This window comes from Pinus tabuliformis, chromosome Q, assembly GCF_031772625.1.
Source record: "Pinus tabuliformis cultivar Carrire ecotype Pingquan chromosome Q, CPIR1, whole genome shotgun sequence".
Classification (NCBI taxonomy): domain Eukaryota; kingdom Viridiplantae; phylum Streptophyta; class Pinopsida; order Pinales; family Pinaceae; genus Pinus; species Pinus tabuliformis.
In genome coordinates, this window is record NC_142296.1 from 1,143,670,832 (window position 1) to 1,143,742,920 (window position 72,089).

At 38.6% G+C, this 72,089-nt stretch overlaps 1 protein-coding gene and 1 non-coding gene across 2 annotated transcripts; both read right to left on the minus strand.

Moving 5' to 3' along the window:
* Positions 1–34,245: 34,245 nt before the first annotated feature.
* Positions 34,246–37,153, minus strand: LOC149223623 (putative receptor protein kinase ZmPK1). Its single transcript, XM_089383368.1, has one exon. It carries the CDS (start codon positions 36,894–36,896, stop codon positions 34,410–34,412), a length of 2,487 nt encoding a protein of 828 aa, XP_089239494.1. The 5' UTR covers positions 36,897–37,153; the 3' UTR covers positions 34,246–34,409.
* Positions 37,154–38,351: 1,198 nt separating this feature from the next.
* Positions 38,352–38,423, minus strand: TRNAI-UAU (transfer RNA isoleucine (anticodon UAU)). The gene has a single exon. It is a non-coding gene; the product is annotated as a tRNA-Ile (tRNA).
* Between the last annotated feature and the right edge of the window lie 33,666 nt (positions 38,424–72,089).

The following is a 72,089-nucleotide window of genomic DNA, read 5'->3' on the forward strand; positions in this document are numbered from 1 at the left end:
CAAAGGCATCCAAATGTTCCTTTAGCATGTTGCACAAATTTTTTCTTGTTGTACAGAAAGAGATGGGTTGATCTTAAAAGTTATCTCAAGGCCAAATTCTATGGTTTTGACATGGGTAGGGTTTGAATCATCTAAGAATAGGTCGATCTAATGGTTGTTCTGGGTTTATTTTACTATTTCCTCTAAGGACAATGTATTGGGAGTTGGAATTTGGAGTATGTGTTCAATCAAATCATCTTCATCCATTTTTCCTCCTCCCATGGTAGTCTCTAGGGTATAGAGTTAGGCTGAATAAAATTCATCTTCTTCCACCTCCTCTAGGCATAAAGGTAAGTCATGTTCTAGAGATGGTTGGGCAAGAGGGTACATGACTAATCACTTGGACATATGCCCATTTTTTATAGTCATATTTCCAGCCCTGCAACTAATGTAGGCATTGGCAGTGGCTAACCAGGGCCTCCCAAGGATGAGAGGGTAACCAGTAAGCTTAGACTTAGGCTGGAGAACTAGGAAATCTACAAGGTACTCCCAAGAGTCAATGGAGACCATCACATACTCCATAATCCCCTCAGGGGTCACTGTGGAACGGTCTGCAAGTTGCAAGATTGTTGTGGTCTTTCTCAATGAACCCTGGAGATTCAGCTTGAGCATGGTGTCCTTAGTCATCACATTAAGGGCAGCCCCAAGATCAATCAAAGTGTGTGGGACAATGGTGCCATTCATGTGCACATCTACTACAGGGCTTCCAAAGTCCAAATACTTTGGACAAATTACCTGCCCCAACATTAAGTCGGACAACTGTCCAATGACATTAATGGTAGGGGTGTCTCTTTTTCGCCTCCCTGGATGTTTGAAGCACTTCTCCTTAATAAGCTTGTTGTAAATAGGTACATCCTTTATGGCTTGGAGAAGTGGAATTTTGACACATAGATTTTTCAATTCTCCTAGAAATTCACGGTGTTCTGGGGTAGGTTGGAGTGGTTGGGTTAATCTCTCAGGAAAGGGTGGTGGGTTTACTTTAGGCATTCTTTCCTCTCTTTCTTCCTCACTCTCCCTAGGTGGAGGTAGAAGTTGGTCGTCCGGGAGTACTCTCCCAGATCTCAGGTTGATTTCTTAAATCTCCACAACATAAGAAGGATATGATGTCTCTCCATTGTATGCTTGTTGTGCCTATCTATTGTTTGGGTTTGGATTTGGCTGGGCATGCATCTAGGTTTGTTTAGGTGGAGAAGGGTATAAAAGTTGTGGTTGAGTAGCTGGTGAAGGCAATAAAGTTCTAGCATTATTGTACGGGGGCCTCCACCCCTAGGGTGATGCATTCCACTGAGGTTGTGGTAGAGCATATGGCTGAAATGATTGGATGGTTAGATGGGAATGGTACTGAGGTGCAAAGGACCAAGGAGGAGGTGTAGACCAAGAATGATGATAAGGAGGCCCCCAAGAGGGAATGGATGTGGTCTGGTTGGGGTTGAATATGTATGGGATGACCCTTGCATGCCATGCTGGTATGGCTGAGGCCCATGAGGTATCCTTTGATTTATGTAGCAGAGATGTTTAGTCACCCCTTTAGCTCCCTGATATACAACTTTTAGTCTAGGTAGAGAAGGGCACTTCTCTGTGGAGTGGTTTTATTCACAGACTGAGAAGACTTCAATCAGGTTTAATGGACATTCATTCCTAGGGTGCCTCCTTTTGCATCTAGGGCAGAAAATGGCTAAGGATCTCTCTACTTCCTCTAGTTTTATCTTAATGTGGATAGTGTCCATCTATAGGGCAAGGGTTTGCAACATCTCACTCTTGAAATCTTCCAGCATGTTTCCAATTTCACCCTTGATGGATGTATTGGAAGAGGATGGACTGACCATAGGTTGACTACCCCTACCCTTTTTCCTAGCTGCCCTAGAATGGTTTCTAAAGATAGTCTTGATATCTTCATAGGGTAGCTCGTAGATGTACCCTCCTGCCAGCAAGTTTAGGGTATCCAGAAGATCTTCCCTTACCCCTCTAAGCAGGACTAGCTTCAACGACTGAAGGTCAAGTGTGCTCTTGGCCCTTTTGTAGCTAAGCTGGAATCTTTCTTCATAATCCTCTAGGGATTCATAATGCCCTAAGGTCATCCTAATTTTTTATGTATTTAGTGTCTTTAGACCTGTAGTAGTCTCGATACTTGTTGTTGAAGGCTTGTTGCATCTGAGCCCAAGTTGTGATGCTATCCCCAGGTAAACCCATGAACTAGCGCAAAGTTGCATCCTTGAGAGTGGATGGGAATAGTTTCAACTTCTACTCATCATTAGTGTAATCATAGGTTCTGCATATAACAACAAACTTAAACAAGAAAGTGTCTGTATCTTCTGAGGTCAGGCCATGGAAATTAGGAAGAGCAGAGGGGCTTATATTCTTCATCTTTGTATCCCCATTAGTTTCTCTAATGGGAAAGGCACCCTCAACTTGTTGAAAATGGCAATAAGAAATGCTAAAAAATAGAAGTGCTAAAAATAACACTGCTAAAAATAGCAGTTTGAGTACCAGTGCTGGATTGGGCAACAGGGAATGAAAAATGGAAGTGCTAAAAATAGAATTCTATTTTTAGTAGTTCGGGATGGATTCTTATTTTAGTCAGTCCCTGGACTAGAAATAGGAAGTAAAATTCGAATTTGAACTTAACAGTTGTTTGAAATAAAATTAATTAATTCTCCATGAGTTAATTAGTTGTGAAAAATTAAACATGAAGTCTATGTGAGGAAATGCAACAGTTTATTCATTAATTGAGGAATTTATCCATCAGTTAAAGAGATAAGTATGTGTTCTAATTTGAGTTGTAATTAGTTGGCTCAGTTAACTGAGTCAATTCCAGTTAGATTGATTTAAACAGTTTGTTTAAATTAATGTGAGTTCAGTTAGTTAATGCATGCTTGCATATAACTACTGCATTTTAGATAATTGAATATTCTCTCATGAATAACTCATGCACGTCAGTTCAGACAGAGACCCAGTTGATATCAGAGAAGGGATAGTGTACTATCAATTGGATGAATATTTTTCCTATAAAGGAAGCTCATCCATGATGAGGATTTATCTCCTTCAGGACTGCGTAGTTGGATCAGAGGTTAGTGAGTGTGTGAAGAGGCAAATTCACACAAGTGGTTGCATTGGACCCCAATCAAAATTATGCAACGAAATAGGAGGCTTGGAGGGCAGACCAGAGGTTAGATAGAGGCCTTTGACTGTCTATGAGAAGCAAAGGTATTGCAAAGAGAGCAGGATAACTTTTAAGCTGATTCTTTTTGTAATACTGGCTATATTTCCACTTGTATGATAATACAAAGTTGGGGCTTTAGGCTGCTGTTTTCCCTTGGTTATATTTTCTGTGTTATGTGTGATTGATTTCTTCTTATCAGTTATATGTGTTCAATTGATCTTACTCATATTTGATTAAGCTTTTGCATAATTGTTTGTAGAAGTGGATCGAGTATTTTTCTTTTGTATATTACATTATCAGGTGATCTATAGTGAGAATTTCTACATGGTATCAGAGGAAAGTTGATCAAAGGAGACAACAGTATACTGAGAGGAGATTTCAAAGTTTTGAGTTTTCGGCCAAGAGTTTGCAGAGCAGATTTGAAAATTTCTGTACAAAAATTTCAGAAACAAATAGCATATTTGGATTCCTTGTGGAAAAATACCCAAAATAAAAAAAATAAATAAAAAAATTGGCTGAATTGGAGTTCGTATGAGGGAGATATCGCTGATTTAAAATCAACTCTTTTTCTAGAAAATTTCATGACGGTGGGAAATATGAAACAAATTGGCGTGCTAGCCAAGAACCTGTATGCACTTGAGCTACAAGATGCATGAAAATCCTTGAGGAGCAAGGAAAAGGTTAGATACTTGGTGGTTGAGAGGGATATTACATTACCTCTCTACATGCAGTGCCAGAAGAAGTCTCGGACGATTGTGGAGGAGCCACGATTGGTGAAGTAGCTTCAGGAGGTTGTGGAGCAGCCACAACTAGAGAAGCTGAGAGGAGATCGAATAGAGACATCTACTCATGCAGAGACCTCTAGTAGGGGGAAATTTCGAGCCAGGTGGGCAAAGGGATCACATGAAGCCATACCTCTAGGTAGGAGGTGGGGCGACATGGAGTGATCGTCCCATGGAGGCTGATATGGCGGCATGATCCTTGAGGTACCCAACCTCCTTGATTCGACTTTGCTACGGGAGCCCTGATGAGGAGTAGCAGGACTGACTGATTGGGTAGAGACAGATGCGGATGGAGAGGCAGAGAGAGCTACAGTGCAAGAGTCCCAGGACCTTGTAGAGCTAGCAGGCCGCAACAATGCGAGAGGCATATGAATGTTGCACTAGTTCAGGATGGCACATAGATGTGTGCAATGGTGTGAGATGCATGGAGTGTTGCAGTAGCTCAGAGGTCAGAGAGGGAGCACTTGTCAGCAACAGGTAGAGCTTCAGCATCAGAGTATGTTTCTATCCCAACAGAGAGGTCAGTGGGGAGTTTTTCTTTTTGTTCTGAGAGTTGTTGGAGCAACCACACTTGGTAGAAGTATTACATGCAGAACATTCCAAAGGTATAGGATTGGGTTCAATTTGAATGCCTTTCTTGTTGAGAGGGAGTGTTGAAAATGGCAACAAGAAATGCTAAAAATAGAAGTGCTAAAAATAGCAGTTTGAGTACTAGTGCTGGATTGAGCAAAAGGGAATGAAAAATGGAAGTGCTAAAAATAACATTCTATTTTTAGCAGTTCAGGATGGATTCTTATTCAGTCCATGGACTAGAAATAGGAAGTAAAATTCGAATTTGAACTTAACAGTTGTTTGAAAATAAATAAATTAATTCTAATTAGTTGTGAAAAATCAAACATGAAGTCTATGTGAGGACATGCAATAATTTATCCATTAATTGAGGAATTTATCCATCAGTTAAAGAGATAAGGATGAGTTCTAATTTGAGCTGTAATTAGTTGGCTCAATTAACTGAGTCAAGTCTAGTTAGATTGATTTAAACAGTTTGTTTAAATTAATGTGAGTTCAGTTAGTTAATGCATGCTTGCATATAACTGCTACACTTTAGATAACTAAATATTCTCTCATGAATAACTCCTGCATGTCAGTTCAGATAAAGACCCAGTTGAGATTAGAGAAGGGACATTGTACTATTAGTTGGATGAATATTTTTCCTATAAAGGAAGCTCATCCTGTTGGGTGTGGAGCCTGATTATCTTCTATATTCAAAGGTATCGCCACATAGGACCCCAGTTCGAAATGGGGGCGGCAACACCGCCTGTAAAATATTCGCTGCAGGGAGGGTCCAGGGGGGCGGCTGCGACCTTTGGGAGCCCCCCCTTGGCGGGGGGTTTCGGGGGCAGCACCCCCGAAGCTAAAAACAGCTGTAAAATTGCCTTGTAAAAGTATAGTAATTTCTAGTCAATCTGGGTTGTTCATTAGGTGGATGATCTGACGGTAGAACTTATGTTTAGTTTAGGGTTTTTTGCCCTAGAAGGAAACCCCTCTCTTTGTATGAGGGTATTGTATTTGAGGCTGTGTGATAGATGTGTATTCTGTGAGCGAGAAACAGAGAGGTGAGACTGTGAGAGAAAACAGAGGATATTACAGTGAATTTGTTGTAGGTTGTGTCTCTTCATTTTGCAGGATAATAGAAAGGAAGGATTGGCTGTTCGGGGTGGACGTAGCCCAAACTAGGTGAACCACGTATATCTGTGTCTCTCTTGTTTTGTGCGTTTTCTGTGTTTATATTTCTGCAATATTTTATGTGTTCCATTGCTCCATAATATATAATTTTTCTAACACATCCATGATGAGGATTTATCTCCTTCAATACTGCATAGTTGGATCAGAGGTTAGTGAGTGTGTGAAGAGGCAAATTCACACAAGTGGCTGCACTGGACCCCAATCAAAATTGCGCAAAATATAGGAGGCTTGGAGGGTAGACCAGAGGTTAGATAGAGGCCTTTGATTGTCTATGAGTAGCAGAGGTATTGCAAAGAGAGCAGGATAGCTTTTGAGATGATTCTTTTTGTAATACTGGTTATATTTCCACTTGTATGATAATACAGAGTTGGGGTTTTAGGCTGGTGCTTTCCCCTGGTTATATCTTCTGTGTTATGTGTGATTGATTTCTTCTTATCAGTTATATGTGTTCAATTGATCTTGCTCATATTCGATTAAGCTTCCGCATACTTGTTTGTAGAAGTGGATCAAGTATTTTGCTTTAGTATATTGTACTATCAGGTGATCTACAGTGAGAATTTCTACACAACTCTTTCTCTATTTCCTCTGTCATTTCTATTTTCAGCCATTGGGTCAGTTGGAATGGGTTCTTCTTCTTATTCTCCCCCTATAGGTTCTTCAAATGTATCTGGTTGTTCACCTAAGGGTTCCTCCAATTCACAGCCACCGAAGAAGAGGGAAGGTTGGATGTTCGAAGCGGTGGGGGTATTTGGAAAAAATTTCCCTAAGTTAACCCTATTCCTATGAGGCATGAAAGAAGTGTTTTTGTTTTGTTTTGTAATTTTTTTTCAAGATTTGAAAATAATTGTAGAATTTAAATTGCAGACTGAATGAAAACTAACTGCTTGAATGAAATCTTACTTTCAGAATGGAAAGGAAAGCAAAGAATGCAGAATGGAAAAGAAAACCATCTAAAGTACTTTTGCAAAAATGAAGCTAATAGCAGAATATCAAAAACAAGAAATGGAAGAAAGAAAGCAGTAATCACATATTACTCAGACACCTCCCTAGCAACGACGCCAAAAGTGATGAGCGCCAGTATTGCAGCAAGAATGTTGCAACTCCTAGGGCTACCAACTTTACTTTATGAACCCGGGGTTCATACAAACTTGGAGGTGACAATGTTGTATACACAAGTAACTGTGATGGGTCTGCTCTTTGTCACTGCTAAGTTGGCGATAGACCACTAAGTTTTTCCAAACCAAACTTCTATGGATTCAGAAGAAGCTTGATTAGCAATAAGGGAAAGGGAAATCTACTCTAAAAGAAATCTCATCTATTGCAGTAAGGAAAAAGACTGAAATCAAATGCTAAAACACACCATTTTCTAACTAACTACTAAGAGGCCTTGCTTCAAAATAATGCTAAGTGAACATGTATGCAATCCTACTATCCTATGTGTTACACTAAAAAATGTCACCATGGCTATTTACAGTCGGTATGGCTCAATCAACAGTCATACTACCCTTTTGAGCAAGTCTTATGCCTCTACTATTCATGTCAAACTCCAAGAAAGAGAGAAAGTCTTTATAAAACATGTTTATCTCTGGGTACGCAGGTTCTCTCAAGCCTTGCCTGCGGGTACGCACCTTTTGTTCATAAGGTCTGCGTCCAAGGACGCTCTGTATCTAAAGGGGCAGGTGCGTCCCTCTGAAAAGGTTAAAATGCGCAAGTTTTATCTTCAAAAACTTACTTGTGGTCATTTCTAGAGCATTCTAGAAGGTTGTTTGATGTGTATTGAGCACCTCCAGATGGTTCATGCACTCCTATCAAAGAGGAACTTATCCCATCAATAAGGGAGTGATCCCATCCAAAGAGGGGACTATCCCATTGATGGTGGACCTGATTAACTTCCTCTTGAGCACTATAAAAAGAGGCATTGAGCCAGAAGGAAGAAAGGTTGAAAGCTATAGATTTCTAAGGGTAAATGCTGCAGGAATTAGGACTCCCATTTAGAAGCTTGTGAGGAGAGATTGTCATCTTTACTTGTTCTATTTGGAAGTGGGTGAGCTTTGTCAAAGTAGAGGAAGACTCTTGTGGACCCTGGAAGGAGCTTGCACAACACCAAGGCTCAGGTTGTAATGGTTCCTTTTGATTACCTTTAATGCAAATTGGTCCATTCTTCTCAATAACTTGTTGTTAATGGGTTATTTCATGTACTCCTTGGTCTATGTGTTGAATATGCTTTGTTTTATGTTATAATCAGGTGCTATTTAATTGTTTGACTGTTGGTGATTACAGGTTTTGGAGAAACGGAGGAGCTCATCCAGATCAACAAAGCTTGGACTTCTACAACAGCGTTTGGACAAAGGTAAGAATGAAACACTTGATTTCTCATATCATAATGTATGTTTAGAGAAGGATAGCTCCAGTTTGTTTTGTTTTCATTAGAATGTCTTAGACTTCTAGGAAGGTCAGCTGTGTCCGCACCCTTGACTGATTCCGTGTGACAAATTGGCGACTCCGCTGGGGAAAGTTTCCATTGATGAGAAGAGTCTTTTCTTTTGTTTGAACTTTGCTTTGAGAAAATTGATTTATTTTTCTGGTTTTGGCTCTGTGATCTTGTCTCTGGGTAGGTTAGCTTAGGATTAGTTTTATTTTAAGTTTTCTTGAGTTTTTCAGTAGGACGCACCCTCTGAGTGTTGCACAGTGCGTCCCTGGACGCACTTTTGCTGTGTGCACAGAGCGGGCCCGCACCTGTGCTAACGGGTTGCCTGCGTCCCCTGCCAAAATTTAAGAAAATTCCACTTTTTGCCCTTTTTGCTCTTAGATTTTGTTTTTTCTTAGTTTTTTCTGCCCAGATTCATCAGTCCCTTGTCCAGAATCTTCACCTGAACTGGTTTTATTAGCATTAAGTGTTTTAGTGGATTTCTTCGAAGTGTAAGCCCTAGGGTTTGATTTTGAGTAGGTCTTGTAGTGACTTTAGCGGAGGAATTGTCAAGCCTTAGATCTCTCTGGTTTTGTCAACTTTCTAAGAAGTCAGACCTATTCTAAAAGTCTACCTGTAGAAGTAACTTACCATCAAGTTGTCTTTTGGGCCATTTTCGAAGTGCTTGTTGTTTAAGTCTTGAATTCCATTTTACGAAAAGAACAAAAAGATTTGAGTTTTGTTTTGACTAGCCTTTTGATTCTGCATTAGCTAGTCCTTGATTTGATTTTGATCAAGTAAAACATCCTAGAATCATCTTTGTGAGCTTTTGCCTTGTTAGGTTAATCTCTCTTTTGATTTGCTTATGAGTCAAGTTTTCATAGTTTTGTAGCTTTTGAGATTATTTTTTGTTAAAGGTAGGTTTACATGCTTTATTAAAAAGAGAAAATACAAAAATATCTCCTTTGAAAAGTTTTGTTTCAAGTAGCTTTGAAAGTTTTTGAAAGAAAAAGAGTTTTTCGTGCAAGTAAAGAGTGGTTATGTTTGTGTGCTCGAAAAGAAAAAGAGAATTGTTTCTTTGATTGTCTTCTCTAAGGAAGTTGTTTTCTCTAAAAATTGCATTCTCTCAACTCTCTTAGTTAAAGATTTTCATTGAAAAAGCAAAGTAGCATAGATCATCTTAGGTGCATCTTTGTAGTGGTTGGAGTCGAGTCTACACACCATTGGTTTCACTTCCATCACCTTGTGACTTTAAAGAACAACCTTAAAAGTAACGCTTAAAGTAAAATTGAACTAGTAACTTTTATTTTCTAGGGCTCTGAAGCACCAATTTAGATCAGGCTAGTGTCTTGGAGTAGGTGAGTACTTAACTCTCCAAGACAGTAAAACCAAACAAGTAGTCGATCTTGTGATAGAATCAAATCCAATTGTTACATTTACACTCTGGGAAAGCTCCTCTTAAAGGAGAAGCACGAGCTCGTGTCCGAACCAGTGAGGGGATCATTCCCCCCTCGTTGGGAACGACGCCAGACAGTACGTATTACAAACGGTAAACCTCGGATTAACCATTGTCGAGGAGCCAGGGGTCACTTATCGGTAAACCTTGGATTACTGTCAAGGAGCCGGTAAGGGGATTGAGCTTGCTACTCTGCCCTTGCGTGCTGTCGGAGTTTAGACTGTTCCCCCAGGTGTACTTGTGCCGTTGGTAACCTTAGTGACCATAATCTCTAGGATTCTACCCAAGGTGACGGTGGAGGGAAGGTCCCACTGTACCTGGAGCAGACGTCGGCTATACTCACTTGGATTTTCTGGGGGGTTCACTTCACTCGAGACGGTTAAAGTGGAGGAACTTGGTCCAGTCTATTCATTAAGCAGGTTGTCGGCGTAACTGTTCCACCCGCCATTTCTGTACTGAATCCTGCGAGGTTGGACCTAATCACCAACTAGCGCTTTTGGTCCGGAAGATACTGTTTGTGTTTGGTTTGACGCCCTAGATTCTTTAGGCGTGTGATTCAAATTTGTTTGGTTCTTTAGAGACTTTAGGTGGTTTGATTTGAAATTTTATTTTGTTTTCGTGTGTAGTAGTTAAAAGTTTTTAGCTGTGGCGGAATTACCGAGACAGTCCCGTAGAATTCGGGGCCAGTCTCCTGAAGTTGTTTCTGTGGCCGAATTGTTGAGAAGATCCCGTAGACTTAGGGGTGAACCTCCTCGAGACGACCCCAGTAATTTAGAAGGTTTAAAGGTCCTTGTAACTCCTCCTAGTGGCAGTAGAGTAGGTTCACCTGAAGAAGGAGAATCTTCCTTGGTAGTCCATCCAGATTACCAAAGTTTAGAGACAGGTTATAATCCCGAAGCTGTTACAGTTTCTGAGCTTGTTGGTAGTTTTTCGTCTGCTAGTGATACAGGCGAAGAACCAGAAATATCCGAACCTGTTACTCCGACTCCTAGTGTTCCTGATTCACCGAGAATAGAAAGAATTATCACCGAAAATCTTCCTGTTGGTTTGATTGCTATAGAAGAACTTGTTCCAGAGGAAGAAATAGGCGTCTCTGATCCTGAAGATCAAATTACCCTTGATCTAAGGGAGCGTGAATCTATCTTTTACAGTCCTCCTAGAAGTACTACTTGGTACCTTTCGTTAACCAATTATTTAGACAACTTTGGGCTAGGTTTTTCTACACCTCGTACTCCTTTTCCACCTGGAGGTATTCATACTCCTGTAAATATGTCTGGTCAGTCATCTGTGTTTACACAAAGTCCTGAATCTTTTTTACATGGCGGTCCTTCTGTTCCTACTGGGTATCAATCTCTTTCTGGTACCTTTGCGGGAGCATCTCCTCAACCCATTGATCATGGGTTATTAGTTGGAAACAGTGGTAATGTACCATTGAGTGTAGGAGACATTTACATGATGTCAGGTTCAGTTCCCGTTACCCAACCTCAAGGTGGCCAATTACCGCCTGGGGGGCAGCCTTCGTTAATGCCTGGGGGGCAACCTCAAGGTACTTCATTCGTGTCTGGGGGGCAACCTCAAGGTCAGTACGCTCCTATGGGGCAATACATACCTCAAGGTCAACCCCAGCCTCAATATGTACCCCAAGGTCAACCTCAGTATCAATATCAACCTCAAGGATGGCAACCTCAAGGATGGCAACCCCAAGGGTATCAACCCCAAGGGTATCAACCTCAAGGATACCAACCTCAAGGTCAAGGTCAACCCCAGTACCCGTATTTACCTCAAGGTTATCAACCTCAAGGTCAATACTCAGGTCAAGGTTATCAACCACCTCAAGGGCAATCATATGGGACTGCACCTTACAATTATCAATCCTATCCTCAATCCGGCTATGGATCTCAGTACCCTCAACCTGTTATGGGTCAATACCCTGGAATGTTAGTGTGGGATCCGTCACAGGGTCAACAGATGTTGCAGCCAAGTATACAGTCGGTACCTCAAGCAGGACAACCTGTAGTTCCTGGTCCACCCCAGCAACCGCAACCTGTCCAGTCAAGTGTTCAGACCTCTGTAACTTCGGTAGTTACTCAGCCGCCAATTGCACCTAGTACTCCATCTCAAACGGCTGCTGCAACTACCGCCACATCTACCATACTTACTTCTGGAGTATCGACGGCTCCGGTTTCTACTGTCTCTGTAACCACTCCTCAGACATCTGTACCGTTGTCTGGATCTACGATTCAAACCACAGTCCAGATGCCTGTAGGCCAACCTGGTATAAGTACGGTTGTTACTACTCAACCTCAATTTGTTCAACCTCCGTACCAGGGACAGTATCAACCTGGGCAAGCTGTCCAACAACCGGTTTACCAGTATCAACCGTATCCTGGGTACACTTATCAACAACCTCAGCAACCCCAGTACGGTCCGGTTAATCCTGGTTTTCCAGGAGGATATAATATCCCAAATGCGACTCCTGTTCCTAGTTATCCTGGATATCCTCCTCCTGGGGCCGGTATTGTGACCCAGAGTTTTAGAGATCCTAACCGGCAGTTACCGTTTATCGCAACTTTGGATTTACCAGACTTGACGCGCCTAACGAACGATCCAATTCAATATCTTCCGTTCTGGCCGCCAATGCCAAATAAGTTGCCCAGCGATATACCCAAGTTCGAAGGTAAGTCTGGAGAGGATCCGTCCAATCACGTGATGACTTACCACCTCTGGTGTGCTTCAAATTCCATCTCGGATGATTCGATCCGCTTACGTCTTTTCCAGCGTACACTCATTGGTCTCGCGGCCAAGTGGTACATTGAGTTACCACGGGCCTCTTTTTACAATTTTAGCCAGTTAGCTACCTCGTTCTTAACTCACTTTCAGTTACCGGTCAGATACGATAACGGTACGGAGTTATTAACTTCACTAAAACAATCAACCTCCACGTATATTTCAGATCACATTCATGAGTGGAGACGTCGAAGAAGGCTAGTGAAAGTTTTTATCCCGGACCAAATCTTAGCTGAATGGTTTGTTAAATCATTATTACCAAGGATTACTGAAGATGTAGCTAAGGCCGGAGTAGTTACTGAGGAGCAAGTCATTGCTCAGGCACAATACCTTGACTTAGTTTACACGCAGTCGGGTACATTACACGAGAAGATTCCGGATCTTCCAAAGTCGAACCAAATCGCTGCTGCTCCTTCGGGATCTCATGCCGCTGATGGTATGATTGGTATCGTGAATACAAAGAGCAAGAAGAAGTCTTCCAAGGCTTCAACTACTCCTATTATCACTTTGCCCGATTCCCCGACAGGAGAGTCTTCTCCTGAACTTACCGCCGATATTCACGCTGTAGAGTCATCTACGGCCAAATCAAAAAACGGTGGAAAGAAGAAAGGAAAGAAGAAGGCTAAAGCAGACAAGGCTCCAAAGGAGAAAACTGAAAAGTCGGAAACCAATGACGAAAAGCGCAAACCTCGATATCCTTGTCTTATTTGTGAAGAGGATCATTTTACGAGAGATTGCCCTCATCGGGCCGAGGTAGTGAAAATAGTCAAAGGTTCTCCCACTCCTGCTGTGTTAAAAAATCCATTTCCGGAGCAGGAGAATAAGATGATAGGTTCTTCCTCGAATGCCAGTGAAGAACCCATTTTGATGATGTCTCATGTGAGGATTGCGACTCGATCGCAAGATTATGGTAGTAAGAATCCTGTTGATGGTAAGGAAGCAGAATCTTCTCACTCTAACCCATCAACCTCAGCTCCTGGTTCCGATCCACTACAGATCGAGAAACCTAACCCAGACTTAGTAATTAAACCGCCCGCCAAGGGTGTACTTCGAAGGTCTGCTTTCAATCCACATGCGAGAGCGGCCCAGAATTACAACATTGTTGAGGACTTAGCTGTTTCACCCTCAGCAATGTCGGCGTTAGAAGTGCTGCAATCATGTCCAGCACAACGAAAATTGCTTTTGTCGGCTATAGGAGCTGTTGATGTTCAGGATCCGAATCTAATGATCTTCGATCTAGAAAATAGTACACCACGACTCCCCCATCAAATGGCTTTCCAAATTCCAGTGATAGTCAAAAACAGGCCTATTCATCGAACTGTGATTGATGAGGGAGCTTCTACGTGTATTATGTCAATTCAATGTTGGAGATCCCTTGGTTCTCCTTCGTTGAACCAATCCCCCACCATCCTTAAGGCCTTTGATGGCCGTGGGTTCCGTCCGTTTGGTATTCTACAGGAATTGCCTATAGGGGTAGAAGGTAAAACCGTTAGTCTGGATGTGGAAGTGGTTGATGCCCCTCTAGACTACAACCTTCTTTTGGGTCGAAGTTGGTCATATGCTATGACAGCGGTCGTTTCATCGGTCTTCAGAGTAATTAAGTTTCCACATAACGGTAAGATCGTGACTATTGATCAGCTGACATACTTTTCATCCGACCCAGCCTCTTCAGAGAGTATCCAGCATGTCGGTAAGACGACAATCCCTTATAGGGACGTTGGTGTAGGTTTAGTTAAGGATTCCGGTTTACTGGGAACTTTTCCTCTCCCTCCACTCAGCGTAGAACCTTCGTTTGCAAAATTCATATGATTACATCAGAAAACATTATTTATGATGATCCTTGGTATGTTCCATCTGACTCTGAGATAGACTCATTCGGTAATGCTATGCCTTTGAGTCCATATGAAATTGCTTATGAAGCTCTTATGTCTTTTACCGACTTTCATTCAACCGAAGTCGACCAAATGAATGTGGTCAGTGAAGAATCACTTTTCACCTCAACCTTAGAACGGATAGCGTTTCCCGAAGTCGTGTCATCTGACGAACAACTTCGCGAAATCCTAAGTGTAGACGATCTACCATGGGAAGATCTCCATCACAGATCTTCGTTTTTACCTAAGGATGATGCATTTGAAAATGATTTTTCATCTATCTTTACCGCTGAATATGTCAAAGACGCTCAGGATCCAACGAAACATTCTGATTCAGAGTTGAATTTAGGGAATATTTCTCGTACTATTCCCATTGATATTTCAGTGAAGCCCGGAATTGAGGAGAACATTCATATAGGTGCCGCATGTACAGAAGAAGAAATCCAAACTTACAAGGCCCTATTCCAAGAATTCCGCGATGTGTTTGCCTGGTCTTACGAGGAAATGCCGGGAATCGATCCTGCCATTGTTGTTCATGAAATCAAAACCTACCCGGATGCTAAACCCATTCGGCAACGGTTGCGTCAGATTCACCCTCGAAAAGCGGCTGCGATTAAAGCAGAAGTCGAAAAGCTGTTGAAAGCAGGTTTCATTTATCCGATCCCGTTAACGGATTGGGTATCGAATATTGTTCCGGTCAACAAGAAACAAGGAACAATAAGAATCTGTATCGACTATAGGGATATCAATCGAGCTTGTCCAAAAGACAACTATCCTACGCCTTATATCGATCAAATTATTGATGATTGTGCCGGAAGTGAAATGTTTTCCTTCATGGATGGTTTTTCGGGCTATAATCAAATCAATATTCTACCTGCCGACCAACCAAAAACGGCATTCATTTGTCCATGGGGGACATTTGCTTATTGCAAATTACCTTTTGGGCTTAAGAATGCCGGGGCCACTTTTCAACGGGCGATGTCTTACGCATTTCACGACATCAAGCACATTGTGCAACCGTATCTCGATGATTTGCCTGCTCATTCTTTACATCGAGCTGATCACCTTGACCACCTACGAGCAATCTTTATGAGGTGTAGGCATTATCGAATTCGGTTGAATCCCCACAAGTGTGTTTTCTGTATAGAAACAGGTCGATTGCTGGGATTTGTTGTTTCAAAAGCCGGCATTCGCGTCGATCCCTCGAAAGTCGAAGCTATCATCAAATTGCCTCCTCCTTCGAGTTTGCGCCAACTCCAAAGTTTGCAAGGGAAAGCGAACTTTTTACGTCGATTCATCCCAAACTACGCCGAGGTCACTAAAGGTTTTACACGGTTGTTGAAACAGAACGTTCAATTCTTTTGGGACGAGATTGCCCAACAATCTTTTGATGCACTTAAACACGCGTTGACCCATGCACCGTTGTTGCATCCTCCCAACTACAACCAGGACTACTTCTTATACCTCGCAGCTTCGCATTCCACCATTGGAATGGTGTTAGTTCAAGAAGATGAATTCGGAGCGGAACATGTGATATATTATCTCAGTCGAACCTTAAATCCCACTGAGTTAAAATATTCGCATGTGGAGAAATTGGCCCTGGCAGCCGTTCAAGCTGTCCAGCGTTTTCGTCACTACATTCTTCTCCGTAAAACTACAGTTATTTCGGATTGCAACCCTATGATTTACATTTTGACAAAACAATTGCTAGGGGGCAAGTACTCTAAATGGATCGTTATCCTGCAAGAGTTCGACTTGGAGTTCGAGAAGTCCAAGTCTAAGAAATCCTTAGTTTTTGCGGAATTGATGTGTGATTTCCCGCGTACTGACACAGAGACTGTGGCAGAAGAGTCCATTGCGGACGAATCTTTGTTTCTTATCAGTACTTTAGATCCGTGGTTCGGGGATATAATCATCTATCTCCAAACCCAAACCTTTCGGCCTGAAGCTTCAAAAGCGGAACGTCGAAAAATTAGGTTTCAATCCCAGCAATACAAAATTATTGGAGATACACTTTATCGCCGGGGGGCAGACTTAGTTTTTCGACGTTGTCTAACTCACGAAGAGGCTGAGAGAGTTTTGAATGATTGTCACTCTGGAGCATGTGGCGGTCATATGTCTGGGTATGCCACAGCTCAGAAGGTGTTGCGCGCTGGTTACTTCTGGCCATCTATGTTTAAAGATTGTATCATTGCAGTCCGGAAGTGCCACAACTGCCAAGTGTTTGATCGAAAGATGCGCGCACCACCTGCTCCTCTCCACCCTATAATTGCCGTTGGTCCATTCGCCAAATGGGGTATCGACTTTATTACTTGTAACCCTCACTCGGCCGGGGGGCATGCGTATATCATCCTCGCGGTTGATTATTTCACTAAATGGGCCGAGGCGATGCCTACATTCGACGCAAGCGGCAAAACAGCTGCAGTTTTCATATTCAATCATATAATAACTAGGTTTGGTGTCCCACAAGCAATTATTACTGACCATGGGAGCCATTTTCGAAACATCATGATGACTGAACTTACAAGCCAGCTTGGTTTGCGCCATGACAGCTCTACTCCTTATTATCCGCAAGCCAACGGTTTGGTTGAGTCTATCAACAAAGTTCTGGTTATCATGATCCGACGAACCATTGGTATTCATCGGTCGAATTGGCACAACATGTTATTTTCGGCGCTATGGGCATACCGAACCTCAGTGAAAACCTCAACAGGGTTCACTCCTTTCCAGCTAGTTTATGGCTTAGAAGCAGTGTTACCCATTGAATGTGAAATCCCATCACTTCAAATGGCTGTCGAATTACTTCCAGCTACTTCCGAAGAGGAGAAACGTTTATTGTACTTAGCTAAATTAGATGAGACTCGACGTGACGCTACATTGGCAATCGAGACTCACGCGAAGCGAATGAAAGCTCAGTATGATAGAAATGTGACCCCTCGAAGTTTTTCGGAGGGAGACCTAGTGCTCTTATATGATCAAGCTAACGATAAGCTAGGTGCTGGAAAATTCGTTCCTATGTGGCATGGACCCTATATTGTAAAGCGAAAGCTAGCAAAAGGGGCTTATGAGCTAGTAGATTTTGATGGGGACTCTTTGGGTAAACCCAGAAATGGACTTTACCTAAAGAGGTATTATGCTTAAATGGTGGGTATGGAGAATTTTTAGTTAGGTTAGGTTTTCTTTCTAGCTAGTATGATTGTTAGTTAGTCAGTGTGCTTAGCTTAGTGAGTGTGTTTTTCGTCGTTATTCTGGCTTATCTTGGTTTTGCTCTTGATATTGTAGATGTCGACGCCCCTCCAAACATACATTGGATTTGCTGATGGTGCTTGTCGTAGTACACGGAATATCTCTTCCGCAGCTTGGGTTATCTATTCACCCTCTGACGAGTTAGTTTCTATGCATGGGGTAAGCCTCGGTCAAACAACGAATAACATTGCAGAATACAGTGCAGTGGTTGAATTATTATCCGAATCTATTTCATTTGGAATTCGACGTTTGATAGTGAGGTTAGATTCTGAACTTGTTGTATTACAGCTTAATAGAGTTTATGCCATTAGAAATCCTGTGTTATTAAGGTTGTTTTTGAGAGTGCGTCTCTTGGAACGTGAATTTGATTACATTGAATATCAGCATATTCCAAGGTCCTTGAATACATTAGCAGATGCAATTGCTTCTCGAGTGTTGGACAGACATTTACGATAATCATGCAAGTAAATTTAAAAAACATTTCATCATACATGTTAAACAAGATAAGCCGGTAATAGTGATATATATATAGATAGAAGTGTGTCAAAAAATATACATCGTCTTCGATCATAGGTTGAAAAACACCTTATGATCGGCAAAATGATAAGTACAAAAAGTCAAAAATGTCACATGTGTCTACAAAGTGACTAGCCAATCACTGGTGGTGCTCCCTGTACGACACCACTGCACGGGCTACCTTGCGCAAAAATCTCCTCAACGGTCCAGGGACCGCGACTACGTAGCGCTGAAGTCTGATAGGAATATCATCCATAGATGTCTCAGTATATCCGCCGTCAGACGCTGTAGATCATGCTCCAACTCAGTCAGTACCTCTGCAGCCGCCGCGTCCTGTGGGGCCGGTAGCGGTGCAACTGGATGTCTTCTCTCGAAAGGCCGGAGGTTGGCTGGACGCTGTGGACCAACATCTGCATTTTGAAAATTTTACTGTCAGTTTTGAGACGATATATATATAAAAAACAAAAAAAATACATAATTTGAAAACTCGTGAAAAATAAAGTACCTCTGTCATCCCATTGTTCTCCCTGTGGAAGAACCATGTCCGGATCACCTCGAAAATCTATTCCGGCATACGGAAAGTCCTGAATCGCGAACACCTGGTCCTCTAACCAGTGAAAATAACTGTCAGTGAATCGAACAACTGCCGCACCCTCGTCCGGATGCCGGGCCATCACCGCAACCCATCGTACCAGCTTTGGCTCCTGAGGACCCGAAATATCAACAGTGAGATGCTGAGGGATCAGCATTGGTATCCTCTCTAAGGCAAAGCTCACGACTATAGGCCCATATCCAAAGGTCTTTAGTCTGCCGGTCTTTGCCTTGGTCAGTTGGGCTTTCAAGTTAGCCAACAACGCATCACACCAGTTGAAAATGGTGCCTTGGAGACAATCAATTGCCATCCGAAATTGAGACCCAGTAGCAATATGTAAAGTGGCTGAGCCACAAATTCTGGTCACAGTGAAAGCTAAGACCATGAGTTCACGTTGAGAGACATATTTGATCTCTATGCCTTTCTTGTGCTCTCGATCAGGTAGGCACCAATCTGCTCGGAGACTATCAAGGGATTGGCCACCCGGCCTAGTCCCAGCCAGATTGAGTTGCTCACCTCTGTTCGGCAAGCCAGTGAGAAAGTAAATGTCAGCAGGCTCTATCTCGAGTTGTTGCCCACCGATATAAAAGCATTGTTCTTGAACGTTCCATCTCTCGACCAGCCACTCCAAGAATCTTACCTGAGCTCTCATACCGGGTATGGACCAGTATTTGTATAATCCACATCCTCTTAGGGCATCGAGGGAAGGTTGATGATTGATTGCAGCTTCATCAACCTCCTCATGCTCTCTTTCTCTCCAATCCAGCATGATAAGTGCCCTACACATGAATAAACAGGCATTAAAATTAGTTTTGAGAAATTTCAATGGTTGGTTTGGGAGTTTGGGGTTTCAAAACCCGCGTTTTGCGGAGGACGCACCCCGCGTTTGGCGCACAGTGCGCCGGGACGCAGGTGGCCTGAAGGTAACCTGCGTCCCCCGACCTTTTCCCTGTGTAGGAAAAAGTCGGGGGACGCAGGCCAGCCTTTAGGAAACCTGCGTCCCCCGCAGGGCGGTTTCCAAAACCCAAAACCCCCCAAAAATAAAAAATGAAACTTAAAACAAAATTCTAAACGGATGAAATTGACAAGGAGGATGTTGTGAAATACCTGGAAGAGACGGCGTTCGATTCTAACGGTCGGATTTTCCGCAGCGACCACGGGAAGTTTCTTGTCAAAAGCTCCTTTTTCAACCTCAACAGTCAAACGGTAAAAATGACATGGTAAAAAGTCTTTTTATAGGTTTTTTGGATGAATTTGTTCATTTTTCACCATGGAAAGATGTTTTTCGATGAATTTTTGCCTATCTTAAACAGGTATGAGTAATGTGTCGCTTTTGTGCAGGACAAAGGGACTTAGAGGGAAAATTGTCATTTTTCACAAACAAAATATCAGAGTCATCTTTTAAGCCCTTTTCTGACTCCTAAAACATGAAAAGATTGCCGAGCGTTTCTTTTACACTCGTTAAAACGGAATTAAAAGACGGTCCCCTTATAGCTCTTTTCTGACCGTAAAATCAGGAAAAGATTGCCGTGTTTTTGTCGTTTCAAACTCGATACGGAAATAAAACGACGTGTCCTTGATCGCTTTTTACTTTTCAGGTCAGTGACACTAACTATGAAAGTACTCCTTGGTCGCAAGATCAAGCGGTTCCCCCAGGTATTATTTTATACTTTTTCGGGCTTGAGGGACACAAATTTACGAAAAAGTTCAACTTGGAGTTTCCTTAAGTTTTTCAGACTCTCTAAAATTGAAAAACGCCGAGTTTCTCCTATACTGGGCTCGTTAAACATTTCACAGTAAAGGACCTGTTCAATTACAAACAGGAACGAACCACTCCTTCCTAGGGTTCGAATCAAAACTGGGTTGGACTCATCCGAAGGATGAGCTTATAATCAAGCATATGTTATCCTCCTCAAGCTTGTTAAAAATAAAGAGGTACTTGCCAGAAATGGTGGGGGAAAAGAGAGAAGAATGAGCCTATTTGTTACCTTTTGTCTCAAAAGAAACTTTATTACCACTCTTGGACACGACACTTTTCATTCACCTGGGTTGGGAAATCTTTTACCTCACAGTGAATCAAACCACTTTTGAAAGTCTTCAACCGGGTTCCGGGGATTAACTTTGAGTTATTTAGCACCAAACCATCTGTCGTGTCGTTATGTGTTCAAGAGGTCTGCAAACAAAACTTTCATCTGCAAAATACTTGTCATCCATTTGACCATCCCTGAGTCAGTCCTTACAGCAATATTTCTTCAACTTGAACAATGATTTCGTGTTGTGGGCTTGCCCATAACGGGTCTCTTTCTATCGACATCAGCACATTATCTAGAGAGATGACTTAGAAATCGTCAGTGCCTTGAAGTCTGCATGCATCAATGGCAGGTTTCTCGCCTTTGACGTCAGTTTACATCATTGACTTTCGATCGAAGGATTCCGTGAAATGTTCGACATCAACTCATTCATTCACATCTCATGGATTGTACTGGGTACTTTGAGAACCATTGACATTACTGGTGGTCTCTCTCACGCTTGTTAACAGTTTACATCATCGACTGGTAATCAAGTGGTTTCTACCATGTTCGACATCGACTCATTTATTCGCATGGCTAGAATCGTACCAATTCGAGAAGTAGGAATGAAGACCCTGGATCAAATCTTTATCGTCCAGGCTGCGAGGAGTTTTGTATTCATTATCTAAGTAGACTAATCATAAACAGATGGCTGCGCCCATACTGTGTCTACAAAAGTCTATGATTATGATGTACTACAAGATCATTTCTGTATCAGAGTAGTTAGTCTGTTAGTTAAAGTTTTTATCTGAGTATGGGAATGCCTACCTCAGTGATGATATAATCTTATCCATGTATTTTGTGTTGAAAATTGCAGGTTCCAACCAGGTTCTCCACGAGATAATCCTCGAAATGATAAAGCGCTTCACCCTTCCTAGATAATACAAAACCCTAATCTATTCCAGGCTTCGCACTTTAGGGGGCAATCTGTTACACTAAAAAATGTCACCATGGCTATTTACAGTCGGTATGGCTCAATCAACAGTCATACTACCCTTTTGAGCAAGTCTTATGCCTCTGCTATTCATGTCAAACTCCAAGAAAGAGAGAAAGTCTTTATAAAACATGTTTATCTCTGGGTACGCAGGTTCTCTCAAGCCTTGTCTGCAGGTACGCACCTTTTGTTCATAAGGTCTGCGTCCAAGGACGCTCTGTATCTAAAGGGGCAGGTGCGTCCCTCTGAAAAGGTTAAAATGCGCAAGTTTTATCTTCAAAAACTTACTTGTGGTCATTTCTAGAGCATTCTAGAAGGTTGTTTGATGTGTATTGAGCGCCTCCAGATGGTTCATGCACTCCTATCAAAGAGGAACTTATCCCATCAATAAGGGAGTGATCCCATCCAAAGAGGGGACTATCCCATTGATGGTGGACCTAATTAACTTCCTCTTGAGCACTATAAAAAGAGGCATTGAGCCAGAAGGAAGAAAGGTTGAAAGCTATAGATTTCTAAGGGTAAATGCTGCAGGAATTAGGACTCCCATTTAGAAGCTTGTGAGGAGAGATTGTCATCTTTACTTGTTCTATTTGGAAGTGGGTGAGCTTTGTCAAAGTAGAGGAAGACTCTTGTGGACCCTGGAAGGAGCTTGCACAACGCCAAGGCTCAGGTTGTAATGGTTCCTTTTGATTACCTTTAATGCAAATTGGTCCATTCTTCTCAATAACTTGTTGTTAATGGGTTATTTCATGTACTCCTTGGTCTATGTGTTGAATATGCTTTGTTTTATGTTATAATCAGGTGCTATTTAATTGTTTGACTGTTGGTGATTACAAGTTTTGGAGAAACGGAGGAGCTCATCCAGATCAACAAAGCTTGGACTTCTACAACAGCGTTTGGACAAAGGTAAGAACGAAACACTTGATTTCTCATATCATAATGTATGTTTAGAGAAGGATAGCTCCAGTTTGTTTTGTTTGTCATTAGAATGTCTTAGACTTCTAGGAAGGTCAGCTGTGTCCGCACCCTTGACTGATTCCGTGTGACACTATGCACGCAAATTCAAACCATAAAACATTCTACTATTGTGCGTGTAAATGAATAAAATAAATATGTTTTCCTTTTTGTCTTCTTCTTATGTGAGAGTGTGAAAGCTAATCTCTTTTGGTGATGTGGCAGGTGGCTTAGGGATGATGGTGAATGGTCAGAAGGCTTGGGAGACAATTAGGGACACTTTGCTAGCTTCCTTGAGGCGTTTTCCTCAATTCTTCCTCAAAACATGCCACTACAGGTCAACCTATAGGATATCCTAATGCGTTCTACAGGATGTCTTGAAAACCTACAAGATCCCCTGTATTTCTACAAGATACAACTGAGAGAAAAAGGATGGGTGTTGAAGGTGATGGAAGGATTAGGGAAGGTGGTTGGTGGATGGAATGAGGCAAGGGAGTGCCTAGGACCACTTCATAACTCAAAACCAAAGTTGGGAGATTGCTAGATTTTCTCAACAAGCTTAGACAAGTTTCCTTATGAAATGATGAAATTGGTGAGGGTTTTAGTGAAAGCAAGGAATGATCATGGATGGATGAAGTTGTGATGAGGGTGCTAACTATGAAATCTCTCTGTACTTCTGAAACACCTGCACTACATCATACATGGACATTTACCCTAAAATTATGCAAACAAGAAGAATTTCAATTATCTAAGGAAAGCAGAATTTCATGAGCTAGTTGCCTACTTCATGCATGAGGAAAATTTGTAGAATAAGATGGAACATTGATGATATCTAATGTAAGACTGAAGATAAAAGAAATGATAACTAAATCCTACTATTTCAAATTGATTAAATGTTGGCCTAAGTACAGAAAACCCTAAATTCCATGAGAAAGTATAATTCTATTTTTTTGGGGCTGCATAGGAGTTCTTTCCTCAAACAATGATCCTTGAAGGAGGGAGTGGGGCCAAAACCACCTACTGACAACTTTTTGATGTTCCTTTATCTCTTATAAGCTACTGCTGAAGTAAAGCATAAATGGAAACAAACTAATAAGAAAAAAGGTCAAATCTACACTACTTGCAATGAAATAATTCTAAAGACAATTCAACCATTAATCTATGAAATCAATCTAAGAATACAAATACAAGAAGAGAAGCCTTTGCTACTAGGGTTGGGCCCTAACCCAAGAGCTTCATCCCTCTGAGTTAACTCAGTGTTGGATCAAGGAATTGTTCATTCTCATTATCAAAACAGAAAATTACATAACAATGTCTTCCACAAGTCTTGAACTTGAAAATGACTAGTGTTTTTACAACAAAAATTCAAATCCTAATGAGGCTCTAGGCCTCTTTATTTGTACAAGTGAAGTCTCCAAGGAATTCCTTAAATCTAGGGAGGCTCGGTTCCCAAACTTGAGATAAACTAGCTCTTTAACTGTCACTTGCTCGACTACCTTTTGATCTCCATGACTTGGATGCTTGTATTTTGAGTTAGTGTGATTGATGGAGGAATATTCGAAAGAGGGAGGAGTCAATGAGAAGGATCTTCCTCCTAAAATATCTCCTCCTTGTCTCATTCAAGTTTCAGTCCTTAATTAGCCAAAATTCCATGATTTTCTCTCACAAACCTGTAATCAATGCACATTAACCCACTAGGCATAATATCTCACTTTGACTCATCTCATTAAACAAAATACAATCAAAATATCTAATAAATTGTGAGAAGAGTTGATTTGACTAAGCTAGGAGGTGGATTAAGGTCCATATAGCTACCCAATGATGAGGCTCATCAATTTAGATGCGAGAAATCATTTCCAAAAGGCTGGAAATGCCTCAACCGTTTCTGGCAATTTCTTGGGAGCTTCCGATGTTTTTGCATTAATTTTTTAGAAGTTGTATTTGAAAAAATAGAAAGAAGGAAATAAATGGTTTTCTAATCCTTCCCTAGCTCACTAAATCAAAAGAAATATCTCTAAAACATGAAAGCTCAAGTAAAAAAAATAAGATATTTTATGGGAGGTGAAGGGAAATAACCTCAATGAAAAGATCTTTTGTTCACATTTTTCAAAATTGTTTCCTGGCATTACCTTTGTTTCCTGCAGTTTCCTAAAAAATCTATCCTAAGTGTTCTTGTTTACGAAAACTCATTTCCTTCCCTTTGTTGGTTTCCATCTCAAATACTTGGGGACAGATAGAAAAGCAGGTACCTTTTACCCTCATTTTCATATATGTCCAGTATAGGTTGAAGTTTCTCTGATGATACTTATCGATTCCAATCTCCGTGGTTATTTGAAATTATGTCAGAAATTATGATATGGGAACTGTTGTTGCGGGCCTTATATTTTATACGAGGGAAGAATGTGTTAGTGCTGATGGACTTGTCCTTAGATGGATAGTATGAAAATGAAGATGCAATTGAACTAGTTGGACTAGCATCAAGCTGCTTGTAGTATGAACCTCGACTAAATCCCAATACTAAATTGATTCGAGAAACTCCTCACAAGACTAAGTAGTATAACATGAGCTTGGTGATGCCAAATACCTAGTAGCAAGAGCAGGTATTATTCTCTTCCACCTTGATTTAGGTTTTAGATGTTGATGATGTTTTTCTTCACCATTAGTGCAAGGGAGCCACCAAAAATAAAGGATCATCATGCCTATATTATTTGCAAAGTTATTGGCATATTTGTGTTTCAAGGGTTTTTGTTGTTTTATTATTTTTGGTCCAACTTTAATGTAAATCTAGCTATTTTGTTTTCAGCCATTCCAGTCAAAAGTATTATTTTCAATTTACTGATATTTGTGACTGCTTTGTAAAGTTCTTTTATTAAATTTATTTTGAGAGAAATTTTGATATAATTTCAGTTGTTATGATTTTAATCTAGATATATTTTTATTTTAACTATATAATAACTCTCACATAATTATTTAAAGGATGCTAGCTTAATGGAAGAGCATCTTCTTTATAAGAAGGAGGTTGGTGGTTCAATTCCACTGTGTCCTAATATGAATTAATAAATAATATTGTAGTTTATTTTTAATTAAATACTTTTAATATTGGTTTATTTCAATGGTGAGATATTTTTCTAGATTCATTATCTAATATCGTCTCTAATGAGACAAAAGTGATGTATTATCTTTGAATGTAATTTTTTATTGTCTCTAGAGAGACAATAGTTAGGATCAAAGACATTGTCTCTTTAAAGACAATATGACTTTAATCCCAACTATTGTCTCTAGAGAGACAAAAATGAAATTGTCTCTGGAGAGACAAAAATGCTTGTGTTATATATTGTCTTTATAGAGACAATATTTAAGACAATTTAATTTGAGACACCTGCTTAAAGATAATATTTAAGATAATAGACAAATTTTATACAATTTACCCAAAAATTGTTTTAAAACCCCCTTTGTGTTGTAGTGAAGCACATTAAGAGATTATGTAGTTTATACTAAATCAAGTTATATTTGCCAATAATACATAACAATTAAACTGTCAACTTAAAATTTTAATAGAAATAATTTAATTATTTAATTATTAGTTTCGAAATCACTTACAAGTGGTAAAAAAGCATTCATGAAGTTATTATTGATAAATATCTCTATGTGCTTTTCCAAACCATATATTATTCGCACAACAACTAATACCCAAATTATATATATATATATATATATATATATATATATATATATATATCATCACATTAATAAAGAGATTATTTATTCTATATTAAATTAAGTTAGTTTTGTGCATACATATCTCAGTAATAAACAATTTGAAAAGGAAAAGCAGGGAGTTTAATAGAAATGTTTTTATTATGAAACCTTAAAATGTTTACAAGAATACCATGGAAAAAACCATGAGTTGAGAATACCATGGGTTGTAAGTCCCAAAACACCTAATGTTTATATTACATGATATTATTTTTTTAATTTAATTTTACTTTTATTTTAATTTATGTAATTTGACCTAGTTAAAATGTTTTAATTAATAATTATAATTATTAAATTTATTATTTTATTTTATTTTTATTTTTATCTAATTTGACATAGTTGAAATGTTTAGATAACATAACATAACATGTATGAATATGTGTGTATTTTGGAATAGAATTTTGTGTGAAAATTAATATAAATTTACTACAACTGATGTATTGGAGTTGAAGACAAGAGATTACAAACTTCTTCTACTATTTTGTGGAATGGAAATCACAATTTAGAAACACGTGCAATAGAATGCAACCATCAAAACCACAAGAACACAATGATTTACAGGGGAACTTAACTCGGAAAACTACACCGATGCTTTGCATTAATTCAAATGAAAAGAGAAATAATTACAATGTCTTGCTTCAACTATGAAGCACACCCTGCAGTACAATATTGGTCTCCTCCCTCCTGACCTGCTATGGCCAACATTTAGCCACTTCAAGCCTCATCTAACCTCTTATGTCCGTGCAAAATCCTAGAGTAATTAAGCTCCTAAAAAATAGGGAAATTCCCTATTTACTTATGAAAATCCAAGGGGAATTGATCACCTATGCAAAATCACTGTACACTCAATAATATACACATATAAATACAAACATGACTTTTTCTCCACCTCAACTAGGCAGTTCGAATTAAATGCATTACTGTGTCCATTTTTGGCTGATTGACTAGTTAACTGAGAGATAAGTGAGTTAACAACAATTCTACTACTCAAATGAAATTCAACTAACTCAACTAATGCCTTGATCTCAATTAACTGAGTTCAACTAACAATATCTCAACTAGATTGCTAACTCTTAGCAATCACTACATGCATAACTTTACTTCTAGCTTATAACTCAAATTCACTGAGTAGACTAGTAGACAAGGCCATGGAACACAAGTTAACTACTATCCAACTCATCTTGCAGATATGGAAAATTGAATTACTCAATTTGGCTTAGGCACAAGTCAAAATTGAGCCTTTTTCTTGCTAAAATTTCTAATATTTCAAGCATTTATTTCATAATAGGTTTCCAAAATTTTAATTTAAGTATCCATAGTTATGGATGGTAGAGATTTTGATGAATGATAGATTACAGGGGTCCCTCATCCCAACCCATGGTGGACCCAATCCAGGAGCCTATGGATTATGGGGCCATGCATTCTCTAATTTCAGTATAAATTACTCATGATCTTCTGTACAACAATGGGATCCCAAAACCATGCTTTGACTGCACCAAAATCTCACAAAAGCATTTCCCTTGACATCAGAGATAAGGTCAAATTGTATTGGTTGGGGTCAGAGCTTTAAATCCTTTATGGCGAATCTCGATTAGAGCTGGGCCCAACCACTTGACTGGGCCTCACCCCAAGTCAGAGGTCAGGTTAGTTGGGGTCTCCATGTGCACTTGTCATATTGAAACTCGCAGGATGACTATAATGGTCCCTGAGTTAACTCTGCATTCACACCTATGACCAACATTGGTGAAATCTTGCTGAGAAGGGACTGCGACCATATGTAAACACAACAACTTTTGTGGCTTCTAAAATGATCATGGACACGATAAAATGCACAAACATTTAAATGGGTGCACATGATATATATTATAAGAAAGAAAATGATTACATATTTGGCCTCTCAGGCTTGAGGCCCTTAGACTGACTCAAATTTTTCCTGGCCCTTTCTGGTCTGATATTACATTGAAGATGGTTGCCCCTCACATAGCTTGTAAAAACCTGACTTCCTAGGGAGGAATTTTGCCACGATAGTCTTCAAGAGGCTTCTAAACATTTACAATTACATAAAAAAAATCAAGGAATTTCATGTCCTCCTTAATGGGTTCCACAACGCCATTCTGGAAGTTGCTGGAATCGAATTCGGTTGGGGTGGGGTCGATGCTCATGCATCAAACTCCCACACTTGAAAATTTCCATGATCTCCTAATCATGTGTGTTTACTATTGCATATCGTCCATCTTCACCATTGGGGTATTAAATCTCCACATGTATCTTTGAGTGATTTGTAACTATGCATCCTTCACTGACATGACGTCGTCGACTCTCCTCCTTTGGCTAATGCTTTTTTCATCTTGGTTTGCCTCCCCTTGTACCTTTCAAGCTTCCCTTTCTCGCTTGGCAGTTTCTCCTTTCCTCACCTCTTGAGAAATTATCTTGTTCTCTTGCACCTACTTCTCGCACTCTGATACCACTTGATTAATGGTCAATTCCAGGGGTTCCTCATTCCAACCCCTAGTGGCTCCAATTCGGGAGCATGTGGTTTATGGGCCCATGCATTCTTTAATTTCAGCAACAACAAATCACGATCTTTTGTGCAACAATTAGATCCCCAAACCACACTTCAACTATGCCAAAATACCACAGAAACATTTCCCTTGACGTCAGAATTTGGGCAAATTGTTTTAGTTGTGGTTGGAGATTTCAATCCTTTATGGCAGATCTTAACTAGAGATGGACTCGACTGCCCAACTGGGCTCTGCCCCAAGTAGGAGGTCGGGCTAGTTGGGGTCTCGATGTGCACTTGTCGTGTTGAAGCTCGCGGGTCGACTACAAGGGTCCTTGAGTTAACTCTACTTTGGTGAAATCTTGTTGAGTAGAGATTTCGACCACCTGCAAACATAGCAACCCCTATTGGTTTTAAAAAGACCATGGACATGATAAAATTCACAAGCATTCAAATAGGTGCACATGTTATATATTAGAAGAAATAAAATGATTACAGATTTGGCCTCTTAGGCCTAAGGCCCTTGGTCTAACTCAAAATTTTCCTAGCCCTTTCTGGCCTAATATTACATTGAAGATGGTAGCCCATGACACAACTAATAAAACCCAACTGCCTAGTGAGGAATTTTGCCGCGATATCCTTCGAGATGCTTCTAAACATTTACAATTACATAAAAGAATAAACGAATTTCATGTCCTGCTCAATGGCTTCCACAATGCCCTTGTGGAAGTTGCTAGGATCGAATTTGGTTGGGGTGGGGGCGATGCTCCTACATTAGATTTAAACTCCATATAATATTTTTAAAATTAATCATAGAGGGTTGAGATTTATATCAAATATAGTTATGGTTTTTTTGTTTTTCAATTAATTAAAAAAAAATGTCATGTCCACAATTTTGGGTGGAATTATGATACTTGTGATTCCAAATTGACATGAATGCAAGCTCAAAAAGAGCCAAAAGGTAAAAGAGTTAGAGATGAGATGGTTAAAAACAATGTATTCTAACTATTACAGGTTTATTTGTGTAATTTGTCTAAGTGCCTTAGAAATTGTTTAGGGCACTCAATCCATTTATGCATTCACAAGCATATTTTAAATATCAAGAAATCACAATCTCAATATTGTATTACCATATTCCGAAAAAAAAAAACAAAAATATATATTAATTAAACTGCTCATTTAATTATAAATATCACCAGATTCCAAAAAAGGGCCAAAAGATCTATGAAGTAAACTGTTAAAGTATAGTAATCTCCTCTGTTAACTAGAGTGAGCAATTAGTTGCATGTTGTTTAAGTGGAACTATCAATTTCATGTTAAATCAAGTCATTTTTACATAACTAATATATTTAAAGCTCGTTAATTCTAAACATCTCTAGAATCTCATAGTGTTACTAGAAATTCTAAAAATTTCTCATGCATTGTAAAATCTATTTAATGGCTAGAAAGGCAAACTATGCTCCATGTGTTTTGCATTATCTTTATTCATATTTGTGCCTATTAATTTAACATCATATTATAACATTAGTTCAATCCATCAAGTTAATAATATATATATATGGAGTTTCACTAAACTTGACCATAGATTTCCCTAGCTGCTAGTAAAATCTTGTGAAAAAAAGTTTAGATGGGTTTCCAATACATAGGGAGAGTCGTAGGTTGATCCCACCACTATTAAGAAAAGAAGAGAAGCAACCACCAAAATTTGTTCATAAAACATTGTAGTATGAATTTTTTTTATCAAGTTATTGTATCAAAGGGCTAACGCAAGTATCCAGAACTATCTGCTGCCATTGAATCCATAGGCATTGGAGCCATGTGAGAGTTGTGATTAAGGAAGTAGATGATATTATTAAAAGAAAAAAATGCTGGAGCAAATTTTCCCTAAGCTACAACCACTAAAGGAAGACACTCTCTCGTATAAATAAGCCAAGAGGAACTACTTTTCTTTGCAGGAGCCGCTATTTACCCTCGCAAAATGATCCAGAAGGGATGCCATCTACATCAAAGCTCCATTGTATAAGGAAGAAAAAAATTGAGCTGAACTTCATAATTTGTTGAGGGATGGAGGAGATCAGCTTCAAGTTTGAGAAGGACGAATATTTTTTAAGGGAAGAAAAATACGTGTGAATCTTTTCGATTAATAATAAAATGTCAATTGTTTCAAGTTTCAAGGTGTTGGTTTACAAATACTTTTTCAAAAAATTAAAAATAATCACTAGATAAAAGTGGTTTATTAATTTAGTTATTTATTTTCCATATTTAAAAAATGTGATTTAATGTTTTAAATAAATGATATATATATATATATATATATATATATATATATATATATATATATATAATTTGAGATATGGGTATTTAAGAAAAATCAAAAATGGTTATTCCAAATTAAATTAAAAAATTGGTGAAAAGTGATTTTGTTATTATAATTGGGTGTTTTGAGTATTTTTTTTTTCCTTTCCAAAAGTGAAGCAATGAGACTTTTATAAGGGTTTCAAAATCAATGAGAAACTTTCCAATTTATAGTAAGGAAGAGATATTACAGAAGTCAATCATGGCTTCCACCAATAATTATAACTCACAAAGGTTCCATAATGACTAGTACCAACTATCCACTATGGGAAACAAAGATAAATATTTTTTGAAGAATTTGGACTACTGGGAAGCAGTAGTCAACAAATATGAAGAACTAGATATTTAGTAGTAATGGCCAGAGCCCAAAGAGATGCACTAGCAGAGAGAAAAAGAAAGGATTCAAGAGCACTATGGAATTTGCAGAATTGAGTTGAAGACTCCATATTTCTTAATATTTTCGTAGCAACTAGTGTCCATCAAGGTTAGGAGATATTGGAAAAGTTATATCAAGCCATTAGGAACGAGTTTGAAAATCTAGAAAAGAAAGATGTTGAATTAGTAGATCAGTTTATTACTCAGGTTAGGAAGGTAGTAAATGAGGTTAGAGCTCAAGGGGAGAGTGTCATAGATCAAAAGGTGGTTGAGAAAATTCTTAGAAGACTACCACCTTCATTTGACATTGATGTGACAACCAATAAATTATGCTTTAATTGTGAATTGTAATAAATGTCTTTAATACTTTATGTACCTTCTTTAATATGGATTCCCATAACTCCTTTTGCAACAACCTCAAATTTTTTGTCATCACCAAGCTTGATTTTGGATTTGAAACTTTCATCCATTGTAGAATGAAGATCCTTATTTGTTGATATGTGGTTAAAACACCTCTGATATAAACATCATACATCTTTAGTACCATTTTCAACTTTTTCATAAGATAAAAATAAATAGTTTGGAGAGGCCTCATCACCCTCTTGAGCATAATTAACACCCTTTTATTATTACATCCTTTGAATCCACAGTCCCTTTCAAAGTTCCCATATCTATTACAATGATACCACAAGCTATTTCTTCTATCAAATTGGCGTCTACCTCTACCTCTTGAACCACCTCTTCCTCTAATTCCTCTTGAACACTTTTAATTTTGACTTCTACCTTGGGTTTGGTTTATTTTGGTGCTAGTGTTGGCATATTCATTCTTTATAATTTACAATTTGTAGGAGAAAGCTTTCTCATCACTTCTTCTAAATGAATCTCCCAATCTTTCTTCATGAGACATAGGAGATCCAACTAGGAGATCAAACTAAAGGGTAGACAAATCCTTTCTTTCTTCAATGATTATGGCAATGTGGTTCCACCTTAGTGTTAGAGACCTCAACACCTTTTAATCACAACCTCTTTGTTTACATTTTCTCCAAAAGTAGCCATTTTATTGAATACATCTTTTACTCACACACAATAATCATCATATTTTAAACTTCTTGCATATTTAGATTCTCAAACTCTATTTTTACTGTCCATAGTTTGATAACTTGGTCTTGATCAATGCCCTCGTAAGCTTCTTGTAGAGTGAGCACCCTAAGTTGTCTTTGCACTTGCAATTCTTAGAAATAAGCTCTTATCTAGAACTATATGAATGTGAAATAAATCTTCAACATTTTTCTTCTTTACCTCTATCTTAGTTGCTCTATCATTGGTTGTAAAAGTGTTCCAATTAGTTGGCTCCTCATAACCTATTTCTACAATCTCCTATAAATATGTTTTTTTTTTAAATGTCATCGTCATGATTCACCGTTACTCATAATCACTTCCATTAAATTCTAGAATTAGCAAGGGGTTAGGATTGTTGGAGTACATACCTCCTACTTGTTTTATGTGTGTGATCTTATTTGATTGTTAGGATTATTGGTTATTATTAGGTAGATTTCATCTCTATGTAGAGAGTTTGTTCATATTTTCTAAGAGTGTAAGATCTAATTGGTTTAAGAGATCTATTCTCCAACTAGCTAGCTTCTTAAATTAGTGTGTAGTTGAGATATTCCTTCAATCAATAGATTATGTGTCCAAGATAGTTTGCTCATCTTGAAACAAGAATTGTGTATTTATATGTGGAACACTATTTGATTAAGTTAGAGTGATCAATACAATTTTGGTTGGAAATGATGTCTACACTCCAATTTTAACAAGAATTTGACATGATTATCCCAAAAAAAAAAACCTTCTCTGATACCAAATAAAAGCTCTATATAACTTTATGTACGAACCAACAGATTAATCAATTCTAATAACATAAAAAAAATAATACCAATGCTAATAAAAGTGAAATCACTTGCAACTAAAAAAAATAAAATAAAATAATTTTGATTCACAAATCTACAAACATCAAAGTTTTCAACCCGACTCATCATAATTAAACTTCTCAATAAAAAAGTTCACATCCTTTTACAAAATACACAATTCAATCATTTTAAATAAATATTTACAATAATTTATTTAAAAAACCAACTTATATATTATTTACTATTCATTGATGAATTTAAAATAATATAAATAATATATTAAATATTAATTATCATTTAAAAATATTAAAAAGGAAAATTGCTAAGGTCATGAATCTCTTATCAAGATTAAAGATCCCTGTGTAAACAATTCCATTATCCTTTAGGTCGGCCTTATAAAGCATTACCACGGAGTCGCTCAAAGAATTTTGGTAGGAAAGTTCCATATTTTGTGTCAGCGTATCGTTAACTTGTTTCACTCTGCTGCCATTGAAAACTAAACCATGCATGTTGTAAACTAATAAGCGGTCATGGGACTTCTGGTTCATCTCCAACTTACAGAGCATGATGAACGCGTTTATTTTATTGCCAAGTATTCAATATTGCATACATTGCAGTCTCTAAGTTTATATTTAACAACAGGCTTAGCATGTGATACAATATTTTTCCTGATACTGCACACACCCCGTCCTTAATCTTATTATTATAGATAACATTTATTCAACATATAAATAGTTTGATGGATAGTAAAAATAAAAATCCATCTTTAAATTTAAATATCTGGAAAAAAAATCTTACATATCCCTGGCCTACAAACTCTTGGGAATACTTAACCCTAACCTCATATCTTTATCTTACTTGTACCTAACATACCAACGCTTCCCAATATTAAACCCTAACCCCATATCTTACTTCTACTCTTACAAATAGTAAATCCTAACCCTAAAATTATACCCGTTATGATTCTACCGCATGTTGCTGACTCTCAACTGCGAACGAAGAGGAAGAGAGGGTTGGAAATGATTTGGCTGAATCGTTCGGCAAAATAGAATCTGATGATGTAAAGGAATCAGGTTGAGAAAGCATTTCGACGGCCTGACTCATGGATGGTCTAACATCCTTGTCTTGCTCGATGCAGAGCAGTGCTGTTTTCAGGATTCTCTTCACCTCTGCCGAATTAAAATCTCCATGCAACCTCGGATCCACCACTTCCTCAATCGCCCTCCCTTCCTTCATGATTGCAGAGACCCACTGAACCAGATGTCCTGTTGAACTGGATAACGAGCTTCTTCCGGTCACTATCTCTAACAAAACAATCCCAAAGCTATAAACATCCACCTTGGACGTGATTCGCAGATTCATTGCCCACTCCGGTGCTAAGTAACCCCGCGTGCCTCTAATGGTGGAGAAGGCGAATGAGTGATCCCTATCTACCAGCTTCGCCAAACCAAAGTCCGCAACCTTGGGACAAAAATTCATGTCCAGAAGTATGTTTTGGGGCTTGATGTCACAGTGCAGAATCCATTCCAAACATTCTTCGTGAAGGTACGCTAACCCCTTGGCTGTGCCGAACGCAATCCCAAATCTTTCTTTCCAACCCAAAACTCTGTCGTTGCCAACTTCTTGGCTTTCTGCAGTCAGATACTTGTCTAGAGACCCATTTTCAATGTACTCGTAAACTAGCAACCTGTGATTTCCTTCCGCACAGAAGCCAAACATACGAACTAAGTTCATGTGATGGACTCTCCCAATCACACTCACTTCTGCCCAGAACTGATCATGACCCTGGGATACTCCTTCCAGTCGCTTCACTGCTACAACCTCACCATCGGTCAGCACGCCTTTGTACACCGTCCCAAAGCCTCCTTCTCCCAGTCTTATCTTGAAGTTATCTGTCGCTTTCTTCAATTCTGCTAAGCTGAAGTTCTTGAATCCCCCGGGGATGTCTGAGTAGGCTAGACGTTCATAGCCAAGATCTCTATATGTTCTGGACATATACCACCAACCGAGTATTACACAAAACAGCTCTGCAACACCAAATGCAATAGCAAAATATCTTAGCGCAGATTTGAGATTAGGGCTTCTTGTCTTATGCCTTTTGTCTTCGTCCGTGGAAGCCGAACCGTTTAATGGCAAAGGCTGAGGCGCACTGGTAATATTAAAAACAGTGGAATCATTGCTGGAAACTTTGATGTACATGTGGCCCTCCTCACCGGGAGATCGGAATCCATTGATCAGTAAATACTTGGGATAACACAATCCGGTGCCATCCATTTCGTAGACAAAGCCTTCACAACGGCTGTCATTCATGCACACAAATTTACACTCTTCCAGCGTAAGCTCAGCAAGGCGAGATAGATCGAAGTCAGGATAATTTGTATGTGGAAGATGAAGAAGCCTTGTACTGGCCGCGCTGTGCCCATTCAGTTCTTGATTCCGCTGGCAACCTTGGAACCAACTGGTGGAATCTTTCATGTGAAATCCAGGGGGACATGTACAACTGGGCTTTGGAGTGTATATGCACAGACCGTACATTCCACAGAAGCCATGAACTCTACATTGATCAGGGACCGCCATCCAAACAATGGTCCATGTACCTTTCTCTTCCACCAAACTGTATAGCCTCAGGTTTCCATCAATGTCCAGAGTTAATCTTCTCTTGGGGCCTTCTCCATAATCTGATGCCGCAATGTTAAACCCGTCGTTTGACCTGAAATTACCGGAGGCATTCAACATAGCTTGGACATATAATGTGTTTGGCTTGCCAGAAGGCCCGTAGTTGTCCTTCAATCCTGATCCGTCGTCGTAAATAAGTCGAAGAATGCTGGCGCTATCAAAGTAGAGACGATAGTAACCTCGTTTAAACGTGCCCCTTCCCAATCTGGATATTAACTGCATATTATAGCCAAGGGGCTGCAGTGGAAGAAGAGTATCGGTTGGATACTGGAAGCTTTCCCACACATGATCTCCTGAAAAGCCACGTAATACCAGATTTCCCGTTTCTAAAAGGGTAGCCTCCTTTACATTGGAGTTACTGCCGGTGTTGCTGCTCCACACAACTGATCCGTCTGCATCCGACAGAAGGAGGTTTCCATCTTTTCTCAGAAGAAGACGGGAATCTCTTCCGTTGACGGGTTGATCTCTGTTTGCCAGTGCCACCCAGGCAACTGTTCGGTCGAGTGTTTGAGTATACCAAATGGCAAAAACATAAGCATTGTCACCCACTCTGTAAAATCCAGCAGAAAACGTTTCATGGGGAGAAACCAAGCAGGTTGTGTTCTGTTGAGGAGTCAGTGAAGAACCGAGCTTCAGCACATCATTTTTAATGTTGCACTGATTTTTGGAAATGTAAATTCCAGAAACGTGGCTGCAGGCGAACAGAAGCATCAAACATGTTCGCTGAGCAGAGAAGAAGCGGCAGTGGAATCCCAGGTCTGCTTCCATTGCGGCCAGAGATGTTAATCAAATCAGGAAATCCTCTTTGTCCATCCCCAGAGTAACAGAGTAATGGTGTCGCGTGTCAAATTGCAGAGAAACGTCCTAAATCAGAAACAAGTAGTAGGAGAGTTATTTTAATAAACTGGGAACCTGCCAATAAATGACTGAATTGTCTGAATCTGGAGGACATTGGCAACTTCAAAATGGTTCAGTGCAGTAGATTGTTTATTTCCGGATTACCTAACACGCGATTGCTTACGTTCTACCTTTGTTATCTCACACGACAGCACCTCAAATTTGACTCGAAAGTTGTCACAAGAAACTTCAACTGTATTTGACGGACAAGCAAATCGACCAGTCACACCTCGATTCATCTCAGTAGCACTGAACCCGAGATTTCTGACTTTTAGGAAGAAAAATTATTATACTTTAGTTATTAAATTAGTATTCTGACTTTTCTTAACCAAACTTATTATAGCTCAGTTATTAAATTAGTATTCTGACTTTTCGGGAGAAAATTAGTAGTGGCATATTTATTATTAAACTAGTAGTGGAATAGTTATAACCGACTTTTATTTAATAACGCTAGTGGGATAGTTATTACTACTTTATTTTAATAAGGTTGGTGAGATAGTTATTACGGACTCTTATTTAATAATGCAGGTTGATTGATTATTTTTATTTAATGAAAATTATGTTATTTGGAATAATATGAGTGGGATAGTTATTACTGACTCTTATTTAATAAAAACCATGTTATTTGGAATTAGTCTGTTAATGATATGTAACGTAGTTTTTTACTTAGGTCAAAAATTCAAGGTCTTGCACTATAAACTTGTCTCTTTCTTCCTAAGTAAAGCAAACTCTTAATCCAACAAAAATAATTTTAATACATTAACTAAAAGTGATAGAACCGTCTATACCAAAGATGCATGGACTAAAATTAAAACTATTGGCCAATATTATCACAACTCATAAATCCAAAATTAATAATTAATAAACGTAGGCTTGCAGCACTACTACACATGAGGGGTGTTTAAGACAATATTTTGAGACAATTTTTGGATAAATTGTCTTGAGACAAAAAAACTTGTGTATTGTCTTAAATATTGTCTTTAAGCCGGTGTCGCAAATTAATCGTCTTAAAAATTTGTCTTTACAAAGACAATATATAACACAAATGTTAGTTTCTCTCAAGAGACAATTTCATTTTTGTCTCTCCAAAGACAATAGTTGGGATTAAAGACATATTGTCTTTATAGAGACAATAAGTTTTTAATCCTAGCTATTGTCTCTCTAGAGACAATAAAAAATTATATTTAAAAGCAATACAATATCAATTTTGTCTCTTTAGAGACAATATAAAACAATGAATCTAGAAAAATATCTCACCATTGAAATAAATCAATATAAAAATATATAATTTAAAAATAAAATACAATATCATTCATTAATTCATGTTAGGGCACAGTGGGATCGAACCACCAACCTCCTGCTTATAAGGCAGATGCTTTTCCATTAAGCTAGCACCCTTTAAAAAATTGTGTGAGTTATAGAAATACTTGAAATTGCATATGTAGGCATTGATTTAAAAAAAAATATCAACACATAATGACACAATCTTTATAAAATCTATAATCATGCAACACCTATTTTTAACTTAATAAAAAATAACTCAATCGAGTTAGCTAAATTTCACACCCTTGTAGCATGACCCACACAACAAGCTAATAATACACAATAATCTACAAACAATTTAATCTAAGTTTATGAGAGATTTTTTCGGCGTAAATCACAAGATATTTCATTTCTCAACGCGTTTCGAACCAACTAGTGTGGTTCATCCTCAAGACAAGTTGAATGAGCATATCAGGCTTTGCATGTTAAATAGATAGAGCAGAAACTCCAACGGGCTTTGCATGTTAAATAGATAGAGCAGAAACTCCAACCGATGTATTCCTTGACCAGGTAACGACTATATTGACAACGGCCAGATTTGACTGGATTAGGGGAATAACCATTATTTAATTAAAAATTTAACTTTGTTTAGTTAAATTCTTATTAAAACAAAAGTAAATTGACCATTTTTAACCACTTATAAATATATATTAAAAATAAATTATAACCTAAATTAATTTACATTAATGGTTAGTTATCAAAGTTATAATATCTAAAAATTAGAGTAATTAATAATTAGTTATAAAAATTATTAAATATATAAAAATACATAAATATATTTCGGCGTAAATCACAAGATATTTCATTTGTCGACGCATTTCGAACCAACTAGTGTAGTGGTTCATCGTCACGACAAGTTGAATGAGCATATCAGGCTTTGCATGTTAAATAGATAGAGCAGAAACTCCAACGGGCTTTGCATGTTAAATAGATAGAGCAGAAACTCCAACGGCTGTATTCCTTGACCAGGTAACGACTATATTGACAACGACTAGATTTGACTGGATTAGGGGAATAAACATTATTTAATTAAAAAATTAACTTTGTTTAGTTAAATTCTTATTAAAACAAAAGTAAATTGACCATTTTTAACCACTTATAAATATATATTAAAAATAAATTATAACCTAAATTAATTTACATTAATAGTTAGTTATCAAAGTTATAATATCTAAAAATTAGAGTAATTAATAATTAGTTATAAAAATTATTAAATATATAAAAATACATAAATATCTAGATATATAAGTCAAAGGAACGGTTCCATATACTAAAAAATATTAAATTAATTATAAACTAAATTAATTTTAATTAATAGTTATATATAGAAGTTAAACAAATATATAAATAATAGAGTAATTTAAAGTTATGATAATAGAGTAATTTAATTATAATTATGATATTATAATTCTATATATATATAAATTATAAAATCAATAATTTAAATTAATAGTAAGTTACCCAAGTTATTAAATCTAAATATTAAAGTAGCTAGTTATAAAAGTTATAAATATTAGGGTAATATATAAATAGTAAGTTATAATATCATTAAAGGGAGTTTATACATTTATAAATTTAAAAATATATTAAGATAAATTAATTAAAAATAAATTAATTTTAATTCAATGGTTATTTATAAAAGTTAGTTAAATATATAAATATTAGAGTAATTTAAGGGTTAGAAAGAAAATTTTAATATTTAATTTAATTTAGCTAATTTATCTAACTGGATTGTAATATTTAATTTAGATAACTGGATGGATTGTAATATTTAATTTAGATAATTGGATTAGCTAATTTAGATAACTGGATGGATTGTAATATTTAATTTAGATAACTGGATTAGCTAAATTAAATTAAATATTAAAATTTTCTTTCTAACCCTTAAATTACTCTAATATTTATATATTTAACTAACTTTTATAGATAACCATTGAATTAAAATTAATTTATTTGTAATTAATTTATCTTAATATATTTTTAAAATTATAAATATATAAACTGTCCCTTTAACTTACATTTTAATGATATTATAACTTACTATTTATATATTACCCTATTATTTATAACTTTTATAACTAGCTACTCTAATATTTAGATTTAATAACTTGGGTAACTTACTATTAATTTAAATTAATTTATTTTATAATTTATATGTATATATAATATCATAATTATAATTAAATTACTCTATTATCATAACCTTAAATTACTCTCTATTATTTATATATTTGTTTAACTTCTATATATAACTATTAATTAAAATTAATTTAGTTTATAATTAATTTAATATTTTTTAGTATATGGAAGAGTCCCTTTGACTTATATATCTAGATATTTATGTATTTTTATATATTTACTAATTTTTATAACTAATTATTAATTACTCTAATTTTTAGATATTATAACTTTGATAACTAACTATTAATGTAAATTAATTTAGGTTATAATTTATTTTTAATATATATTTATAAGTGGTTAAAAATGGTCCATTTACTTTTGTTTTAATAAGAATTTAACTAAACAACGTTAATTTTTTAATTAAATAATGGTTATTCCCCTAATCCAGTCAAATCTAGCTGTTGTCAATATAGTCGTTACCTGGTCAAGGAATACAACCGTTGGAGTTTCTGCTCTATCTATTTAACATGCAAAGCCTGATCTGCTCATTCAACTTGTCCTGACGATGAACCACACTAGTTGGTTCGAAACGCGTCGACAAATGAAATATCTTGTGATTTACGCCGAAAAATCTCTCATAAACTTAATATGGATCACAGAAGCCTCAATTCAACAATTTAATCTAGTCCTACAAAGAAAAGTAACTAGAATTAGCACACGCTGTTAATATCTTGCCACAACAATTAACTTTCATATTGCTTTCTGCATCAGATTTTGTCAATAAAGAAATACAAAAAAGGGTCCCAAAAAAGCTTCAAATCACTTCATTAACACCATTACCACTTGGTTTGATTGATTGTAGCAAAATGAATAGTTCTTTTAACCCATTTGAATACTCATGTCTGTATGAAAACCTCATTTAGCAAATTGAATAGCTCCTTTAGCCCAATCTACGCTCCTCCCTGCCATCTCTATATGAAAACCTTAATTTTACCTATATGTCAACAGATTTTAATATAAAAAATAAAACAGTGGAAAGTCTCATACATGACCTTAGATCCAAATTAATTTAATTAAATTCTTCAGACGAAATATTAATTTCATCTTAATTAATTTTCTTAAACAACCCACTTTGTAGTAATGCATAAATCTTGCATATCTGTGTCTCCTACTACCACTATTGCTATCATTGGAACTACTGAGAAGTATGTGATGAGGAGGATCATGTGCCTAAAGATTTTTCAATCTTGGGCCTGAATTTTACTGGAACACCTTGTTTGGGAACAGGGAAGGGGCCATATTGAATTCTTCTATCGATGCCCACAACATCCCACCCACATGAAGTCCAAAACCAAGTAGTAGAAGTCTTGATAGATCACCATTAACAATAAACAAGAAATTCACGACCATGTCTTTTCCTTGCAATATTTTCCTATATGCTTCTCCTTACAATCAATTTTTTTCATGAGTATGTTATACATTTGTTGAAAATCTTGTACTTCTCGAAATATTTCATTATATTGGTGAAAGGCCTCCCAAATCTAACCAAATAATTACAAAATCTAATGCCTAAAATATTGTCAACATATTCTTTTCTACTTTAGCCACTTTTATATCCATAACATAGCGAGGTATGTGTAGAGAATCGACGGGGATGGGTGCAAAAGAAATTTGTAAGTTTTATGTATATCTATTAGCCAAAGCTCAAATCTAGTCCGCATCTTGAAAACTTCAGGATTGAAATGATCTAAAAATATGATTTTGTAGCTTTTAAGTTTTTCAATAGATTTAGGGAATCAAATACTAGTAGAAATGGTACTTGTACTTGGTTGTGAGATTGTGGATTAGGATAAGCATGTCCAACTTTGCTAATTCATTCCCAGGGCATGAATGGACTCCACTACCAAGGGGAAGAAACATGTTCTGTTTTGGAGGTCTCTGCAACAACAAAGGCACAATATTAATCTGTTTTAAGTAAATAATATATTAGTAGATATTGAAAAGAAGGCAGTGAAAATCATAAATTTCATTAAGGTCCACTGTAAACCCTAGACAGAGAAAATCACAAATTTTCATTAACGTCAACTTTGACCCTAGAAAACATATATACATATACATCTACATCTACATATACATATACATATACATGACCAATGATTCTCCTCAAAATCCAAACATTCTAGAAACATCAGATTCACTAACCTCAAATCTAGAAGGATCAAATGTATGAGGACCCGAAAAGAATTCTAGATTATGATAAATGTTTCTGAAAAGTGGCATGACCTTCATAAACGTTGGGAATGAGGTAGCCTTTACAATATATGTTATATTGGTATAAAGACATTTTTAAACTTGCAAGTGATTTTGAGGGATATGTATTAGTATTTTTTTGGGAAAGGGCATGTTTATCTTGATTGTAGATTTTAAAATATTTTGGAAATTTCACCAACATGAGTGAAGTCAAACCACTGACTTCGCTCATGTCTATAGAATTTCCTAAATATTCCAAAATCTGCAATCTAATTACACTCAGGTTTTACGAAACAAAACTAATTCTAAGTTCAACAATTAATGTACCAATTTTTTTTTGGAAAGGGCCATCCTTATCACAATTATAGATTTCAAAATATTTTAATAATTTCTTTATATTTCTAAGTTCAACAATTAATGTACCAGTTTTTTTTGGAAAGGGCCATCCTTATCACAATTATAGATTTCAAAATATTTTGAAAATCTAGAGACATGAGTGAAGAAAAACCATTGACTTCGCTAAATCTATAGATTTTCCTATATATTCCAAAATCTGCAATCTAATTACACTAAAGTTTTAGGTAACAAAACCAACTCTAAGAAGCTCAACAACTTTCCTCACATACAATAACTCTATACTCAACAAAATTTAAACCTACGTACAATAGCTCTATACCCAAACCGACTCCTACGTACAATAGCTCTATACCCAAACCGACTTGAGTCGTTGAACCTAATACACTTTGTCCGAACCCCTCATTGATTTACTTATTTGAATCTAAGTTAGTTATATAATAACACCTCTCTCAACCACTTACCACTCACTAATTTCTTTATAATTTTTTATATTAAATAAAAAAAACTTACACAAATAAATAAAACAAAGAAACTTAGGTCTAAAGACTTACAAATATACTTGACAACTTCCAATGAGATGGAATACCACCATAAACACACTATCTTTGACGCTTTGTCCAAAGGCCTAATAGCCAACTAATGCAACAGGAAAGAAACATATAAAAACTATCATATATGCCACAACTACACCCCTCCACATTGGGATCTTCAATGGCTTCTCAGGACTTGTAGGAATGGTGGCTTGAATTTCCATAACGTTGTTGTTTCCAGCATATGCAAATGAAATCTCTCCCAGTGTGTTAAACACATCAAACACACAAAAGACAACATTAGCTGCGGTGGTATCCCTATAACCATAAAATACATCAGGGTCTCGACCATGATGAGGAGAAGCTCCCCAAGTAATAGTGGAATAGCTGCACAAAGCAACAACACCCACATTTCAATCAATTAACAGGGTGCCAATGGGTTGAGTAGAACAAGTGAAAAGGGAAATTAACATAGATTTATCTTTTATATGTGTACGAATATATAATAAACACATAGAAGTAACAAACATCTTCTCTCACTCAAGCTATAAACCACCTCTGCCTCTCCTTTCTTTTATGTTAGACATGTTTTGTACATGAATTTAGATAATATCAAATAAAAAAACACATGGAAATAACAAACATCTTCCCTTACACAGGTTGCAGATCACCATTTTGTAATGTACCTATAGCAACAAACAAATAAACCCCACGAGAAATGTCCTAGTTGTCATCTCTCCACTTATACATGTCACGACTTACTGAGAGTAGAGTAGGAATACGCACACCAAAATAAACAATGTAGATAGAAAATATATCTTGAAGGGAACGTGCCCCTCGCCATATTTTTTTGGGTTTTGAAAGCCCACAAGAGTAGACTAACCAATATGTCTCTGCCCCTCCACATTCAACTTTCACGGCACTATGCACAAGGATTCATACAAACATCCTTAGCCAGAAAATAAAATCACAAAGATAGTGGCTATCGATTAGAAAATATTAACATGGAGGAAGATTATCATCCCAACTATGAATTTCATCAGGCAACATAATTGTGACATCTGGTATCTATTGTAAAAGGATCATGTCAAGGAGCACTAAAAGCATTAGTGTTGACTCCAAGTAGAGAAAAAACTCATGTGGGAGATTTTCATCTAAGGAAGATGGGTGTGACAAGAACACGAGGAAGTCTAGCAAACATCCAAAAAGGCAACATGCATATTAGATAGTGGAGTAGACAACGCAACATGAAAAAATTATTGATATGAATGAATTTATGCAGGTTGCATCCAAGATTTAAAACATAGGGAAATTAGAGGAAAAACAAAAGAAACACCATACACCTACAACCATGTATGACTTAATACAAGCAGAACATATTTTTTTGGCAGATGCTACATCGAGACTACAATATGCGTGATTCTATTGGAGTTTACTTGGGACTACAAAAACAACTAGGTCAGACTCCAAAGCATGAAAATAGATAGAATGTCATTATTGCTCCTAAACAGAGGCATATGTAAAAGGAATACAGATCCTAATGCATAGAATTTAATGTTGTATGGCAAGGTGAAGTAACAATATTAAACATTGAAACTCAACTATTTGGCATGGTATCACATTCATGTTGGGTTGTGTTATATTCTTTCCACGACTAGCCCACGTAGTTAACCGGGGGGTTAGAGGGGGGGTGGAGCCCCCCTTCGTTGCGCCGATTGTGTAGCAGGGGGGCGGGGGGAGTGTCACAGGGGGTTTGAGTTGTACCCGTAACCCCACTTTATGGGGTTGGGGCAGCGCCTTGAAAATTTTTGGTTTTGGACCCTATGTTAGGTTGGGCGGACCCACCTATGGTTTTGTGCATGATTTTTGCACATGGTTTTTTGGATGCGATGGTTTTTCGGTCCATGGTATTGGACGCGATGGTTTTCGGTCCATGGTATTGGATGCTTCGACATGTATAAATATGTATTATAACATTGAAAGGAACATAATGAAAAATCAAGCTGGTAGTCTCGGTTTTGGGATCCAAGGGAAATCTCTATGTATATGTGTTTTATGTGTCATGCTCGAGATCGCATTGTTTATTTTTTGTGTTTTAGAATTCGTATGCAGGTAATTTTTGTACGGGGTTAAAACCTACATTTGGTATCAGAGTTGTTTTCGCTTCAAGGGGACGCCTTTGTTTCTGAGGGGTTTCGCTCGGGCCTGTGGTAGACCCTGTTTAGTGGGAGATCTGCGAGATCGATTCTGGTGGTAAAAGAAGATGGCGAGTAGTGGAAAGATAGGGATCGAGAAATTTAATGGTCAGAGTTTTGAGTTGTGGAAACTCAAGATGGAGGATCTGTTGGTGGATAAAGATCAGTGGATCGTGGTAGATCCGGGTTCTAAACCAATGGGAGTGTCCGATGAAGAATGAAAAAAGTTGGATCGGAAGGCAAAGAGCACAATACGACTGTGTCTCTCATATTCAGTATTGCTGAATGTATCAGGGGAAGCTACGGCGAAGGATTTGTGGGACAAGTTAGGGACTTTGTACCAATCTAAGTCTCTGGTGAATAAACTATTCCTGTAGAAAAATCTATATAACCTGAGGATGAAAGATGGAGATTCGGTGACAGAGCATCTGAACGCATTTAATACTGTGGTAAGTCAGTTAGCGTCTATTGATATTAAAATTTCAGATGAAGATAAGTGCATCAGTTTGTTGTGTTCTCTACCAGATTCATGGATAGTCTGGTTATTGCAATAGGTAGGAATGCAACTACCTTGCAGTTTGATGAAATAGTCTCATCCTTGCTGACGGAGGAGATGAGATGGAAAAATATGGATAGCCAGAATGGTGATGCCTTGTCTGTATGAGGACGGTCCCCGAACAGAAACAAAAATAAGTCATCGAGTGGGAGATCTAAATCTAGAGGGAGATCTAAATCTCCAGGAAAACCTGTAAAGGTGGTGTGCTGGAAATGCAGAAAGGAAGGGCACTACAAAAGGGACTGTAAATCTAAAGCTCTTGATAAAGGAAAGGTATCTAATGATGCTCCTTCTGCAAAGGTGAAAACCACCTCAGATGAAGGTGGGGATGTGTACTTGGCTTCTTCAAGTACACATGTAGATCATGAGGCATGGTTGATTGACTCAGGTGCATCCTTTCACTTCACTCCCCATAGAGAGTGGTTTTGAGAGTATGAGAAATACGATGGTGGTGATGTCTTCTTGGGGGATGACAGGAAGGCTAGAATCGTTGGTCGTGGAAAAGTAAAGTTGAAGTTGCAAGGTGGAAGGGTTAGAACACTTCCGGGTGTTCTGCATATTCCTGCATTGACCATAAATCTGATTTCTGTAAGCAAGCTGGATGATGGAGGTGTAAAAACAGTGTTCGAGAAGGATACCTGCAAGATGGTTCAGGGAGCACTGGTATTGATGCAGGGAGTTTGAACTAGAACTTTGTACAAGCTGCAAGGTAGCACTATTGTTGATGGGTGCAATAGTTCTGTGGTTCCTGAAAGTGGAACAGAAAATCTAATGGTCTCTGGAGAGAAGACCATGCTGTGGCATCAAAGGCTTGGACATATTGGAGAGAAGGGCCTTCGAATACTTCATAGTAAAGGTATGGTAGAAGGTATGAGTAATAGCTCTCCGGATTTTGATTTCTGTGAAAATTGTGTATATGGGAAGCAGAATCGGGTGAGTTTCCCTCTGGTGGTAAGAGGGTGAAACAGATATTAGAGCTTGTGCACAGTGATGTGTTTGGACCTGTGAAGGTTCCATCACTGGGTTAGTCTGTGTACTATGTATCATTTATAGATGACTTCTCAAGGAATACATGGATATATTTCCTTAAGAAGAAATCTGAAGTCTTTGACAGGTTTAAAGAATTTAAGGCTCTAGTGGAAAATCAGATGGAGAAGAAGATAAAGGTGTTGAGGACAGATAATGGTGGAGAGTTTTGCAGCAAGGAATTTGAAGAATTATGTAAGAAGTGTGGTATAGCATGACAAAAGACTACTCCATATACACCTCTAAAAAATGGAGTTGGAGAAAGAATGAATAAGACGTTGATGGAAAGGGCAAGAAGCATGCTCAGTGGTGTCGGGTTAGGATAGGAATTCTGGGTAGAGGCGATGGATACTGCATGTTACCTGGTCAATAGGTCACCTTCGTCTGCGTTGGAGGATAAGACCCCACAAGAGGTATGGACTGGTTAGAAACCCTCTCTTTCACATCTGAGGGTATTTGGATGTGATGCATATGTACATCTTCCAAAGGAGAAACGAACCAAGTTGGATAGTAAACCTAAAAAGTGCATCTTTATTGGGTATAAGAATGGTTTAAAGGGTTATAAGCTTTGGAACCCAGTCACACGGAAGGTTGTGTACAGCCGAGATGTTGTGTTCAGAGAGGTAAAAGATGTTATTAAACATGAAGTCCAACCAAAGGAACCTGAGAAGATAGAGTTTGAGCTTAAGGAGGAAGAATCAGACTCTACAATAGAGGAGGAATTAGAATATGAAGAGCCACAAACTCCGGGTGTGAGAAGATCAGTTCGAGAAAGAAGCCAGCCAGAAAGGTATAGTCCATCTGCTTTCTGTTCAAATTTTACTTTATCTATTACTGACGATGATCCCATAACTATGAAGGAAGCAGTAGATTCAGAGGATGGCAAACTCTGGAAAGAGGGCATGGTTGATGAAATGGCATCTTTGCACAAAAATGAGGCTTGGGATCTGGTGGAGTTGCCGGCTGGAAGGAAACCCATTGGCAGCAAATGGGTGTTCAAGAAGAAGACAAATATAGAAGGAAATGTGGAGAAATACAAAGCTCGGTTGGTAGCAAAAGGTTATTCCTAGGTGCAGGGAATTGATTTTGGTGATATTTTTTCTCCTGTTGCCAAGGTAACTTCTATTAGATTACTTTTATCTGTTGCTGCTGCTTTTGATCTTGAGGTAGAACAGATGGATGTGAAGAAAACATTTCTTCACGAGGATCTGGAAGACGAAATATACATGAAGCAACCTGAAGGATTTGCGGTGAAGGGTAAGAAAGAACTAGTATGCAAGTTAAAGAAGTCTCTGTATGGGTTAAAACAGTCACCAAGGATGTGGTATCAAAAATTTGATACATTTATACCGGGACTTGGCTTCACTAGAAGAAAAGCAGCTCACTGTGTGTATTTTAAATTAATTGGTGATCGTGTTATTTATCTGGTCTTGTATGTGGATGATATGTTGCTGGTTGGAAATGACAAAGAAATTATCCAAGATTTGAAGACCACATTGTCCTCCAAATTTGACATGAAAGATCTTGGTGCTGCAAACTATATTTTGGGCATGGAAATTAAAAGAGATCGGGCAAAGAGGAAGCTCTAGTTAAACCAGAGGAAGTATGTCGAGACAATACTGCATAGGCTTAATATGCAGGATAGTAAATCGGTGAAGGTTCCTATTCCTGTAGGTGTGAGGTTATCTACTGAACAGTGTCCCAAGACACAAGAAGAGGAAGCGGACATGTCCTGTGTTCCATATGCAAGTGCAGTCGGTAGCTTGATGTATGCAATGGTCTGTACTAGACCAGACATTGCACATGCAGTGGGAGTATTGAGCAGGTTTATGTCAAAACCAGGGAAGGAGCACTGGACAACAGTGAAGCGGGTTTTCAGGTATTTGCGTGGCACTAGTGATTATGGTTTGTTCTACCAAGAAAGATTAGGATTGGACAGAATGTTGGATATTCATGGCTTTGTTGATGCAGATTGGGCTGGAGATATAGATCAGAGAAGATCTACAAGTGGGTATGTGTTTAACCTATTTAGAGGTGCAGTCAGTTGGATGAGTAAGAAATAATCTGTAGTGGCACTATCAACTACAGAGGCAGAATACATGGCAGCCACTCATGCAAGCAAGGAAGCAATTTGGTTGCAGAGATTGTGTTCAAGTATGGGGTTAATACAGGGAGCTATAAGGATAGACTATGACAGCCAAAGTGAAATTTTCTTGGCAAAGAACCCCGCATATCATTCAAAGACAAAACACATTGATGTTCAGTATCACTTTGTAAGGGATATGATAGAAGACAAAAAGGTGTTGCTGGTAAAGGTGGACACTTTGAAGAATACTGCAGATGCATTGAACAAATCTGTGAGCTCTGAGAAGTTCTCTTGGTGTAGAGAGAAAATGGGTGTTTTAGAGCTAGAAAAATGAGCAAGCTCTCTTGTGGCCCCCTGTGGAAAGAGAACAACAAGTGGGAGAATGTTGGGTTGTGTTATATTCTTTCCATGACTAGCCCACATAGTTAAATGGGGGGTTAGAGGGGGGGCGGAGCCCCCCTTTGTTGCGCCAATTGTGTAGCAGGGGGGGGGGGGGGGTCACAGGGGGTTTGAGTTGTACCCATAACCCCACTTTATGGGGTCTGGGGCAGCGCCCCAGAAAATTTTGGTTTTGGACCCTATGTTAGGTTGGGCAAACCCACCTATGATTTTTTGCATGATTTTCGCACATGTTTTTTGGACGCGATAGTTTTTCGATTCATGGTATTGGACATGATGGTTTTCGGTCCATGGTATTGGATGCTTCGGCATGTATAAATATGTATTATAACATTGAAAGGAACATAATGAAAAATCAAGCTGGTAGTCCCGGTTTTGGGATCCAAGGGAAATCTTTGTCTATGTATGTTTTATGTGTTATGCTATCACATTGTTTATTTTCTGTGTTTTAGAATTCGTATGCAGGTAATTTCTGTACAGAGTTAAAACCTACAATTCACACAATTAGAGTCTAATAGAAAAACTAAAAGAAAAGTTTATGGAACTTAGGAATACCATCCCAAAAACATAACAAATTAGAAAGTGCGTATCATATATATAATAGAATGTAGGGGTTTATAACTAGCTTAGTTTGCAATATAAGATTTCACGGTAAAGGATAAAACAGATGGTAATGTTCTTTATGCATTTTGCATGTTTTATACCACACATTTGATTCAACATTGATTATTGTATAACAAAACATAGGAATGGGAGTTTAAGATCCCATATAAGAGGAAGAAATTATGTTCTCATACCCTCGGGAAATAGCACTAGGTGGTCTCAGGTACAATTGTTTCTAACGCCCAATAGCTAATTATCTTCAAATCTAGAACCATATGCACGCCACAACCATGGAGATGGGCTATTTTCTACATACCCAATCCCAAACAAAAATATCTTGGATTTAAATTGGAGAAATCACATTGATTGTATCATTCAGGAATTAATTATTAATGTACAATATGTACATGGATAAGGTGAATCTAGTGGAGTTGAAGCTACTAGAGAGAAAGGGGGTGAGGTCATATCCAAGAACAGGGAATGATTGTATGCACTAGAAATATAAATGTTTCTCATCACAATCGAATTGCGTTCCTTTGTAAAAATCAGATATTATAAAAAAAGCACCCACTTACATTCAAAATAATTTAGAGCCCGAGTTTCTTAAAATTTCATTGTAAATTACTTCCCTGAAGATAATGGTGCTTCAATTCTGAAAGAGAGCCTTAAGGCTCTTCCAAATCTTGATGATATGCACAATTTTCTAGAGGAGGATAAGAAGCAACTATTTGAAAATAGCAATAGATTTGATAATACATTTCCAGAGGAAAACAATGAGATTGTGCAAGTCAACTGGTCAGGATATGTTGGGAAGCAATTATGGAAGAGCATTTTTCAACCTATATTCCTAGTCTATAGCAGCTTATGTTTGTTTCTAGCCATATGATATAATTCACATTCACTAGAGCTCATGAATGTGATAGTTTGAATCTTGGTCATCAATATGATAAAGATGAGGATGACCTGAATAACAAATTGTTGTCTGTTGATCCAAGAAAAAAGCGTGCCTTTGAATTTGCAAGTGACAAAACTCTTCTTTCATTGGAATAGGAAAAAGAATAAATATTATGAACTTTGAATACCCTCTAGTGTATGATACTGAAGGATAGGATGAATATGGTGATGATAGTGCTTGACATGTGTATCGAAGAGCAGAATGCAAGGAATGAGGCTTGCAAAAAAGCAAAAGAGCAATCTAGAAATGAATCACTCATTTTTTAGCCCAAGAAGGATCAAATTACAAGTAAATGTTTTGAAGACACATATTAGGAGTTACTAGCAGCCCTATAGAAGTGAAATATTTTTTGTCTACTTGAAGGTAAAAAAGGTGAAATAATAATAGAGAATTCTAAAATTACAAACACAATTTCTGGAAAGGAGAATGATGCGCCTGAAAGATAAGGATCCAAGGATAATAAAGTAACATGCATAGAAGGTCAAGCATAATGTATGCATGTATAAGGAGGCCTTAATGAGAAGTACATCCATATTTTGGGTTAGAGTCCAGACTAATACTGAAGTTGATCATCATGTGAATGAAAATAGAATTTCTTTCAGTGAAGCTGATGAAATTTTGGAGGCTAATGTTACACACTATGATCATTTTACCTAGATAGACAATAGGAAGAAATAAATTCTTGACAGACGTAGAAGTTAGAACCAACATGTTGCATACCCAATAATACCTTTAATAAAGAAGGAATTGATATTCTACCAATTATTTATGGACAAAAATTTGGCATGATGGAATTGTGGGTGTTCATGAGTTCCACTATAAAGATGATAAATTTTTTAAAGAAGGTAATGCTGCTCACCACACAAGTGATAGCATTGATGCCTCAAGTTAGGAGGATAAACAAGAGGCTACCCAAATTTATGCTTCAGGTTTTGATAATGAATTTACTACTCTAAAGGAAAACTTATGCCCCAAATTTGGACTGAGCCACATTGTTCGCTCTAGGGATAAATCTATCCTCCCCCTTCCTATTGGTAACAAGTGTTCCAGTAACATATCTCCTTTCCGGAAAATGGGAAAGAAAAGTGAAGAAGATAGAGAGGCACAACCAACAAACAAAGACAAAAATGACGATTTTCCCAAGGGCCTAAAAATGAATACCACTGAGGGAAAATTATGTGAATTAAGAAATGAAGAAAAATTGAATTCCAGAGACATTGATGAAGATCCTTGTTATGATGTAGATGATGAGAGTCATGGTGAAAATATTAATATGAGGGTTGATGATGTCTATGGAAAACATGTAAGAACTAGATGTAGTGAGATCTCATGTCCTGGATGAGACAATATGCATAGGGAGTTGATTGGAGCATAAGTAAATAGTCCATTGACCAAGAGGTTATAAAGATTGGTGACCTGAAATGTTATTTTCAGAATAAAAAACAAATAGAGACAATTATTTGTTATTTGAAATTTGGGCATAAAAGTATTGTTGCAATGAAAATAGACATTGGCCTAGGGAATTTCAACAACAAATATCATGAACATTATGTGGTTTCTATGATAGGAGAACACCCATAATGCACAAGAAGTAAGGATGAGAAACAAGCCTACAATTCAAAAGATCTTGGTGATTATTTCATGCCCAAAATAGAAAATGGTTATGTTGAAATCGATGGTGGGTTCAATAATAACATATTTGGTTTCCTGGAATATGAATTTGGACAATTTTTAAACGTCCAAATAGAGGTGCCTTCACTCATCCAAATGATTGCAAGGCATTGATAGCTCATCCAAAAGTAGGTGTTGGTCACCCATCATTTTAAGTATCTATGACCTTTTGAAGGACCAAATTGAGGTAGGCCAACATGGGCACCTGAAGTACTTTAGGATCACTTGCAATTGGAAAACAAGTTTGTAGTAGAGACAAACATTTTATCAATTCCAACCTACAACACATCTTGTTTTCAATTTGATAGTTGCAACCCACTCATGGGCTTGTTTTAAAAATAACGAATCCAAAGCTTTGAAAAAAAAGTTTCGAGTGTTTTTTCTTATCCCTAAGCAAGTGGAGGAGAGAAAAAATCCATGCCAGCTAGGCCCTTTGTTATTCTTATATTGACTACTATAGCATAATGCCTAAGCGTTACAACCTTTTCCTGCAAGATTTCATCATATGGCTAGATGTGATAAAGTTTATTAACTTTCTCCATGTTCCAACCATTACTTTGTCTACACACCTTCTTATGGTCACAATTTGTTGGCCATGGTCCTAAGAAAATGATGTCTCTCAAAGACTACTTCATTATATCAATCAACCTTACCTAACTCTCTCATCAACTGATTAGGTGCTCAAAATTATGCTCAAAAATCAAAGTGTAAAAATATTGATAAGCTTAGCTTTAGATCGAAGAGCTCATCATTCTGAAGCCAACAGTGCAAACAAAACTCGAATCTGGTCTTGTATGTAGAAGTTAGAGCAAGTCAAATTTCAATTTTTACTTGTCCAGATGGAAGGATTGGATGACGTGGCAATGTCTTTAGAGAATGAGGAGGCGCCAAGTGGAAGGATGCCATTGGCCCCCGAATTTCACAAATCCTAGTCACAAGCGAAAAGGTGTTAAAAATTGGCCCCGATCACAGAAGGGATGCGATGCGATAAATCGCATATCGAACATTGCAATGGGAAAGCATATCAACATTACAGAATCAACCTCAAAAGGATCGGGCTGCAATGTGATATCACAGATCGAAATCACACACAAGTCCCATATCATGATCACCGTCGAACTCCACCGATTGCGAAATGTGAAAAGGATCCCGAATGCGATTTGTTTATGGATTCTGGTTAATACTCCTATCGGGTCTGCCACATCACAATTGCATATATCTTTGTCATGTTCACAAACCTTAAGCCCGCTAGACATAGCTGATTGTGATTTGCGATCCAGCTAACAGGTTATGGCCCACTGCATGGCAAAAATCTCACTCGGCTAGCAGATTTTAGAGCGAAAATGTGGGTTTCTATCGGATTTGGAGCAATTTGTGGAATGAATAGTGGGAGAACTGGGAGAAGTTATAACTTCTTTAGTTCTTATCAAAATTGGATGAAAAAAGAGTCTAGATAACCATTTTTGAGTATTATGAACTCATTGGAGTAGGTTTCAGAAGCATTTGAACATTGTAAACACAAATTTTCACACTTTTGAGCATAATAGAGAGGCCCAAGCCATTGGAAGTTGGACCAAGGAGACGTAGCCCAGGAGGGTTGAACTCCTTTATCATGTGTTTATTTTAATGTGTTTTTGATGATGTTCTGTATATGTTAATGTTGTTGTTCAGCATATGATTTATGTTAAATTGTTTATAACATTTACATAAGAAACTCTCATGGGAATCAATTAATTAAGCAAAAATATTGAATCCTTAAGCACTTGATAAGAAAATGATAAGCATCTTGGGTTTTATTCTGAATGGGGAATTAGCACAACATTACTAATCTGCTCTATTTCAGATCAAGTTGGTATCAGAGCACTAGTTTTTGCTTACTAGATTTTCTTTGTGAAAGAAGAATTTGATTGTTTGCAAGTTTATGTCATGCTTACAAGGTTAAAACTCAAAAGAGGTGAAGGAAATCTAGTTGAAAGCCCTGAAGTTTGGTCAAGGGGAAGAAGAGAAAGGCTTCCACAGTCTCCAACACCAGTTCAGCCTCAAGTTGTAGTGGAGACTCCAGAGATCATGTGTCATGAAGGAGAACCTACAAACATGACAGAAGATGAGAAGACCTTTAGAAATGATTTATTTGATATGACATAGATGGTTAAGGTCCTCTATGAAGAGAGGAAAACTTGTTTTCAAGGAGAAAGTTCCAAACCTCCCAATGGAGATGACTCTTTAGAAAGAGGTAATGGAAAAGGAGGTAATGGGAACGGAGACAGACCTCCACCCTCTCCACCATCTTCTTCATCTTATTCTTCACAAGCATCTTCAAACTCTTCAACTAATAAAACCCTTACTCATATTGATCATCACTCTTCAAAGGGAACTAGTAAATCACCTTTTTTAAAACTTGATGTTAAATTCAAGTTGCCAATGTACAATGGAGAAATTAATGCAGAAAAGTTGGATAATTGGATTCGTCAGTTGGAGGTGTATTGTAGAATTCAGAACCTTCAAGAGGATGGTATCAAAATTTAGTTTGCTTCATTGAGAATGGAGGGTGAAACACTCATTTGGTGGGAAGAAAGGACTCAAGACGAGATCAAAAAACATGGTAATATCTCTATTACTTGGTTTGATTTTGTTGCTGCTATAAAAAGACAATTCCACCCTTTAGCTCATATGAAAAAAGCTATCATGAATTGTAAAAATTTTAGGTAGCTTAAAGGTCAAAATGTGCAAGAGTATACTCAGGATTTTAGGAGAAGAGCTCTTATGCTAGGAGTAGACTTACAATCACAAGATACTTTGTTGAAGTACATAGGGGTTTACACAGTTACCTTAGGCACATCATTCTTATGTTTAATCCCATGAATCTTGATGAGGTCTATGTTCAAGCTACACACCTCGAAGCAAGAGAGAAAAATGTACAAGAAGAAGGGAGTAAAAATTTGTTTGAGGGTAAAGAGAAAGGAAAGGGTTTCAAGGGAAAGAAAAATGCATCCATTAAAAAGGAAGGAGGAAAACCAATCTGTAAAAATTGTTCCATAGAGGGTCACGATGAAGATAATTGTTTGAAGCTTCATCCTGAAATGAAACCAAAGAAATTCAACAACAAAGGAAAAGAAAATATATCTACAATCACTCAAGAAGAGGATTTGGGATTCGAATTGGGTGATGAAACAAAAATCAGATCCAAGGGGTTTCAAGGAAAAGAATCCATTGCCAGCACTAGTTCTTCAAACTCACATAATGAAACTCCAAATGAAAAGAGGAGAATAAAATTATTTCACATAAGGGTGATATCGAAACATAACAAGATTGATACGTTGTTTGATAGCGGTTCTCAAACCAATCTTATCTCAGAAAACATTGTCAAGAGTTTAAATCTGGAAACTATTTCACATCATAAACCATATTCGCTTCGATAGGTATACAGTGACAATGCACAATTGCAGGTTACGAGAAAGTGTAAGATGAGATTCACAATCAGTGAAAATTTTAGAGATGAAGTGGAGCTTGATGTTGTGCTGTTAGATATATGTGGCATCGTTATGGGCAGCCCATACCTTTATTAAAAAAAGCTATCTTCCATAGATCTGAAAATAGATATCACATATTTAAAAGTGGAGTAGAATATATTTTGAGAGCTCAAATCATGAAAACAAATCTTTTGTTTGTTGATGCAGCAAAGATGAAAAGACTAGTGAATTCAAGAAAGAATCTTGTGCTTCTCATGATCAAACCGGAGAAGGCTATTGATTATGAAGTGTTTGAAGGTTGTGATTCAAACTTGAAATCTAAATTGGTTGACGTTGTTAACCAATCTAATGAAATGCTTTAGGAACCAAAGGGATTACTTCCCAAGACGGGAATCCAACTTGAGTTACAGTTGTAGCAAAAGTGTCTTCTTCCTAACATTGGCATGTATAGGATGTGAGTGATGGATATCGCAAAAGTTAAGATGAAAATCCAAGGATTGTTGAATAAAAGGATCATTCGTCCTACTCCTTTACCATGTGGTGGACATATTTTTTTGGAACCCAATGATCTATTTTTGTATGATTAGTTTTGTTGTACTAATAACAATTACAAGTTTCTTAACATATGCTTGCTTATTACTTCTTGTACTGGGGTTTCCTTAGTTGTCTGTGCATATAATTAGGTAAATTTCCTTAAGTTTAAAATGACATTCATGAGAAAAATAGCTTCAAAACAAATAGTGAACAACAGACATTCAAAGTACAACAACCATCAAAGAAACACATTAACACAATGTTTTGATGGAGGAGTTCACCCCTCTTGGGCTACATCTCCTTGGTCCATATTCCATGGCTTGGGCCTTTGTATTACCTCAATGTGGTAAAAAATTTGTTTTAAAAATATTTATGCCTCTTAATTCCTACATCAATGTGTTCAGAATGCCCAAATTAGCCAAGAACACCTCTTTTTGAGCTCAATTTGGTCGAAAATTGACTTCTCTAGGGCTCAGTTAGTGTTTTCCTAGAAAAGCTCTACTAAATATGGAATGATTCAAGTTAGCGTACTAAGTTTGGAGGTAGGACCGAATTTGGTGGCACCACCAAATCCTTCACCAAATTAAACTCGTATTAACTAGTTGTTAAACTGCGCTTAATTAATTCTTAAACCTAGATTAGCGCAAATGTAACCATTATGTCTGGAGGTTTGATTTGGTTGTTCACATGTGATGTAACGTCGCATTAACTGTTGGAACGAACCATCAGAGTGACCATTTTATGACGCGGTGATAGCATTCACATGTGGAACTACTAATCATTATGGAGTTGTTATGTTGGAGCAGCTAGGGTTAACGCAAATAGTTTGTGGTTTTGTGACATTGTGTTCTCATGGGGCTGTTGCAGAGTGGTTAGGTTGGAGCAGCCAATTCATAACCGTGACTGTTGTAGTTGGTTGTGTTGCATTCACATGGGGGGAGGGCTGGCCCTCCCCTAACCACCAACCTCCAAACTACTTAACTTTAAATAGAGGTGAAGTTCTTCCATGGTAAGAACCATGGTGTAGAGAAGGCAGTTAAGGCGTGGGGATGGTAGGCCGGAGGTCATGGGTTTGACCCGACCTCCAACCAAAATTTTTCTCCAATATACATACCTCCAACCCAACCTTTGGGAGGTGCCACGTGGCGGCCTTCGAGCTTGCCACATGGCATTCTTCCACTAGTTCAAAATAAACCAATAAGAACGCGCCAACACACCCCTATACAATCCAACCAAACATTGCCACTTGTCCATCCCTGATTCACCGTTGACCTGCATTGACCATGCCTAGTCACCTACCATGTCAGCAATACGGGTTTCTAACTGTGTAGTGACTCGCCGTTTTTTTTGCAAATTTCGCCTATTTAGCAAAGCGACAAGAACACAATAACTTTCTCACAAAAGCTCGGTTTTCGACGAAAGGAGTTGCGTTAGGATCATTTTTGTAAGATGGATGTGGTCGTTCATGTTTCGAGCCATTCTGGAATTTTTATTTTTGAGCTAAATACTTAGCACCTAATCATTCCTCCCCACTAGAATCCTTTTGGACCCCAAAAGATTCTATCAATTGTTCAACAGGTGAGGGTAGAGCTCCCTCACCTTCTCGGTCTGCAACCATTTGTCTTGAGAAGGCTTTTGTCCCTTGAGGCCCACTCTAAGGTATTCGACATCCCTTGTCTTTGAAGTCCTAGTTCTTTTGTCAAGTATGAGATCTTGTTGAAGTTCATCAAGATATTTTGGTGAGAAATCATCTATTGATGGCAGCTAAACATGCTCTCCTTGATAATTAATAAAAGGAGGCTCAAACAATCTCAAATTCTCAACATTAACAATAGAGTATATTTGCGTATAAGGAGGCAAATCAAGCTTAAATGCATTGTTACCAATCTTTTCCATAATTTTAAAAGGACCATAACAAATTGGGTTAAGCTTTTTACCTTCCCCTTGAAGTCTCGCTTTGCTAATATATAACCAAACTTCATCGCCAACTTGAAATTTATGATCAACCCGGTGTTTTTCATGCCTTACCTTGTAGTTTGTTTGACCTTTCTCAAGCTGTTCTTGAATTGTATGATGTATCAACTGAATTTGCTTTATGAACTTCTTTGCCTTATCAATGTCACTGTGACCATCGATGGTGACATCTTTCTCAAAAATGAAGTCCAATGGTGATCTTGGCAAATACCCATAACATGCGTCAAATGGCGATGTGTTTGTGGAAGAATGCTTTCCCCTGTGTTATGCATGTTGTATGTAATGCAACTGCTCATCCCAAAACATGGGATGTTTGCTGCAATATCCTCTAAGAAGATGAATAATTGTTCAATTGACCACCTCGGTTTGTCCATATGTTTGTGGATGAAAGGTTGTACTCTTCTTCAACTTTTTGTCCACCACATCCCACAAATTTGACCAAAAATTACCAACAAATTGAGAATATCGATCACTTACAATAGAAGTAGGAAGACAAAAATGAACCCAATTGTCTTGGAAGAAAAGATGAGTTGTTTGTTCAGCTGCAATTTTCTTTTTACATGGTGTTAGTATGCACATATTGTTGAGCTTGTCTACAACTACATACAAGTAATCATGATCTTTCCTTGAAAATGGAAGACCTCCTACAAAATCCATTGAGATACTCTCCCATGGATATGAAGGTACTGGAAGTGGAGTGTATAAACCAAGTTTCCTATTGCTATGCTTACTTGTAGCACATAAAGAACATCCTCTTATGAAACGAGAAAGATTATCCAACATGCGTGGCCAATAACAATACCTTTGAAGATTCGCTACGGTCTTACCTACACCAAAGTGTCCATCAATCAATGAAGTGTGCGCCTCCCTTATGATATTGTTTCCTCCTCACTGTGGAATACACAACTTGCCCAAGTGATACAACAAACTGTTATGTACATGATAATCTAACTCTTCAATTTCATTTCCTTAACTAAAGCTTGCTTATACTTCTTGAAAATCACTGTCGTTTGCATATTGTGCTATGTAACTTTCATGTAAAACAGAATTATGCTTGAGTATAACAGATGAATTTACAATAGGCCTTGAAATCATACTAGCTACCTTATTGTAGATTACCTTTTTATACCTGATAATCAAATGAAATTTTTGTAGAAAACCCATGCATATGAAATGTTGGGGCTGCTGCAACTTTAACTATGACTGTAAGTACTGCAATGGTTGATGGTCGGTATGGATGATGGTCTCCTTCCCCATCAAATAGTGCTTCCATTTCTTAAAACTTTGTACAAATGCATAAAGTTCTTTATCATATGTGGGATAGTTAGTTACAACTCCATTAAAGATTTCAGGATGAAATGAAACGGGCTTACCATGTTGCAATAGAATTGCTCCCATGGCATAATCGCTTGCATTCTTTTGAATGTCTAATGGCTATCTAAGATCTGGAAGTGCCAATACTGGTGCTAAACTTATCTTTTTCTTCAAAGCCTCAAACTCTTTCTGTTGTACATCTCCCCAATGGAATACTTTCTTGACACTTGTCAATGCATGTAATGGAGCTGCAATGGAAGAAAAATTAGAAATAAACTTTCTCCAATATTGTGTTACCCTTAAAAAGCTTCTTACCTCTGTAAATGTATTGGGCTTGGGCCAATTCAGAATGACCTTAACCTTAGAGGGGTTTATCTTCAACTCACCTCCTCCAACAATGTGTCCCAAATACACCAAAAAAGTCTTGCCAAATTCACACTTCGACATCTTTAAAAACAACTATTCCTTTCTCAAGACATCAAGTACCTTGTTTACATGCATGACATGTTCATTTCTTGACTTGCTGAATATGAGGATATCATCTAAGTAGAAAATGAAAAATCATCTATAAATGGTCTCAATACATCATTCATTACCCTCATGAAAGTAGCTAGATTTGACCAAAAATTCCCAACAAATTGATAATCTCAATCACTTACAATAGAAGTAGGAAGACAAAAATGAACCCAAATGTCTTGGAAGAAAAGATGAGTTGTTTGTTCAACTGCAATTTTCTTTTTACATGGTGTTAGTATGCACATATTGTTGAACCTGTCTACAACTACATACAAGTAATCATGATCTTTCCTTGAAAATGGAAGACCTCCTACAAAATCCATTGAGATACTCTCCCATGGATGTGAAGTTACTGGAAGTGGAGTGTATAAACCAAGTTTCCAATTGCTATGCTTACTTGTAGCACATAAAGAACATCCTCTTATGAAACGAGCAATATTATCCAACATGCGTGGCCAATAACAATATGATCCAGGTGGATATTGGTGGCCACCTGCCAAATCCACCTGGACCCCCACCATTGTCTTTCTCAGCATTTTCAGTTTCCTTAATTGTAGCACAATTTACTATTTTTAGCAGTTTTTCGGGTCCTGAACTTCCGGAGCCGTTTTGAGGCCCTAAACGACGTTTTTTGGGGAATCCAGGGGCAACACGAGTCCATAGAATGGACTGGTGTTGCCCGTTCCAACAATGATAGTGCTCGGATAGATCTTTCTAATGAGTTATTGTACGCGTCAAACGGAGATCATATGCCAAAGTTACGACCCCGGGAAGTTGATGTACCAACTTACCCCCAAACGGGGCCCACAGTTTGGCGTTTCATCTCCTAGGGTTAGGTTTTGGAATGTTAAGGGTTTTTCCATTGTTTCTCAACAATAAATAGGCCTTTGAGCCTCATTGTAACACATTTCAGAGGCATGTAGCCATCACATCTCTTCTCAGAGATAAGCTACCATCGCCCTAGCTAGTTCATTTCCATTTCTGTTTGTAAGCATATTTCAGTATTTTCCATTAATGAAACGAAGTATTATTTCCGCTGCATATTTGTGTATATGGTTATCTCTGTAATGTGTTGCGTTCCTGTTTAAATCCGGATCAGTGGTATCAGAGCGGTCTGCTTTTTCTCTGTTTTTCTTTGCATGTCCCCAACAAGGTCGGGATATAAGGAGTTAGGGCTTGAACTGGTTGAACCTTTGCAAGACCAGCCTCGCAAATCCTGACGGCCTCCCATGGCGGACGAGAAGAAAGACGAGGTGGCAGGAGATCCCTTCAAAATCTTGCTCGAAGAAGCGCTCGAGCGACAAAGGAACGTGATGATGGATAGCTTTGCGCAGATCCTTCAGCGGCTACCCAGAAGCGGCGCATCGGCTTCCAGCAGCTCCTCTGGAAACGCCACACCCTTTAAGGTACAAGTTAATTTTGAAATCCCCATATTCGAGGGTCGGATAGACGCCGATGCCGTAGATAAATGGTTAAATCTGCTAGAGGGTTATTTTTCTGTTCATGAATTTTCGAGTCGAGAAAATATTGTTTTTGCTCTTCTCAAAGCAGCCCCCCACATCAAGGACTGGTGGGAAACCTACTGCGAGCAGAAGGATGAAAGTACTGGCTCACTATTTTCAGCCACACCCACCTGGGATTCGTTCCGGGATGCCATCAAGGAGCAGTACTACCCTGTCAGAAGCTATGAGGATGAATACATAAAGTGGACCACGCTGCGGCAGGGAAGGGACCAAGACGTGCCGGAGTTCACCAATCTTTTCCATACCCTTCGCACAAAGTTGGGTATCAAGGATTCAGAGCAACATTTGATACTCAAATACCGTGGCTGCCTGCACAAGTACATCCAGGAAGAAATACAGTTCCTAAACATCCCCTCGCTCGGCGCAGCATACCGGTATGCCGTCAAGGTCGAGCAGAAGTTTAAACAAAAGAAGCGAGACTTTGGATCTGCGAATCCAAAGCAGGGGAAAGGTGCCCCTAAACCACAGAACAAAGGACAAAGCCAAGGCGGGACAGCCCAAGACAACCAGCCGAAGCTGCAAGCAAAGAGCAACGCCGCGAAGCCGAGAAAGGACACTGGAAAATGGTGCGAGTTCCATAAGAGCTCCACTCACAACACAAGTGAGTGTCGGGCCAAGCAGTCACTGGTGGCTGAGCTAAAGGTTTCAGAATCAGATGCATGTTCCGACTCTGAGTCAGAACCCGATAAGGGGTATGAAAAAGGGAAGCAGATCATTGATGCGGATCCCAGCGCCACTGTTGCTACCGCAAAGATCCAGAAAAATGAACCCGAAGATCCAGAGGAGGAGGAGCGTCTCTTCCACTCCCAGATGTGGGTAAAGGGCTCCCCGATACAGTTCATTGTTGATAGCGGGAGTCAAAAGAACCTCATTTCGGCAGAGGTCGTGAAGCGGTTGGGCTTACCGACCACAGCACATCCACAACCATACACCATTGGGTGGCTTCACCAAGGGCGAGATCTTCGCGTGAGCCAGCAGTGTCGCCTTCCATACAACATCAAGCCCTTCACGGATGAGGTATTGTGTGACATTGCTCCCCTTGAAGTTTGTGATGTATTACTAGGACAACCATACTTGTGGAAGCGACATGCTGTGTATGAATCAAGGCCCCGTGCTGTTATTATTACATTGGGAAATAAGTTGTTCAGGATACCAGAGGTAGCACCACCTGCCGCCATCTCTTTGATTACTGCAAAACAATGCAGTAAGATCATTTCCAAAACCAGGAAATTTGTTTTCCTGATGATACGCCCTCAAGGGAAGAAGAAGACAGTGGCCGCGACCTCCAAACGGGGTCCCTCTGCACGGCAGCTACAGATGGACAAGATTGTGGAGGAGTACGAAGACATCTTCACCTCCCCGGCAGGGGTTCCTCTGCACTGTCAAGTCAAGCACTCCATCGATCTGACCCCAGGTGCGCCGCTACCCAATGGACCAATTTATCGGCGCTCCGTTCTGGAGAACAATGAAATCAAGAGGCAGATTCAGGAGCTCCTGCAGAAAGGTCACATCCGTCCGAGTTCTTCGCCCTGTGGGAGCCCGATAGTGTTGGTACAGAAGAAGGATGGGACGTGGAGACTCTGTATTGACTATCGGGCGCTGAACAAGATCACTGTCCGTAATAGGTACCCGATCCCGCGGATTGATGACCTCCTAGACCAACTAAAGGGGGCGAAATATTTCAGCAAGATCGATCTGAAGTCAGGATATCACCAGGTACCAATTGAACCCTCAGATGTGTGGAAGACTGCCTTCAAATCCAAGGAGGGCCTCTTCGAATGGTTGGTCATGCCTTTCGGATTGACGAATGCTCCTGCAACCTTTATGAGGCTAATGGATGACATCTTGCGGCCATTCACCAACTCCTTTGTAGTAGTATACTTGGATGACATTCTGATCTTCAGCCAGAGTTGGGAAGAGCACCTCCACCACATCCGACAGGTTCTCCAAACACTGCGGCAACACAAGCTATGTGCCAATTTGGAGAAATGCACTTTTGGCATGACCGAGGTTCAGTATCTGGGATACATCATTGATGAACAGGGGGTGCATGTCGATCCAGCCAAGGTCCAAGTCATTCGGAATTGGCCCTCTCCAACCACTCTAACAGAGCTCCGCAGCTTTCTAGGTCTTGCCAACTTCTACCGCAGGTTTGTGTTGGGATTTTCTCATATTTCTTGGCCCTTGAGTCAAGTCACCAAGGGCGGGGCGAAAGCAAAATTCTTTTGGTCTGAATCTCAACAGAAGGCATTCAGGGAGTTGAAGGATCGCCTCTGCACGGCACCAGTGCTCGCGTTACCAGATTTACAACAACCATTTGAGGTCGAGACAGATGCCTCTGACTATGCTATTGGGGCAGTCCTTACTCAACATGGACATCCAGTGGCATATCACAGTGAAACACTTTCAGACACAGTCCGAAAGTACCCCACTTATGATAAAGAGATGTATTCCATTGTACAGGCCTGTCGACAATGGAAGCATTACATTTTTGGGAAGGAAACGGTCATCCACACAGACCACCGACCTCTGCAGTTCATACAGACCCAAGGGAAATTGCAGAATGATCGCCATCAGAAGTGGTCTACATACCTGCAACAGTTTCACTTGAATATCAAGTATAAAAAGGGCAGCACCAATAATGTTGCAGATTGCCTCAGTCGACCACCGATCATGGCGCTAACCACCGTGCTCAACTCTTGCGGGCACGAGACTTCTGATTGGCCACTTCTCTACAAAAGCAACCCAGAATTCGGCCACACATACCAGACACTCTTGGAGGGTCGGCAGGTTGCAGATTTTCACCTCCAGGATGCCCTATTATGCCACCTCGGTCACCTTTGTGTTCCTTCAAGCGAGCGTGCCAAGATGATTTGGGAAGCACACTACAGTCGGGCTGCTGGGCATTTCGGGGTCGAGAAAACAGTGGCAGTACTGCAAAACTATTTCTATTGGCCGAATCTTCGACAGGATGTTGGGAAGTACATCCGATCATGTACTGCCTGTGCCATTGCCAAACCAACCATTAAGAAGCAAGGCCTCTATACCCCGTTGCCTACCCCTAGTCGACCTTGGGAATCCATCTCCATGGATTACATGTCAGGCCTTCCTTCCACTAAGCATGGAAATGACTGTGTTTTTGTGGTCGTCGACAGGTTCTCAAAGATGGCCATTATGATGGCCTGCAAGAAGAATATCACAGCAGAAGCCACTGCTAAACTTTTCTTTGAATGAGTGTGGGTGCACTTTGGGATCCCACAGTCTATCATCTCAGATCGGGACAGTCGGTTTCTCAGCACCTTTTGGTCCAGTCTCTGGTCAATGCTGGACACCAAACTCACGAAGTCCACAGCCTTCCATCCTCAAACTGATGGCCAGACAGAGGTTGTCAATAGGATGATTGTGCACATTCTGCGCATGTATAACTCAAAGCATCCACGCACATGGGACGAGAGCCTCCCCTACGTTCAGCACAGCTACAACCGAGCTCTTCACAGCTCCACTGGCCATAGCCCTTTTCAGGTGGGTTTGGGATTCCAGCCACTATGCCCCATTGATGTGGCCATGCCACTTGCAGCTACTCACATGAATTCAGCTCATGTCCAGTCCGAAACAGATAAGGCCACCAGCTTCATTGAGCACATCCAACATATTCGCCAGCAGGTCCATGACATTCTTGAGAAATCAAATGCCAAGTACAAGCAGCGACATGATCAACATCGGGTGCCACACAAGTTTCAGGTGGGCGACAAAGTCTGGTTGCATTTGCAAAAGGAACGCCTTACTGGAGCCTATCGGAAATTGAGACCACTCCGATATGGTCCTTACACCATTACTAAGGCTATGGGAGACAATGCATTTGAGCTCAGCATTCCCCCATTCCTTGGCCTGCACCCAGTATTCAATGTGGACCGCCTTCGGCCATACTTTCCACCATTGCTAGACACATCCGACATTGCAGAACAGCTCAAACCCACAGAATTAAATCCAGATTGCATGGAACAAGCTGCAACTGATCGGATCATGGACACACAGATCAAGAACACTCGCCAACAGAATATCCAACTGTATCGAGTTGTCAAAGCGGGCCAACTCCTTCAACAGGGCAAGTGGCTCACCAGGGAACAAGTTCAACAGAAGTTTCCTCATCTCATGGAGGAGCTCAACGCAATGGGGACCATTGCTTCCTAAGGGGGGAGGAATGATCCAGGTGGATATTGGTGGCCACCTGCCAAATCCACCTGGACCCCCACCATTGTCTTTCTCAACATTTTCAGTTTCCTTAATTGTAGCACAATTTACTATTTTTAGCAGTTTTTCGGAACCTGAACTTCCGGAGCCGTTTTGAGGCCCTAAACGACGTTTTTTGGGGAATCCAGGGGCAACACAAGTCCATGGAATGGACTGGACTGGTGTTGCCCGTTCCAACAATGATAGTGCTCGGATAGATCTTTCTAATGAGCTATTGTACGCGTCAAACGGAGATCATATGCCAAAGTTACGACCCCGGGAAGTTGATGTACCAACTTACCCCCAAACGGGGCCCACAGTTTGGCGTTTCATCTCCTAGGGTTAGGTTTTGGAATGTTAAGGGTTTTTCCATTGTTTCTCAACAATAAATAGGCCTTCGAGCCTCATTGTAACATAGTTCAGAGGCATGTAGCCATCACATCTCTTCTCAGAGATAAGCTACCATCGCCCTAGCTAGTTCATTTCCATTTCTGTTTGTAAGCATATTTCAGTATTTTCCATTAATGAAACGAAGTATTATTTCCGCTGCATATTTGTGTATATGGTTATCTCTGTAATGTGTTGCGTTCCTGTTTAAATCCGGATCACAATACCTTTGAAGATTTTCTACAGTCTTACCTACACCAAAGTGTCCAGCAATCAATGAAGTGTGCGCCTCCCTTATGATACTATTTCTTTCTCACTGTGGAATACACAACTTGCCCAAGTGTTACAACAAACTGCTATGTACATGATAATCCAACTCTCAATTTCATTTCCTTGACTAAAGCTTGCATATTGTTCTATGTAACTTTCATGTAAAATAGAATTATGCTTGAGTATAATAGATGAATTTACAATAGGCCTTCAAATCATACCAGCTACCTTATTGTAGATTCCGTTTTTATAGCTGATAACCAAATGAATTTTTTGTAGAAAACCCATCCATATGAAATGTTGGGGCTGCTGCAACTTTAACTGTGACTGTAAGTACTGAAATGGTTGATGGTCAGTATGGACGATGGTCTCCTTCCCCATCAAATAGTGCTTCCATTTCTTAACACTTTGTACAAATGCATAAAGTTCTTTGTCATATGTGGGATAGTTAGTTACAACTCCATTGAAGATTTCAGAATGAAATGAAATGGGCTTACCATGCTGCAATAGAACTGCTCCCATGGCATAATCACTTGCATCCTTTTGAATGTCGAATGGCTATCTAAGATCTGGAAGTGCCAATACCGGTGCTGAACTTATCTTTTTCTTCAAAGCCTCAAATTCTTTCTGATGTACATCTCCCCAATGGAATACTTTCTTGACACTTGTCAATGCATGTAATGGAGCTGCAATGGAAGAAAAATTAAAAATAAACTTTCTCCAATATTGTGCTACCCCTAAAAAGCTTCTTACCTCTGTAAATGTATTGGGCTTGGGCCAATTCAGAATGAACTTAACCTTAGAGGGGCTTATCTTCAGCTCACCTCCTCCAACAATGTGTCCCAAATACACCAAAAAAGTCTTGCCAAATTCACACTTCGACATCTTTAAAAACAATTGTTCCTTTCTCAAGACATCAAATACTTTGTTTACATGCATGACATGTTCATCTCTTGACTTGCTGAATATGAGGATATCATCTAAGTAGACAATGACAAAATCATCTATAAATGGTCTCAATACATCATTCATTACCCTCATGAAAGTAGTTGGAGCATTTGTAAGACCGAAAGGCATAACAAGCCACTCAAACAATCCTTGTTTAGTTTTAAATGCAATTTTCCAAATGTCTTCTTTAACTATCCTAACTTGATGATAACCACTTCGTAAATCTAACTTAGTGAAATACTTTTCATACGTCAACTGATCAAGGAATCATCAATTCTTGGGAGTGGATAATGATTCTTTACTGTGATTTTGTTCAATGCATGGAAATCCACACACATGCACCAAGTTCCATCCTTATTTGACACCAAGACAATGTGTGAACCCATGGCGAAGTAGATGGGCTTATGATACCTTTGTTCAACAATTCTTGAATTTTCTTTTTGATTTCCAAGCTCTCCATAATATACATGTGATACATGCCAATGTTTGGAAGTGGAACATCCTGTTGCAACTAAATTTCATGCTGAATTCCCTCTTGGAAGGTAACCCCTTTGGTTCTTGAAACATCTCACCATGCTTGATTACCGCACCAAACAAAGTAGATTTCAATTTATCATCATAACCTTCAAAAGATTCATAATAAATATCATTCTTTTTCTTGATCATGAGAAGCAAATTTTTTTTACTTGCATTTACTAGTCTCTACATCTGCCCTGCATTAACCAAAGAAATGTTCATATTTTTGCGATGGTCTCTCACTTTGTACTCCACCCCATTCTTGAGAAATATGTATTTGTTGCCATGGTGATAAAATATTGCTTTCCTATAATACAAATAAGGACTACCCAAAATTATTCCTGAGATGTCAAGTGGAACTACATGTAACTCAACTTCATCAATGAACTTTTCAGTAATGGAGAACTTGACTAAACACTTCCTTGTAACCTGTAAATGTGCATTCTTAATTATCCAACCCAATGGATATGGCTTATGATGAGGTATAGTTTCAAGGTTTAGTTTGTTAACCAAGTCTTTTGAAATCAAGTTTGATTGTGACGCACTATCAAATAATGCATCAATATTTGTATGATTTGAAATCACTCTTACATGAAACAACTCTATTCTTGACTCTTCATTTGGAGTGTTGTTTTGACCATGTGATGAACTAGTGCTTGCAATAGTTTCTTTTCCTTTTGTAACCATGGCTGAAATCTTGGTCTCATCACCAAAATCTGAGCAAAGGTTGTGTGTTAGTGGTCGTCTTTTGTTTTCCCTTATTTTTTTGTTTCTTAGGCCTTAATTCAGGATGCATTTTCCAGCAGTGGGCTTCATCACTCCCCTCTTTGGAACAATTTTTGCATGTGATTTCTCCCCTTCTTTCTTCAGACTTGAATTCTTCTTTGCCTTCCATTTTCCACCCTTTTCTTTCTCCTTACCCTTGAATGGGTTCCTCTTACTACCCTCTTCCTGAATATTCTTTCCTCTAGATTCAAGGTGCGTGGCTTTCACGCATACCTCATGTAAGTTATTTGGATTGAACATAAGAATAATATGTTTCAGATAGGAATGTAAACCCCCAATATATTTAACCAGTGCATCTTGGGAATTCAAATTCACTCCTAATAACAAAGCCCTTTTCCTAAACTCATGTCTATAATCTTGGACTATTTGGTCATTAATATTCCTAAAATTCAGCCAACTCATAATGGATTTTTGAATATAGGCTAAAGGATAAAACTATATTTTAATTGTAGAAACAAACTCAACCCAAGTAATGGATATCTTACCATGGATTCTCATTTCCTCTTGAGTATTTTCTTCCCACCAAACTAGTGCAGCTCCTTCTAGCCTTATCGAAGCCAACTGAATCTTTGTCTTCTTCTTGAAAGTTATGAATTCTGTAGTATACCTCCAATTGTCGAATCCGGTTGCCCAACTTTTTTCATTCAACTCTCCATTGTACATGGGAAGTTCAAATTTTATGTCCAATTTAAGTAATGGAGTCTTTCCTTTTGGGGTTTTTGAATGAGTATGGGCAGTTTCAGTGGTGGTAGTGGAAGATGATGTTGTGTGAGATACTAAAGATGATGAGGAAGATGATGAGGATGGTTGAGATGGAGGTGGATTTCCACCATTCCCTTTGGAATCCTTCTTCTCATCTTTTTTGTCCTCTGAGCTTCCTTCTCCATGTGAAGGTTTAAAACTCTCTCCAAACATTCTAGTGTTCCTCTCTTCGTACATGACTTTAACCATCTCAGTTAAAGTGAAGAAATATTTCTTCAATTCTTCCTCTTCTGAAGAGGGACCTTCAGGCTCTTTTTCTACAGACATAATGACGATGGATTCAAGCTCAGAAATTGGTACTGCTTGTCCCTCTTCAATCTCAGTTGAATGAAAAACTTGAGGAGTTTGAAGTGCAACTAGAATTGGAACTTTGGGTGGTGGATATTGTGGCCTTGTGTCTCTCCTTCTTCTAGGCGTTACCTCATGAGTTTCAACCAATAACTTCCCTTCTCCTTTCTGCAACTTTAACCTTGTAAACATCACAATTTTGCAACCATTAAAACCCTAATTGCACAAACTCAAGAAATCAAGCAATTCAACCTTTTCTCTGATACCAACATGATCTATTTTTGTATGATTAGTTTTGTTGTGCTAATAAAAATTACAAATTTCTTAACATATGCTTGCTTATTACTTCTTGTACTGGGGTTTGCTTAGTTATTTGTGCATACAATCAGGTAAATTTCCTTAATTTTAAAATGACATTCATGAGAAAAATAGTTTGAAAAAAAGTACTGAACAATAGACATTCAAAGTACAACAAACCATCAAAGAGACACTTTAACATAGTGTTTTGATGAAGGATTTCGCCCCTCTTGGGCTACATATCCTTGGTCCAACTTCCATGGCTTGGGCCTTTGTATTAGCTCAATGTGGTAAAAATGCTATTTTACAAAGCTCTATGGCTCCTGATACTTGCACCAATGTGTTCAGAATGTCCAAATTAGCTAAGAACACCTCTTTCTGAGCTCAATTTGGTCGAAAATTGACTTCTCTAGGGCTCAGTCAGTCTTTTCCTAGAAAAGCTCTACTAAATTTAGAATGACTCTAGTTAGGGCGCTAATTTTGGAGGCAGGCCTGAATTTGGGGGAATCACTAGATTAAAATTGGATTAGCTGGTTGTTAAATCGGACTTAATTAATTCTTAAACCCAAATTAGGGCAACTGTAACTGTTATGTCTGGCAGTTTGAGTGGGTTGTTCGCATGCGATGTAATGTCACATTAACTATTGGAGTGAACTATCGGAGTGGCTGTTTGATGACGCGGTGATAGCATTCACATGTGGAACTTCTAACCATTATGGACTTTTTATGCCAAAGTTGTTGGGGTTAACACAAACAATTTGTGGTTTTGTAACATTGTGTTCACATGGGGCCGTTGCAGAGTGGTTAGGTTGGAGCCGCTAGTTCATAACCATGACCGTTGTGGTTGGTTGTGTTGCATTCAGATGGGGGGAGGGCTGGCCTGCGGGCTAGCCCTCACCTAAATGCCAACCTCCAAACAACTTAACTTTAAATAGAGGCGTAGTTATTCCTTGGTAAGAACCACGTTGTAGAGTAGGTGGTTAAGGCACGGGGACGCTAGGATGGAGGTCGCAAGTTCAACCTGACCTCCAACCAAAATTTTTCTCCAATATTCATACATCCAACCTGAACTTTGGGAGATGCCACATGGCGGTCTCTGGGCTTTCCACATGGCATTCTTCCATTGGTTCAAAATAAACCAATAAGAACGCGCCAACATACCCCTGTACAATCCAAC

Coding starts and splice junctions, on each gene's coding strand:
- LOC149223623 (XM_089383368.1), bottom strand. CDS start 36,896: ATGGAAGCAGACCTGGGATTCCACTGCCGCTTCTTCTCTGCTCAGCGA.